Here is a 72089-nt window from a genome sequence, read left to right as displayed (position 1 = left end):
ATAGGGAACTTGGTAAAATGTTGACCATTAGCTATGTTTTGTGTTTAAGCCATGTTAGCTAAGTGTATGGTAGTATGAAACTGTCAAGGAACTGCAGCAGTATACTTCTTCAAACATCTGAGTTTTAGTTTTAATTCTGGTTGAAATAATTGCTCTTGTTTGTATGTAATTTTGTATGAGAACAGCTATTGTGATAATCATAAGTTAGAGGTAAAATTGATATAGTCCATTATGTTTAAAGTATTGGGGTACTTCATTAATTGCAGATTTGGCTGTCATGAGAGGTTCAGTTGTGTATTCATGGTAGATGTAGTATGAATTTGCCTATCAAATTAATTTATTGACTAGTCTTCTTTCTTAACAATAAATTGTCAATTTTAGTTTAGGAGTGTAATTAGCCCATTTCATATAACAAAGTGATATCAACATTATTACAAGGTCGGAATGATAATAATTTGGTAGTTGTAAATAGTTTTCACAAGTTTGGACAATAATTGGCTTGATTTGTTCGTTTAAAACCCAATCGTCACAAGCGAATTACCATAATAGTTAGGACTTAATGTGTAGAAATTATGTGGAAGGCAGTTTTGGTTCGTGCAATGAGCTCGTCTGGATTGAAGTGATGACTGCTTAATTGTGTAAAAATCTCGGTGCATTGTATGTGATTAAAATTGTGATGTAGATAAATAGGCAAATGCTAGATGTGTACATAGTATGAACTGATTTTATGAGTATTGATTTCGACACTTTAAAAGAGGATATACAAAGTTGAGTTTGCACTGGGTGATGGTTATTTCGTAAAACCAATGTTATTTATATTAACCAAAGTTCCTCCAAACTTTACACGTAAACCATTTTACAACTTTTAAATACATACAATTGGTCTCAAGCATAGGAAAAGAACAAACAACTTATGAATATGGTAAGCAAGCTTTAGGCACATAATTAAATCACGGGTACGGTTTCCGTAGTATGGTTGTGATATTTAATTTCAAATTAGTTTTGAATATGCATATCCATAGTTCACTTAGTTGGAGGCTTTTTCCTTTAATAAAATTGAGGCGTGCCGTGCCAAATAAAATCTCAAAATGTATGGCCTTCATTTAATTAATTTTAATCCTTAGAAATCGAGGCGTGCCATTTTAGTCGATTCGCTATTTTAGAAAATTACCTTCCTAAACTCGGGTGTGCATTTCATGTGGCCCAAATCTAAATCTTAACAACGTTAAATAAAATGTCTTAGATTACGGGTGCATTTCATGTGGCGTGGTCCAAAGACGTGTTTTAGATGACATTGAAATCTTCCTTAAAATAATTAAAAGTAGTTTTAAAGTTAAAATGTACATAGTTTTAAAAGTGTTTTAAAATCAGATAAATAGGCCAAATATAACAGTTGAGTGACCGTGCTAGAACCACGGAATTCGAGAATTCCTAACACCTTCTCCCGGGTTAACAGAATTCCTTACCCAGATTTCTGGTTCTCGGACTGTAATACAGAGTCAAATTTTTCCTCGATTTGGGATTTGAACCGGTGACTTGGGACACCATAAGTTATCCCAAGTGGCGACTCTGATTCTTAGATAAATAATCTCGTTTCGATTGTCACTTTAAGTTGGAAAAAAACTCCCTTATACCCTTTTCGGGGTAAGTAAAAAGGAGGTGTGACACATAGGACATCTGGATAAAGGATATAAGCATCGGAAGAAGGGCCAATGCTAGGGTGGCAAGCTAGCACCTCTTTGACTTTTCAAAAGTTGATATATATAGAGTTTTAAATAATATTTCTCTTTATTTTTCATAGAACACGAATAGAGAACCCCCAAAAATATACCCTTAAGCTCTCTACAAGGGTTCCAAAGAAGATTAACATCCCGGGTATGAAATCAAGAAGCGATAACAGTAGAACGATCCTTATAATGTAAGTATCGCTATATTGCCTCTCTTTTTCTTTGTAATTTGAGTTTTGGAAGGTACTTCATAGTTAATAAAATGCCTACTTTATGTATTTAAGCTATTAAATGTCGAGGAAGGTTGATAAATTCGTTTCCTAATAGTTAGAACTCACGAGATGGTGATCGGAAGCCGTGAGTTCGATTTATTTCACTTTTAGTGGACTGTTTTGTAGTCTACTCATGTTTGCCTCTTGTTTTGATGTTTTATGGAGTATTGGAGGAGAAACAGTGTGGATAAATACCACATAATGACGGAATTGTGGGCTGGTCATTCGTGTTATAATTTTTAGGTTGTTTGACACTACTTTGGTTGTCGTTTTATGTATGAAGTGATTAGGGTGTGTGGACTGTTTTGTGGTATATTGTGATGGAGATACGGTTGGAAAATAAACAATACATGTTGTTATTGTTGTGTTCTTGTTGTTGTTGGTATATAGTATTGGAGGAGGGCCTTGTTACAAGGGAGATGCTGCCCAAATTTACGTAAATGAGCTACTAGTTTAGGTTGCGGACTTAGCCTTTACTCAACACTGATTTTGAATCTCCTTATGTTGTGGTAGATTGAGTTGAGTTGTTTGAAGAATTGCTTGGAAGGTATTAAGGACTCAACATAGTTAATGTATGTTAAGGCAAAACTTTTCCTCCATTTTGGCATGATCTCTTAACTACATGCGTTTGATAACGAGGTATAAAGAGAAGTTCTTATTCCTGAATTTATGTACATTATCCTAGTCTCATAAGTTACAGTATTCTCCCTTATCGTGACTTTATATTATGTTAAGTATTGTCTTCTTTCAGTCAGTGTTACAGTATTTTTACCACCACCGAGTTATAATCGGTGGGCAGGCCCCTATTGGGCAACCTTATATTAGATGGTAAGTTATATACTGAGCCCACTATGGTCGAGCGCCTATGAGCGAGCCTAGAATGGCCGAGATATAGAGCTTAGTATGGTCGAGCACCTATGAGCAAGCCTACTACGGCAGAGAAGTTACACATACCGAACCTTATAAGGCCGGAAAACTATTTTGCTTACTATATTGATAGAGATGAGTCAGGATCAATAGGTAAGCATATCTTCACTAATATTTGACTCCCGGGTACTTTCAGTTATGATATTATCAGTTCAATTTCAACTTTTAGTTATTTTGTTGCCTTACATACTCGGTATATTATTTTGTACTAATGTCCCTTTTGCTGGGGACGCTGCTTTTCATGCCTATAGGTCCGGATAGACAGCTGGATAGAGCTTCCTAGTAGACAAAGTCAAACATCAGCTTGGTTGGTAAGCTCTACTTCCTCGGCGTTACCAGGTCTATATCTTGGAGTCCATTTTATATATATAGGTTTGATGGGTAGGTCGAGGCCCTATCCCCACCATGTACAGTTCAGTTATCCCTAGAGGCTTGTAGACGAGTCCTGCACATTTTTTGTATATCAATATTGTATCTTTACCAGCCCTATGTAGATGTTTAGTTTTGTATTACTGGTTGTAGACGTTATTTTCAGATGATTCAGAATATAGCCTCATCAGCCTAAGTTGAGGGTTACCCCTCCAGACTTCACAATTATAGAGTGGTAAGCTCGGACAGAGTATGGAACCGGGTGTTGGCCATGCCTCTTCAGGTTTGGGGCATGACAAACCTTGTATCAGAGAAGTTCTATCCTAGGGAGTCTACAAGTCGTGTCTAGTAGAGTTTTGTTTATGGGTGTGTTGTGTAATACACTTATACGCAAAAGGGTACAGGGCATTTAGGATTTTCACTATTTCTTCTTACTTTAGATCGTGTGGTAGAGCTCAATTGTAAGATTCAAACTCCTAATTTTTATTTTATTCGTAATACAACAATATCTACATCTAGAAAGACAGTTGGTAAGAGACTGAATGTGGTTGTAGAAGAGTTAAGTCAGAAGAACTCGATTTTCCCTCATGCTTACGATGAGTAAATGTGAGGTATTCAGCAGATCATGTGTGTGCTAAGATGTGTAAGCTTCTTGATAAAGAACCCTAAGGCATGAATATCTATCCACCTATATGGTAGGTAGACACAGCTTTCAACAAGTAAAAGAAGCAAGGTGAAGAAGGGTACGTGGTACCCAGTTAGTGAAGATTATCAATATTTACAATTTTGGGAGAGAAATATAATCATTCTAAGTTACTTTCCACAGTAACTAAGATATATACAATTGGCCACACCCATCTCAATTATGCCCTATGGGAGTTAACATTTATTGTTTAAAAGAAAGATGGGACATCAGGATCCAGCTGGGTTTAGAGTAACCCAAAATGGTGGATGAATTGTTATCATTAGCTAAAATTTTCGAAGGATAGTGCAAACGTGGTAATAGATCTCCTTGTAAGACAACAAGATGGTGCACTCTAGAATAGAACAGTCAGATATGAATAATAGAATGTTCAGAAATTTCAGAAGACAGGTAGTGGAATCCTAAAAGGGATAAATATTTACCTTAGTATGGCTCCTGTCCCTAGCCTATAGAGAATGTTAGACAACCCGAAGAGCTAGTAGATGGAGCAAGCGGAGCTAAAAGTGAAAGAATGTTTTGTTGAAGTTTTTAGAATAAGGTAATAGATAGAGATATTAGCAAGAGAATAAGAAGAGAGTAAATGAAGTATTATGAGTAAGATGCGATAAATTGGTGATACGGTAATTAAAAATATGATAGGATGACAGAGTCTATAGTCAAGTGAAGGAAAACACAATAGGTGATAGGCCTTGAGACCCTAAAGAGTATAAGCCATAAAGTCATATCCTTATTTTGAGAAATGATTTGGTGACTCTAACATGATTACTAGAAGCCTAAGTTAGACCTATGGAGTAATAGAAATTAGTATGGGCTAGTAAACAAGAAAAAAAAATCGAACATGATTTAGGGACCGAAGGATTTATAATAGTCGGCATCGTGAGAATTTCAGAGATCACGTTCTGGCAATAATAGAATGGACAATGGAAGAATAACCTTTAAAGGTCATTCAAGAAGATGCTTCCCTAAAGTAAGCATTGTGAGCAGAGTTAAGCTTAAAGGACTAAGTGTGTCAGTTACACTAGGTGTCACCCTTGTGTATAAGAAATTCAGTTGGCGAGCCCTCATAGTTGACAAGATTGGCATTCAGGGAAGGATCGGTAAGACTCTACCTCATTCGAAGTGCAGCCGAGTTCATGATTCATCATGTCAGAGTTTTGCTACAGACTTACGGGTAGGCTGGTACCCTGTCCCATTTGATATCAATTAATCTTAGAGGCTTCATAGATAGAAGTTTAGTTTGCACAGTATGTCGGAGGCCTTAACGGCCCACATGTAATCATGTATTAAGAAAAATGGTTCAATGATACAGTGTTGCCCACTTACAGTTGTATATTATGAGTTGTGGCTATGTAGGCCCATGATAGTTACAAAAGGGATGAGTTTAGTTAACTCGACCTATTTACATTCTAGTTTTTGTCAAACGACCATGAGTTATAGAGTGGTTCGCTCGGGCTAGTACGGCACCGGATGCCACCCACGGCTCCCCAGGTTTGGGGCATGACAAGAACATTATGCAAGCATGATACGGGGGAGAGGCAGTAAGGGTTCCCACCCCAGATTTTATTGATAAATAATTGCGAATGAACATTTGATACATTAGAAACCAGTGCAAAAGGTACGTTAAGACAAAAGACATAACCCAAGAAAGGTTATGCAAAATATAAATATGAGCATGGACTAACGAGTAGTTAGTAGTTGATTCATGAAGAGCTTAGTTATGGCTAGACAAGAGGTCTCAGATAAATCAGTAGATCATGCAAGATAACCGTAGTGAAACCCAGTATAGGAAATTCAGTCTCGCAGGTACGACATCGTAATCCTTGAGAAATATTTAGATAAGAGTTGGAGTAGTAGAAGGTACCGTATAAGTGTTATGGAAATAAAAGAGAGTGCTACTAGGGAGACAATTGAAATTTCAGTTCAGAAGTAACCCTACGAGCATAAAGGCTGAGAAAGAAGAAGAATCTATAGAGTTAATCAGCTAAGTAAATCAGAAGTTTGGTTACTAGACCAAGATAATTATAGAAATCGTGACTGAGAACATTGCAGAATCACCCTTAATATCAGAGGTACAATAGAGATAGTACAACAGCCATATTCTATAACGGCTCTACGATAAAGTTAGTTAGAAGAGCACCAGCCTCATAAGGAGTCAGTATGAAGCTCCCACCGGATTGTGTATGCACCATAGGTGCAATTATTATAGCAGAGCTTCAAGTTGGATGTGAATCCTACCTATGTGGAAGGGAGGTTATGAAAGAGACAGAGATACAATGCGAGAATTAATGGTAATTAAGGTAAGAGTGAAGAAGGTACAAGATACTCAAGTGCAGAAGGTTGTGTATAGTCCATATTTCAGGTAGAGTGTTAGAAGCACTGTGATTCAGTATCCAAAAATGATATTGGTGTCGTCAGTAGCATATCTTCCACCCTATGGTTTCCAGGTACCGAAAGGTCTAGTTAAGATAGTAAAGAAGAGTTAGGGATAGCGTGATGTCTCGCTTGAGGTTCCAGAATAATATCAGGAAATCTATGGTGCTAGCAAGTTAAATGAATGTTGCGAGTAGTATTAATATATATGTGTAGGTCGTAAGCTAAAGTATGGTAGAGTAAAAAGATTTTAGGTAGACATGAGTAAGGATAAGAAAAGGTGAATGAGAAGGTGACGAGAATAGGTAAGGCCTTAGGATTAAGCCCATCAAACAAGAGAGCCGATAGTTCCCGTAAGTTATAGAAAGCCATGTATAACTTGAGTAAACTCGGAGGAGTTTAAGACTAGGAGCATTTGAAAAAGAGGGAATGCTGCCCTGGTAGTAGAATAAGGGTGTACTTGTGATAAATGATAAGTGGATGACATTTAGGCCTTCAATTAAGTAATGATTTAGAGAAAAGGGGATTTCATGAATTGCACATGATTAGAAAATACCCCCATAAGATGAACTACGTTGGATGCTATGAAATATGGTTAATAAAGTATCGTATCATCCTTAGGTGGATCAGGCAAATAACTTCAGATGATCTCCGATGAGACGTGTGCCTAAGGATAATGTATTACGTAAGAGGTTTCAAGTTATTAGTGGTAGATTATAGATCAACATTAAGGTAAATCAATAATAGGCAGATAAAAGTTCCAAAGTATGAGATGAGATTAGTCCTTCATTCATAAGATGAACACTAATGAGGAAGAACAAAAGGACTTAGATTTAAACATATAGGATAAGTAGTGAGAGAGTAACCTAGAGTTGGGTAGCAAACCTTGGTAATAATAAACTGAAGTAAGTGTTATGGTATAGTATGACCTACCTAGATGAAGTAAATTCATAAGGATAGATAACCGAGGCTATAAAACAAGATATAGCAATAGTCGTAAGTTTGACAAAGTACCAAGTGAAGGACTTCAGTACACCTATAGATGCTTAGAGGGACAACTTGTCATAGTTTTGTATATGTTCACAAAGTGAGGCCTAGAGATTGGATAATGGTTAGAGTAAAAAGGAGAGAAGAGTCTCATAGGCGCACATACGCACATACAGGGACAGAGTCATACAGGTTGCATGACAGAGGTAGAAATAGTAACGAGATTGGAAGAATTCCGACTACAGGTCATGGTGCGAGAAAGAAGCCTAAAGAGGGGAATGTCCAGGGCTTTGGATTTATTGACAAAATAGTTGCCTAGATGTCAAGGATAGTACTAAGTTATTCATAAGAGTTATAGGTTATGAGACCGATAAGCGCATCAGTCAACATTCGAGGGCGAATTTTCCAAAGGAGGGAATGATGTTACATCCTATAGTTTCCTACGTGAGAGTAAGTCGTAAGTCAATTTATGTAAGCTATGAATTATATAATCTTTTAAAGTACATAAAGTAAGTTAATCATGTTAACTTGGAGGTTACAAATATTTAAGATCATGGACAGCAAGTACCAAGAGGGTTGGAAGGCTTAGAAGCTAAACTAATTAAAGAAAATAAGTTTCGTCGGAAGTCGACAAGTTGGAAATGTTATAACATGTACTTTTGGGATGAGACTAGGGTGCTCAAAATGATAAGGAGGTTATATTCTGAGTTATTTTTTTTATGATAGCCGTGCGTTATGTTTTGAATTCAAGCAAGTTATGGAACAAAAGTTGGCAAAGATCATCACAAGTTACATTCATAAATATGCTGAAAATTAGGTCAAATGTAGCTAACCATTTCTTCTAATGAACATTGACAATCAACGAGTCTAGTTTCTAACACATTAAATCGTTTGTCGATGAGACCTCAAAGTATAGAGATATGTACAGTTTCGCAAGACTGCGCAGACTGCATAGGTGACAAGTAGGTGTATCACTGAAGCTTTTTGAGCAATTGATTTCATGTGTTATATAAGGTCTTTTTGGGACATATTATATACCAAATTGAAGGTCTTGGAATTTAGTTTCTAGCGCTCTTAACCGTTTATTCATACGACATCCGGATAAAAAGATATAAGTGTCGTAAAAAGGGCCAATGCTAGGGTGTCAAGCTAGCACATCTTTGACTTTTCAAAAGTTGATATATATAGGGTTTTAAATCGTCTTTCTCTTCATTTTTCATAGAATATGACCATAGTACCCCAAAAAACTTACCCTTAAGCTCTCTACAAGGGTTCCAAAGAAGATTAACATCCCGGGTACGAAATCAAGAAGCGATAACAGTAGAACGATTCCTACGACATAAGTATCACTATATCGCCTCTCTTTTTCTCTGTAGTTTGAGTTTTGAAAGGTACTTCATAGTTAAGAAAATACCTAATTTATGTATTTAAGATTTTAAATGTCAAGGAAGGTTGATAAATTCATTTTCTAATATTTAGAACTCACGGGACAGTGATCGGAAGTCGTGAGTTCGATTTATTTCACTTTTAGTGGACTGTTTTGTAGTCTACTCGTGTTCGCCTCTTGTTTTGATGTTTTATGGAGTTTTGGAGGAGAAAAGGTGTGGATAAATACCACATAATGACGAAATGTTGGGCTGGTCATTCGTGTTATAAGTTTTAGGTTGTTTGACACTACTTTGGTTGTCGTTTTATGTATGAAGTGATTAGGGTGTGTGGACTGTTTTGTGGTATATTGTGATGGAGATACTGTTGGAAAATAAAAAATACATGTTGTTATTATTGTGTTCTTGTTGTTGTTGGTATATAGTATTGGAAGAGGGCCTTGTTACAATGGAGATGCTGCCCAAATTTACGTAAACGAGCTACTAGTTTAGGTTTCGGACTTAGCCTCTACTCAACACTAATTTTGAATCTCCTTATATTGTGGTAGATTGAGTTGAGTTGTTTGAAGAATTGCTTGGAAGGTATTAAGGACTCAGCGGAGTTAAGGTATGTTAAGGCAAAACCTTTCCTTCATTTTGGCATGATCTCGTAACTACATGCGTTTGATAATGAGGCATAAAGAGAAGTTCTTATTCTTGAATTTATGTGCATTATCCTAGTCTCATAAGTTATAGTATTCTCCCTTATCGTGACTTTATATTATGTTAAGTATTGTCTTCTTTAAGTCAAGAGATCAGAGAGTTTATATATATATATATGTATATATATATATAGAAAATATTATAGTATTTTACCACCACCAAGCTATAATCGGTGGGCAGGCCCCTATTGGGCAACCTTAGATCAGATGGTAAGTTATATACCAAGCCTATTGTGGCCGAGAGCCTATGAGCGAGCCTAGAATGGCCAAGATACAGAGCCTAGTATGGTTGAGCGCCTATTAGCGAGCCTACTATGGTAGAGAAGTTACACATATCGAACCTTATAAGGCCGGAAAATTATTTTGCTTATTATATTGAGAGAGATGAGTCATTATCAGCAGGTAAGCATATCTTCAATAATATTTGGCTCTAAGGTATTTTCAGTTATTATATTATCAGTTAAGTTTCAGCTTTCAGTTTTTTTGTTGCCTTACATACTCAGTACATTATTTCGTACTGACGTCCCTTTTGTTGGGGGCACTGCATTTCATGCATGCAGGTCTGGATAGACAGCTGGATAGACCTTCCCAGTAGACAAAGTCAAACATCAGCTTGGTTGGTAAGCTCTACTTCCTCGGCATTAGCAAGTCTATACCTTGGAGTCCATTTTATATATACAGGTTTAATGGGTAGGTCGAGGCCCTGTCCCAACCATGTACAGTTCAGTTATCCCTAGAGGCTTGTAGACGAGTCCTGCACATTTTTTATATATCAGTATTGTGTCTTTACCAGCCCTATGTAGATATTTAGTTTGGTATTGCTGGTTGTAGACGTTATTTTCAGATGATTCAGAATATGGCCTCATCGGCTTAAGTTGAGGGTTACCCCTCCATACTTCATAGTTACAAAGTCATACGCTCGAGCCGAGTATGGCACCAGGTGTCGGCCATGCTTCTTCAAGTTTGGGACGTGACACTAGCTCTGCCTCGGCTCCGACCTCTACCCCCTGGTAGTGGCAACAACCTGGGGCTCCGGCTCCTGACCAACAGTGTGTGATGTTCATCTCCTCACCATCTATGACAGAATAATAATAGAATGATTCAAACTAAATGGTATAATAAAGTCGCATGATAGAGAAAGAAATGAAATTTCCTAAAGCCTTATAGCCTCTAGAAGATAAGTATAGACTTCTCTGTACCGATCCTCAAGACTCTACTTGGCTTGATCATGACTTGTGAGACTTTAAAAACCTAGTGCTCTAATACCAACTTATCATGACCCAAAAATCCAACTAATAAGGGGGTCATGATCGCGTATAACACTACTTTCTAGGCAATCCAATACAACAGGTAACATGTAAAGGAAAGCAGTAAATGACCAACAACTGAACAAATACATGACACAGAACTACTCTACAATAACATGATAATTAACAATACCAAACACTAATGTAAAACCTCCCTAAGTACTAGTGTCACAAGTACATGAGCATCTAGATCCAGCTAAATATAAGGTTCTAAAAGAAATACAACACTATCCAAAATAAAATGGAAACGGTACAGTGAAGATAGGAAAGTAACTCTAGGGCATGCGAATGGGGTGCAGCTCTACCTCGAATCACTGATTAGTAGCTTCTAAGTACCTCTCGGGGCTCCGTTGTACGAATGTCAAAATCGACACAAGAAATTCATAAGTGTAGTATGCGTACAACTGATGCAATATACTCAATAAGTGGCGAGCCCAACCCCGACGAGGTAGCGACGAAGCTAAGAAAAGACACATACTAAAACTTGTGCATTTACATAGATAAAGCAATGGAAAATAAGTAATGACGGGTTGGGGACATATATAAGGGGAAACAACTGGAACAATAAGTAAAGAATCAGCAAGTAAGTCTCTTTTCGAAATAAGTAACAATATCGCCAAGTTAAATTCACAATCCAAGTATCAAGTAAAGCAATGAAGTCAACAAATCGCTCGGCTTCACCCTTCGTGCTTTTACTCTCATCTTCACCATATGATATAAATAAAGCATGTGCATGGCATCACCTTTTGTGTCTTTACTCTCTCCCTTACAAGATAATATAAATGCAATTGCAAGGCATCAACCTTCATGCTTTAGCCTCACATTCACTCAAGCAAATATATCAATATGCAAAACAAGGCACAACAACATCCTTTGTTCTTTTCACTCTTCCTCACCAAGCATTCATAACAACACAATATCAAACAAGGTGGGAATCAAGTTCAACTTCCATAATAATATCAAAATCCGCTCATTATATGTGAATCTTTCCACAATTAGGGTCAACAACTAATCAACAATTTTCACGTTCTCATAGTCCAATGTCACAACAATCTCAATATATGAAATAACATGGAAGCGGAAATTATGGAATTAACAATCTATCTAGGCATGGAGGAAATATTTCAAAAAATAACATGGTATAAGTAAGGCAATTCCCCGCATCCTTATCCCATGGCCCATGCAAATACACTTGTAATCTTGCATGTGCGCCGCCCCCAACACATAATTCACATAGCAAATAGACTCGATTCTACCTTATTTCCCTCAAATCAAGGTTAACCAAGACACTGCCTCTTTTTGCATCAAAATCACAATCAACCACGGCTTTGCCTTTTGAACAAGCCCTTGAACCAATTGAATCTAGCCAATTATCAATCGCACAATCCAATATAAGCTCTATAAACTACCCACGAATGAAAAAGGTTCAATTTTGATCATTTTTAAAAAAGTCATCAAAAGTCAACCCCAGGCCTACTTGGTCAAAATTCAAGATTCGGACAAAATCTCGATTACCCATTCACCCCCGAGCCCAGATATGTGATTTGTTTTGAAATCCGACCTCAATCCGAGCTCTAAATCTCAATTTACAAAATCTCTAAATTCTACCGAAAACCCCTAATTTCTACCTTGGAATTCATAGATTTGATATTAGAAATTCATGAAAAGTAGTTGAAATTGATGAAAAAGCAGTTAAAGATGCTTACCAATATATTAGGGAGAAAATGTTCTTCAAAACTAGTCTCTAGGGAGCTTAGGGTTGAAAAAGTATAAAATGAGCTAAGTCCCGATTTTTCTATCTTTTACCAAACTGTAAATGTCGCAAATGCAAACTCTTGTTCGCAATTGCGATGTCCGCAAATGCAATACACTGATTATAAATGCTATCAGTGCATGAGACCTACAAAAGTCACAAACGCAACAACTCCTCGCATTTGCGAAGTTCCTAGCCATCGCAAATGCGGTGCATGCTTCGTATTTGCGAAGCAGTCCATGAATCCCAATCCTCGCAAAAACGATAAATATAGTTGCAAATATGGACCTCCCAAGGTCGCAAATGCGATGAGTTCTTCACAAAAGAGAAAATCAGTCCCCCAGCCCATGTTCGCATTTGCAAGCCTGACATCGCAAATGCGAGGCTCGCAATTGCGATCAGGTTGCCGCAAACGTGAGACCTGCAACCTTGCACCAGCAACTGTTGGGCACCAATAATTCCAAACGATCCAAAAACGCATTCGAAACTCACCCGAGCCCCTCGAGCTACAACCAAAACCTGCACACGAGTGTCATAAAAACTCGTTCGCTCACTCAAATAATCAAAAAAATATTAAATATCAAGAATCGATCATCAAACTTAGAGATATTCAAAGAAATTTGATAAAACACATCAAACTGATAATTCGAGTTAAAATCGAACAAAACCCCGACTAATATTTTCGTATTGAAAAAAATCGATTATAAGTAATTTGGTTTGATATTAAATTAAAAAAAGTCAAATCGAAACAAACTAACTTGACATTACATGTATATAATTTTTAAGAATATTTTATACATACAAGTACTTATTGTAATATAATTTGTAATTGTGTCTTAAGTTTTTCATAGTTTTTGTATTTGGACATATTATTTTAAATTCGGAAAAGGGCCAAAACTACTCCTATCGTTTGCTAAATGGTTTATAAATACCCTTCGTCCATCTATCCGTCCAAAAAATACACGACGTTAATTCTACTAACAAAAATACCCTCGCGACTAACGGTAGAATTGGTGGGTCTTTCATTTAATGACGTGGCAATTTTTAACTGAGCCACGTGGCATTATTGACCAAGAATCAAATATGGGTCTTCTTTTACCCATTTACCTGGTCCGATCCTATTTATTTGACCCACCTAATTATATTTTTATTTATTTATTTCCCATATTTAGTCTGGTAAAATAAATTATTTCAACATTGAAGCCTAAAAAACAAATCCCATGAGTTCATAATCAACTAATAGAAAGTACCTAACTTGAAAAACATAGAATATTCAAAATTCATAAACTAATAAAGAAGAGCTCTAAAGAATAACACCACAAACGTCATTGCAGTTGGAGTAGCAGCAGCAGTAGCACCATTACTAGTTGGGGAAGTCTGGTTAGCAGATTGAGGAGGGGATTTTGGTTCTAAAACTTTGATTATATTTTCAACCCCTCTTCAATGTCCTGATACTTCACTGATGAAGTAGTATAACCCAGGTCGCTCCAATTTATAAATGGTTTTTCCTTTGTTAGAGAAGAAAATTGGATGAGTCGACTTGCATTTCTCGTACTCTTCTTTTGTCACCACCAGAACTGAATCTTTACCCCCAATTTACTCTCTTCTTTAGTCACTACCAAGTTGCATTTCTCGTCGCTATCGTCAGATTATGATTGGAAAAGAAGAAAGGGGAGGTCAAATGAGTGGGAATGGGTGTGATAAATACCACCATTTTTGTAAATGGGTCGGATAAGGTAAATGAGTTGAAATAATATTTATTTTTATTCCAGTCAAAGATTGCCACGTGGCCCAGTTAGATATTGCCACGTCATTAAATGAAAGACCTACCAATTCTACCATTAGTCGCGAGGGTATTTTTGTTAGTAGAATTAACGTCGTGTGTTTTTTTGGACGGATAGATGAACGGAGGGTATTTATAAACCATTTAGCAAACGATAGGGGTAGTTTTGGCCCTTTTTCGTTTTAAGTTTGAACTTAGAATTTTTTTAGTGGTCTAATAAGTTTTATAATACATAGATGTCAGTAACTAAATAAAGCTCAATTCAAAACCAAATAATTACTAATTCAAATAAAAAAAAGATTTGATTTAACAATAGAAATGAGTATAGTGTTGGTCCTTTTTTTTTGGAATTAATTTAGACAGTAAAATGCATAACTTGATTTTAATATTTTGTTAGTGTTCGGCTATGAAATTAAAACTTATTAGCAGTACTTAATTTAGCATGACTAAGTACTTTTAGATTATGTTTATTTTTATTATGGCTTAATAATTGTGCTTGTTTTATGGGATTTAACTATCTTTATTGTTGGTGATTTATATTTTAGTACATGGCCCATTGTGTTATTTTGAGAGGCACCTTAAATTATTGAATTTTACTAGGATTGAAAAATACTGATGGAGCACAAGTTACATGTTTTGTCCTATAAAGACTTTACCGAGAAAACTGAAAAAAAAAATCACGATTGAAAAACATGACTTTTGTTAGTTTGGTTTGAGTTATAAATATAAAAAATTAACATAATTAGTTTGGTTTGGTAAATAAAAAAGAAAAATTACCAGTTATGTCCGCTCATAAGCAAGTTAGTACGAAAATTGGCCAATTCATAAAATATTACTATAGCCAAATGCTACAAATATTAGTCCATTATCCATCTGTGGCCAAAAAAAGGTCAACTTTTTACTTTCTTTTGAGTGTGTGTTGTTGAAATAGATTGGGTATCTTAAGGATTTTGAATCTCAGTTTTGGGATGATTTCGTAGAGTTTTGAGGTAGTTTGAATTAAAAATTCAAATTAGAAAATGAACATGGAAAAAGATGATACACTATGTACATTTGTGTATCACATATGTATCATATATTTATCATATATATATCCATGTATACCTGTGTGTGAGATCCATGTTTGATGCATGCGTCGCAGAAGAATCTTTAAAACTCGATTTTAACTACGAATTTTGATACCAAATCAGTCCAAATCACCTCCAATCCTGCTCAAATTTTATATATTGCTTCATCTATATGTTTTCAATGAATTCAAACCATGTCAATGACAAAAATCTTTTTCCCTATTTTTTTAATAATTTATATTAGTAGTAATTAATTTAAACTCTAAACTATCCTAACTCGCCATCAAACTTCATCAAAATTTGTATATTGTCTCATCTATTTATTTTAAACAAATTGCAACAATATCCATTGAAAAAAAATTGTCTTATCATCGTTAACTTTTTGGTAGCATGACTAGAATAGCTAGTTATTAATAAATAGTGTCTTTTTTGGTATACATTCCCATAAGATTCCCAATAAAAAATTCGATTTGACCCAACTTATGTACACACTATAAATAAATATTCCACATGGCCTGCTTAGTACTCCATTGTTTCTAGGGTGAGCTTTATTTTTGGGCTTTTATGAGTTAATGGATTGGGTGACTTCATGTAACAAACTGATCAGTCGTTTTGAGCACTTACACTTCGCTCGGTTGTTTGAGGGCATGCGTAGCTCCGTATGATATATTATGACTTATGTGAATCATCGGTTTTGGTTTTCAGGTTATTCGGAATTGATTTAGAAGAATGATTCTCTGCTAGAAGCTTTAAATTTGAAAGGGGTGACAAAGTTTAATTTTTTAGTATTTGACCTCGGATTGTATTTTTGATGGTTCTGTTAGCTCCGTTGGGTAATTTTAGACTTAGGAGCGCGTCCGAATTGTGGTCCATAGTAGAATTTGGCTTGAAATGGCAAAAGTTAAAATTTTAGAAAGTTTGACCGAGAGTGAACTTTTTGATATCGGGGTCGGATTCTGATTCCAGAAGTTGGTGCAGGTCCGTAATTTCAAATGTGACTTGTGTGCAAAATTTGAAGTCAATGGGACGTGATTTAATAGGTTTCATCATCGGTTGTGGAAGTTTGAAATTTTAAAGTTCATTGATTTTGAATTGAGGTGTGATTCGTATTTTTAGCATTGTTTGATGTGATTTGAGGCCTCTACTAAGTCCATGATATGTTTTGAGACTTGTTGGCATGTTCAGACGGGGTTCCGAGAGGCTCGGGTGAGTTTCGGGGTAATTTCGGACTATTGGCCATTTTTAGTTGCTGGTTTTTGACTACAGGAGTGTACATTGCGATAGCATGGTTCTGGTCGCGACAACGAAGAGAAAAATGGAAAAAAGGCTAGTGCTTTGGGATCGCGGAAGGTCTTACGCGATCACGTAGAGGAAATGTTCTGTTGCATTAGCCCGACTTTGGAAGCTTATATCTTATAGTCTATAAAGAATTTGGAGGTGATTAAAAATTAAAGTTGTAGACCTTGATGTCTAGTTTTCAGAAACTCAAACCAATTGTAATTTGAAATTTTGTACAAAACGTTATGACCATTATACTAGAGGCTATCCGGAAGAGTTGGAGAAGGCTACTGGAAAAAATTGTTCTTCGCGATTGCGGGAGAATGGCTGCAATTGCATAGAATAAAAAAGTGCTGGAAAAATTTTGTGCTTCGGTATCACGTTAGTTTGTCCGCGATATCATAGAGAAATGCCTGGCCAGATTATAAAGTACTATATTTCGAGGGTTTCAGCCATTTTTACATTTTTGGAGCTATGGAGCTCGGATTGAGGCGATTCTTGAAGCAATTTTCAACATATGAATTGGGGTAAGTGTTCTCTATTCAGTTTTGGTTATATTTCATGAATCTATCTTCAATTTTAGCTTTTAGTTGAGGAATTTTAAAGAGGAAATTGGGGTTTTGGCCTAAAGTTTCATAATATGAATTTTTGAGTTTTGAACATCGAATTGGAGTCAAAATTGAGTGAAACTAGTATGATTGGACTCATAATTGAATGAGTTATCGAATTTTGTGAGTTTTGCCGGGTCCCAAGAAGCGGGCCCGAGTGTGATTTTTGGTCGGATTTGGGATTTGATTTAGGATTTGATTTTTATCATTTGAAATTATTTCCTTGGGCTTTATTTAATGTATTTGAGTTGCGTTTTGCTAGTTTTGAGCCGTTCGAAGGTCGCTACACGCGTGATAGAATTTTTGGAGCATCGTTTGGCTTGCTCGGTATTGGAATTGGCTTGTTCGAGGTAAGTAACTCTTCCAAACTTAGTGTTGAAAGTATGAAACCCCAAATTACATGCTATGTGATTGATGTTGAGGTGACACACATGCTAGGTGACGGGCGTGTTGGCGTGCACCCTGTGAATTATGACTCTGTTGTTTCCAAGGCAATGTATAGTGGTCCTATTTTGTTGATATCTGTGTTTTCACCATGTGATAAAGTAATTGAGTTGTCAATCATGCTAGATATCATGTTTAGGCTTTATGTCGATATTGTTGGGACCTATAGTGGTCGTTTCTTGCTGTCACCTTACTGATTTCATTGATATTTCATACTCAGTCATATTTATGCATTCATATCATATCTTAGTCTCAGCTATTATTTATTGACACATCATAACATTGTTGGCGGGCTAGTTTCATGATATTTTGAGCTCGTGAGTGAGACAGGATAGGCTAATGACTGAGTGAGGCCGAGGGCCTGATTGTGAGGATATTGATACTATAGCACGTGAGTTGTCCGTGCAGGACGTGAGTTGTCCGTGCGGATTTTGATATTGATACTATAGCACGTGAGTTGTCCGTGCGGATTCTGATATTGATACTATGGAACGTGATTTGTCCGTGCAGATTATAGTACTTGGGCTGTAGGAGCCTCTCCGGAGTCTGTACACCCCCCCAGTGAGGGATATTGATTATATTGAGGTATGGATCTTCCTTGGACATGGATCTTGTCTGAAGCATTGATATACCTGGAGATGGATCTTCTCCATGGGGCCGGATTGGCATTCCTCGGTACTGAGTGACTGATGATCAGTGATGTATATATTCCGGGATGGATCTTCCCTGGGCTGTATGGGCCTATACAGTACCGAGTGGTTGAGCATTTATGAGTGGAAAGTGTGAGACATTGAGATTAAGTACTCTGAGAGTGTGAGTAGACGATTCATCTCTAAGATACATGGCATTTGCATGCACACATTACATACAGGCATAAAGATGCATTTTTCCTTATGCTATACGGTATCACGTCATTCATGACTTATTACACACATTGATATGTGGGCATAGAGAGGTATTTCACACTTGATATCTGGAAAGAAAATGAAACATCTTATTTATTGTGGAAAGGATTTTTGAAAAAATTACAGTTTTCAAACTATCATATTTTTTCTCGACGATTTCGATAAAGTATTTGGGGTTTCACTGATATACTTGAAAAACAGAACTATTTTCGAAAATTATGAAAAGTTGAGCAGTTTAAATTTCAAGTTACTTATTTTATTATTTGTTTTACATTGTTATGAATTGTTGTTGGTTATTGGTGTTAGACCCGACCTATGTTCCAGCTCATCACAATTTTCAACCTAAGGTTAGGTTTGTTACTTATTGAGTACATGAGGTAGGTTATACTCATACTACACTTTTGCACCTTGCGTGCAGATGTTGGCTGTCGTTGTTGCTGTGTTCGATGAGAGCTGGATTTGAAGATGTACATGCATCCCTGTTGTAGCTGCCGCTTGTTCACGGTAGCCTTAGATTTATAAAATTCTATTTATGTACTTTTCAAATAGATGATGTATTTATTTTATATCGGTTTTGTAAACTCTATTCTTAGAAGCTCATGATTTGTACTACCAGTCCTTGGAGAATGTATAAAATTCAGTTAACTTCTCTATTTAATTGACTGATTGACTTCATTGGAATTGGATAGTTATTAGTTGGCTTACCTAGTGGGTTGGGTTAGGTGCCATCACGATTGGTGGATTTTGGATCGTAAAAGATTGGTATCAGAGCCCCAGGCTCATTGGTTCTACAAGTCATGAGCAAGTGTCTAGTAGAGTATTGCAGATCGGTATGATGACGTCCATACCTATCTTTGAGAGGCTACAAGACATTTAGAATATACTTCCCATCTTTCCTTCTTATCGTGCGACATTTATTCAGCTTGAAGCATAACTCTTTGAATTCCTTCTACGCATTCGTATGTGCATGTGAGCGCTCGGTATCAGCTGTGCATCGACGACTTGTGATTCCATAGATGAGGTGCAAGATGTGATTTCAGTGCGCTGATGATGGGACAGTCTGGAGGACTTGAGGCCAGGTTTTGACTGCCGCTTGAGCGTAGAGATGTTGATTGTGTGAGCACATGCTTTTGGACTTATACGTCCGGTAGTGTCCCTATGAGTGGAATTCGTGACTGGATGGCTACGTGATGAGTATGATGTGACTGCGAGATGTGTTCATATAGTTTGAATGCGGCGAGAAGAGTTTGCGTGAGATGATTTTTGCCTTGATACAATGGAAACGATATTCGGAATATTGCACTAGAATCAAGATGTGAGTAAGTTTTGAATCTTGTTTTCTTTCTTTCTAAAATCTTTATTGTATGTGACTTATATATGATACATCAATACCCAAAATAATACTCGATACAATACTAATATAATTATAATACGATCATATTAGATTTTTAGTGAAGAGTTATGATTGAAACTTAATGAATATGAAGATCAGAGTTGTATCAGAATTCTTCATAAATGTATCGCGATTATATTATAATTGTATATGTATCATAATTGTTGTAGGAATTGTATTATAAATGTATATAATAATATATTCATCGTATATTGTTACGAGCAGTTGTGAGTTCATGACGAATTTCACAGTTTGTATCACAAATGTATGATAATTGTATATTAATTTATTAGTATTATATCATGTATTATTTTGAGTATTAATGTATCAGATAAAAGTTAGATACAATTGGGATACAAGTATAATACAATTATATTTTAGTATTGATGTATCTGATACAATTTTAAATATAATTATAATACAGTTATCATACAATTATCATAAAATTCCTTAATATTTCTTCATTTCTTCATTTTCAGTGTTATCTAGTCTTCTAGCAAAAGAACGATACAATTAATGATTTTTTAATAATATAAAGTTATCAGCAATAGTGGGAAGAGAGAAGATGGAGATACTTGGCGTAGATTAAAGGATTCTGATATAAAAAAGAGAGAGAGAGAAGAGGAAAGGGAAAAAATGGGAAGGATATAATTGAATCCCTTAATTGAAGGGACTAATAATGAGGTGGGAGCCTATACAATTTTTAAGAAAAACCTAGATACTTATTAAAACCTAAAAAACACAGAGAACATAGGTAAATACGTTTCTAATATAGTATAACTAGGTAAAAATCCGTTTAGAAAATTGATAACCAATGGATAACTGATGGGTTTAACTTTTACAATTGTAAAACCTCAAATTGAGGGTTCCTCAAGTTTGGGAGACTAGGAATTCTTCCAAAAGTGATCATATTCATGAAACCATGAATAATATGGTTACTCATATTATCTGTCGGTTAACCCTTTTTTATCCGTATTAAATATGAGTCGGGTCGGATAATCTATCCGTTTTCTCATTACCTGTTTTGACCCGTCCCATATCCGACCCGACCTGCCCGTTTGCCACCCTTACTGTCAATCAATGTGACATCTTTAGGTTATATGTCCATGATCAGTCAAGTTTGTAAGGTTCATCAACCAAATTATTTGACATTGCTTTTACTGATTTCCTAATCTTAAAATTCTATGGCTTCTAATTGCCAATATTCGCTGGAAATTTTATCATACGACGCTTCAAAGTTCAAACAGAAAAGAAAATAAACAAATGTGCAGGGGTACGTTGGTCAATTCGTTTCCCTACTATACAATTCTCCAAAAAACCCTTCTTGAACCCCAAACAACCCTGGCAAAGAACCACCAAAGTCGCCGTTGCCAAACTTCCGGTGACATAACCTCCGTTTAATCCAAATACCGAAATACCGATATGTCAGCTAAATGGAGAGCCTTACAGCATCGTCATCGTTACACTTACAGTGCCGTAATATTTCCCAAAAATTTCAGTGACGCATTTCATCAAACACCTTCCACTCGCTTCTACACCGAACTCAAACAATTCACCTCCTTATCATCCACATACTCTCAGCTCACTCACGCTAAAAACCTCGCTTCAGCTTTCGCCGAATTACTCTTAAACCCCAATGCTGACGTGTCATCAATATCTACAGCTTCCAGATTTTACCTAGAAATTCTCTTTCTAGAAAATTCACAGCCATTGCATAGAACTTTACTCACCGTGCTTGTCAAATGCAAGAATTTTCATAACTTAATTCGAAACTGTTTTCGTGAACTTTGCGAAGAATATGGCGAAAAAGGAAAGAGATTTTGTGTTTCTAGAGCAGCGTTGTCTATGATGAGCACACCAAAATTAGGGTACTTAGTTGAAATTGTTGAAGAATGTGGGGTTTTGGTTAGTTTAAATGTTGTATTAGGGTTAAGCGAGGTATTAGAAGAGCTGAAGAATTATTCTAGACCGTCACCTATCGTAATGGAACAATGCAATGAAGCACTTTCGTGTATGTATTACTTGCTTCAACGATTTCCTTTGAAGTTTGTTAATGCTGCAGGTGATAATTGTGTTTTTCTGGAGAGAATTTTGATTACTGTTTTGAGTATTTTGAGATCAGAATCATTTTCTAGGGATTGTTTAGTGGCTGCAGGGGTGAGTTTTTGCGCAGCGTTACAGGTTTGTCTTAGTCCTCAAGAGCTTGGATTGTTTATTATGGAAGGAATTTTTAATGAGAGTGAAATTGTGTATGATGAGTTTGAATTTAAGGATGTAGTTAATAAAATCCCGTTTAAGGGCGATTTGATTGGTGAATTAAGTAAGTTTTTGTCGTTGAGCAGACTTTGTTTGATTCGAGGTATTTTAACTGCAGTCTCGAGGATAGTATTGAATATTGGGTTTCTTATATCAAATGATAACGAGGAATCAATCAAGATGATTCTTTATGATGGGATTTTGCCTGAGCTTTGTAATTTTTGTGAGAATCCAATTGACAGTCACTTCAATTTTCATGCTCTGACTGTGATGCAGATTTGCCTGCAGCAGGTTAAAACGTCGATGTTAGATAAGAATGGAAGTCGTGAAATAAATTATGATCCCATTTCTGAGGACATTGGGACACGGTTGTTGCAAATAGTGTGGAATAATTTGGAAGATCCTCTGAGCCAAACGGTCAAACAAGTGCATCTTATTTTTGATCTCTTCTTAGACATTCAGGCTAGTCTGCACTGGGTAGAGGGTAGTGATACATTCAAATTGTTTATGAGGAAGGTTGCTTTTGATCTTCTTCGGCTGGGACCACGTTGTAAAGGAAGATACGTTCCTTTAGCATCCCTTATCAAGAGGCTGGGCGCAAGGACACTTTTAAGTATGAGACCAGATCTGTTGTTTGAAACGATAAAGGCATACATTGATGATGACGTGTGCTGTGCTTTAACAACATTCCTCAAGTGTTTCCTTGAGTGTTTGCGTGATGAGTATTGGAGTAGTGATGGTGTTGAAAGTGGGTACAACAAATATAGAGGTCATTGCCTGCCTCCACTTTTGTCTGGCCTAGTTTCTGGACATTCAAAACTCCGCTCAAATCTTAACACCTATGCATTGCCAGTAGTTCTTGAACTGGATGTTGATGCTATATTTCCTATGCTTGCTTTTATTGGCATTGGATGTGGCGGGGACAATGGTGAAGTATTTCTTACTGAGCTGGATTTTAGGGGTGTGACTCCTGCGCTTGAAGAGCGCGTGGCTGTTTTAGTTTCATTGTTTAAGGTTTCTCGTTTACTTGCTTTGCTGGAAGGGGATATTGATTGGTCTAATAATTCTTTGTCATCCACGGAGGACATGGAGCTGAACTTGGAAAATAGAGATGCTGTTGCCTGCATTAAGGGGATTGAGGTTAAAGTCCCAGTGAAATATCTGGTTTTGGCACTTACCCATATTGATGAGTCGCTTCGGATTGATGCAGCAGAATCTCTGTTCGTAAATCCAAAGACCGCAAGTTTACCATCGTCATTGGAACTCAGTCTGATGAAGGTAGCAGTTCCTTTGAACATGAGATGTTGCTCAACTGCTTTCCAGATGAAGTGGACAAGCTTATTTAGGAAGTTCTTTTCCCGGGTTCGAACAGCATTGGAGAGGCAGGTTAAGCAGGGAGGTTGGCAACCCCTTGCACATAAAGACACAAGGAGAAATTTTGTTGCCAAAGGAACAGGGGATATGTTTGAAGACAGGGCAGATGAACTTTTTAACTTTATGAAGTGGTTGAGTTGCTTTCTGTTCTTTTCGTGCTACCCATCTGCTCCATATGAGAGAAAGACAATGGCAATGGAGCTTTTATTGATAATGCTAAATGTTTGGTCTATTGTTCTTTCAAAAGAAGGAAACATTGATGCTGTTTCTCCTCAATTCTGTCTTTATCCCTACAATAAGGGGCTTCTTTTACCTGAATCAACTCTGTTGCTGGTTGGATCAATTGTTGATAGTTGGGACCGACTTAGAGAGAGTTCTTTTCGTATTCTGCTGCATTTTCCTACCCCTCTTCCTGGAATTGATAGCCAGGTCAGGGTTAGTGAAGCAATTGTTTGGGCTAAGAAGCTAGTCTGTAGTCCACGTGTCAGAGAGAGTGATGCTGGAGCTTTGACCTTACGACTTATATTCAGAAAGTATGTTTTGGATCTTGGTTGGGTTGTTAATGCCTCATCTAACGATGTCTCTCCACAACCACTGTTGAAGCTGCTAAATGGGGAGAATAAGGCTTGTAAGTTTGCACCTCCAGCAATAGAGTATTTAAGATCACTGATTGATTGGTTGGATGCGGTTGTTCAGGTTGGAGAGAAGGATCTCTCAGAAGCATGTAGGGACAGCTTTGTTCATGGTGCTTTGCTTGCTCTTCGATATACTTTTGAGGAACTGGACTGGGATTCGGATGCAGTAGTCTGCAGTATATCCGAAATGAAAGTGGTATTGGAGAAGATATTGGAGTTGGTCATGCGGATAACTTCATTGGCCCTTTGGGTGGTATCTGCTGATGCTTGGTACTTACCTGATGATATGGAGGAAATGGATGATGATGCTCTTTTGTTAGAGGTTCCTCATGAGATGGATGAGTCCCTATCTACCTCAGACAAGGTAGAAAATACAAAAGTGGTGCGGGATGGCAGGCAAACTGAGCAGATAGTTATGGTTGGTTGTTGGCTTGCTATGAAAGAGGTATAGAAACTGGCTATTTATCCCATTTGTCCAAGTAGCTAACTAATTAATAGATCTTATATGAGGTTGATGGTTAAATTATGTCATCACTCATTCTTGTGCTGTCATTATTTTTTTCCTTGCTTCTTTGTACTCAGGCCGACTTTATAGTTCTTAGTTCAACTGATGGCAAGAGAATGCATTTTCTACCCTTCCCCCCCTCTATTACAACCTTTACAACCTTTGTGTGGCTGAAGCTGCAATGATAAACATTAGGAGCCTCTTTGGAAAGCCACCTAGGAATTGGATTTGAGTGTCATTGGGTATAATTACACAGTTTGACATGTTTGTCTTGCCAACTAATTACTTGGTCAGCATGTAATTGGGGAGGTATAATTACACTCTCCGGTTCTCAAGGGGAGGTGAGAATTGGTGGTAATTACACTGTGCAATTACAAAGTTACTTTTTAATTTCTTTCCTTTTTGTTTTTATTTTATTTTAATTTTTTTATAACTTTTTATTTCCATTATTTTTATTTCTTTTTACTTTTTAATTTCTTTTTAAATTTTAAAATATATTTTTCTTTATACATTATTTATCTTTTATTTCTCTACCTTTACTTCTTGTGATTCTATGTAATTGCTAGTATATTTTATTTCTTATCTGTTTTATTTTCTTTAGTTAGCGTATCTGCGTTATTATTCTAGTTTTTGAAACTACACCTCCTAATATTAGAAATAATGAGTCATTAACAAACTTGGTATATAATGAGTGAGGTCATTAAAGTAGAATTTCGTTGTTGAATGAAGTTAAGAACTTATTATGTTTCCTAATCTTAAGTTGTATTGTAACTTATTTTTATTATGTTGGAATTTAACATATGTTAAACTATTTTTTTTTTGGATTTTGAAGTTGTGTTATATTTATGGTTCTAATTACTTGTTTTAGTAGTATTGGCCTATTATTACATATTGCATAGAATTGATAGATTAGTTTTGTCAAACATTTGAATAGTGTTATATATTATATTTATAAATATTGATTTATTTTATCAAACATGCATTCCATGATGTTGTTACAAAACGTATGTTTTTAGTTCTTATAATTTATTAAACTAAATATTATTAATTTGAAAAATATATATCAATTATTTTACAATATTAGTTATAAATATATAATTCACATTTAAGAAAAAATATGTATCTTAAATACCAAATCTAATATTATTTATACTTATAAAAAATTATTTATAGGCATATATTTATTATATTAACTTTTAAGTTTTGACAATTACTTCATTTAAAATTTAATCTAACCGTGTAATTATATTTGTGCAACCAAACAGTACGCTTGTAATTACACTGTAATTACGTTATGACAAACAAACAAGTTGTTGTAGTTACTATACTGTGTAATTACTACCCTAGTAATTACACCGATTCCAATTACCGGGTGGCTTTCCTAACAGACCCTAGTTGATTTCTTCTCATCTGCATAGGCCTTAGTGGGTAAAGTTATCCGGTACTTGTGTTAGTGGGAGGTAGTAGGTACTCGATGGAATAGTCGAGGTGTACTCAAGCTGGCCGAGACACCAACGTTATTTAAAAAAACAAAAAGAAGGAATCGTAGATTGTGATCAACTACTTTATATGAAGTTTATATTCTTAAAATTTCCAGAAGGATCATATCTTCTCATCTACATTGTTTCAGGTGAGCCTTCTTTTGGGAACAATAATAAGAAAGGTTCCTTTACCTACTTCAGATGTTTCTGAATCAGGTTTTCAAGCTGTTCATGAAACTGATTTATCCAATATGACGTCCGGCGCAATGCTTGATCTGAAACAACTCGAGGTAATTGGCAACCACTTCTTGGAAGTCCTTTTGAAAATGAAGCATAATGGTGCTATTGATAAGACAAGGGCTGGATTTACTGCTCTTTGCAATCGATTACTTTGTTCGAATGATTCAAGGTATGTGTACTGGATTCTATTTTTATATGTGCAATCATGTTTTCGACATGCTTAGTTTTTTTGCAGGAATTCCAGTGCCAAGGCTGTAAGCGGCATGCTTATCTTGGTGTAGCTTAAGATAATTTCTCTCTAAAATTAGAAAACTGAATGATGCTGTGGTTTCACAGCGGACATCTCCTTTTCATCTATCTGTTTGTTAATTCCTGAAAATGACTAAACACTAAAATTCTCATTTTCATTTAAGACTCACCAATTTCAATGGGAGGAACCTTGGGCAGATTGCTAGTACAGAGAGGTGGGGAAGCAGACACCAAGAAAGTGATAGAATCCAGTACTAGTAATCAGCAAACCCGCGAGTACTGCAACTCCTTCAGTGGGCTGCAGCTAAGAGGAGAGGAGGAGAACTTGAGAGGGTCTAGGGTATATTCCTTTGTTCTTTGGGTTTTCCCCACGTGGAAAGGGAGAAAAACAACCCAAAAAAGAGGACTAGAAAGGGAATTCTCCGTCCTATTGGGTTTTATGAACCAGAGCCTGGTATCAAAGAGATCGAGTTCTGCTTGCGATGAAGTGAGCTCAAAATTAGTGAGATTGAGCTCAGCTCACTTCCCTGCTTGAGCAAGTAACATTGAAAATTCGTGAGCCTGAGTAGCTTGTAAGCTTTAAAGCGACAGAGCAAGCAAAAATTGAAAGGAAAAGGAGAGCCAAAATAGTGACGCTTCCAATCTTGCTTCAGGTTAATGGCAGTAGGTGACATCTTAAAGTTTTTTAGTTCCTCTGTCATATCACCTCTAAGAGAAGGTTGGAGTTAACTTTTTGAATCTTTGTTGTTAGATTGCAATCAGAGTTTAGTAAGGGAATAATGAAAGATAGATTTAAATTTAAATCTCTTAAAACTCATTGTCACGCACTTGTAAGAAAGCTCACTCATGTCTTGTCAATGCAGAGGAAAAAGGAGATATCTGAATATTGTGCTGTAGATAATTTAGTTTGTTGTTTGCTTCATGACAGAGGTGTTGACCTGCGTTCAGTAGATAAGGCATTCTTGTTAACTCATTTCTATCTTGTTATTGTTATTCAAGTCTATTATTTGTTTTTTCTTTCCAATTCCTGTTTCTTTGGAGATACCAATTTTACGGCTGTTTTCGTCCAACTCTCATCCCTCCCTTGCATGCCCTTCAAGAAAAAAAGAAAATTGAAAAATGAAAAAAAAATATTGCAGATGCAGAAAGTTTGAAAAAAGGTGTAACAGGTATGATAGGTGGACTGATGCCGTTCTCTTTTTAAAATTATCAGAAAGGAAGACTTTCGTTTGACACCATTTCTCCAGCTTGATAACTTTTTATCTGAAGATTGGCTATTGATTTTCTGTTTGGTGTCTGTTTATAGTAGTCTCTAACGGATAACTGCTGTTACCTATGACGACTAGGAAATTGATGGATTTGAATTCGTGCCATATTGCATTTGACGATGTTGGACTTTCATTGTTAGGATTATAGCAGAGTTTACTACAAAGATAAACGACATGCATTCTGAATTCATTTGCTAAGGTTGCTTTTCGTTATTTCAGACTTTGTAAGTTGACTGAGTCTTGGATGGAGCAACTTATGGAACGAACAGTAGCCAAGGGACAAACAGTGGATGATCTCCTAAGGAGAAGTGCTGGTATTCCTGCAGCATTTATTGCTTTCTTCCTTTCAGAGCCGCAGGGCACACCAAAAAGGCTTTTGCCTAGGGCATTACGATGGTTAATAGATGTTGCTAATAAGTCTTTAACAGATCATACTGAAACAAACAGTTTCAGTGCTGATGCCTGCAATGGTTTTGTGGAGGCAAAAAGTCCAGCTAATTTTTCTGAAGTTGCCCCTGATATATATGATGCTGAAAGGATTTCGAAGATTCGAGATGAGGGTGTTGTTCCTACTGTGCATGCTTTCAATGTCCTTAAAGTTGCTTTTAATGATACCAACCTAGCAACTGATACATCGGGTTTTTCTGCTGAGGCTTTGATTATCTCGATACGGTGTTTCTCTTCTCCACACTGGGAGATACGGAACAGTGCCTGTCTTGCTTATACTGCTTTGGTTCGTCGCATGATTGGATTTTTGAATGTACACAAGCGAGCATCAGTCAGGCGTGCTATAACAGGGCTTGAATTCTTTCATAGGTATAACAGGATGGGTCTCTTCTGATCTTTATTTATCATAATATATGCTTTGTGTTATATGCTTCTATTAGACCACTTGTAGTTATCTATATGCTGTCTTATTTTTCATCGAGGTTTGCTCACATTCTTCTGCTAAGTTATTGTTTATATTTGCTGTATGGTTGTATCGTTTCTTGCAATTGAAGGAAAAAGTGCTTTTCACATTTGAAAATCAGATAAAACTCGTCTTCTCGTCAAAGCCTTATTACTTGGAGCGATCATGCTCATTGGTCAAATTATGTTTCATCACCTAATGATTGCCCACATTGATTATCTTGTTGCCTGACTGCACTAACTGACTTGGGAAGAATGAAGTGACTGCGACTCACACTGTTCAGCTACTTTTCTTGGTCCATTGTACATGAATGATGTCAACAAATGTAAATTTAAAAATCCTGTTCTACAGTTTAAACTACTTTCCCATAGTATGCCTTCATGTTTTGGTTTATTTGAACTTTGTAAAATCAAGAAATGACCATAAGGAACCAACAAGTCTATCTTTAATTAACCTATAAATTAGTAGTGGAATGTTGCAAGCATATAAATAATACATAATTTCCTTTTTATTTTGGTAATCTTGAGTTTGTTTTGTTCTTGATATTTTGGCCTGTATATTACAAGAAACTGTATTTCTTTTTTCCCCTTCAAAATTTCATACTCTTGAATCTGTTTATTTCCTGATGTTTATTTTGACATATTAGATTCCAAAAAATGTATGCTTTTCCTGTAACTTAGAAATAAGTCATTCATACTATGAACATGCTACATGGATAAAAGCTCACATGTATGCTGATTACATTCACATGCTCCTTTTCCCCCAAAATGACCCGCAAATACGCCCCCAACCCTAAAAATATTTTTTTAGTTTCTTTGGTTTGTGTAAGGTTTTAAATCTTAAAACATAATTTTTCTACTCATTTTTTGTTGGCTTGATGCATACTCCCTCCGTTTCAATTTTTTTTGAACATATTTGACTGGGTATGGAGTTCAAGAAAAAAGAGAAGACTTTTGAAACTTGTGATCTAAAATAACCCATAAATATTTGTGTGGCTATAACCTATAAATCATCTCATTAAGGGTAAAAGGGAAATTTTAAAGTTAAATTTTTTTTTCAAATTTTGAAAGGATTCATTCTTTTTGAAACTGACTAAAAAGGAAATAAGTTCATTTTTTTTGAAACGGAGGGAGTATATCTGAACAGTACTATATGTTGATTGCGTTTGTCATGTATCTTCTATTGTTTCTGAAGTGTGGACCAAGTGTTTGATTTTAGGAAATTGAATCTGTGATTCTGTAGAAGATGACAAAGTAATCAATCATCATTATTTCTGGCTTATGGAGATTCTGTTCTTATGTCCACTAGTTGTTTCATTTGTGGGTATGATTGATGCTATGTCTTGTTTAAGGAAAACACATTTATTCGCTCATGCCAAAGCAAATATTCTCTAATCACTTTCCTGGCTGTTTGTCGTGTAGGTACCCTCCCTTGCATTCGTTCTTATTTAATGAGCTAAAAATTGCAACTGAGTCACTTTTGGACGGATCATCTGAACATTTAAGGTCCAGCATGGCTAAAGTTGTGCACCCCAGCTTATGTCCAGTCCTGATTCTCTTATCTAGACTCAAACCTTCTCCAATTGCAAGTGAAGCTGGAGATCCCCAGGATCCTTTCCTGTTCATGCCACTCATCAGGAAATGCTCAGTCCAGAGCAATCTTCGTATCCGTGTTTTCGCATCAAGAGCTCTAACAGGTTTAGTGTCTAATGAAAAGCTTCCACTTGTCCTCCTAAATATTGCCTCTGAGTTACCGGGCGCTGGCGAGCACGTCGAGAATTCTGACGTCTCTCTCTCTTCCATTAGAGTAAATAGCTCTTTTAATTCACTTCATGGGATGTTATTACAGTTGAACTCTCTTATCGACACAAACTGCAGAGATCTACCTGATGTTTCCAAAAAAGATAATATTCTTGCTGAATTGATACATATTCTTGCTTCACGCTCATGTATTGGGAGTCCTGAGCAATGTCCTTGCCCAATTATCAACAGCTGCTTTTTGAAGGTGCTAGATAGCATGCTAAGTGTTGCAAGAACATGTCAAATGAGCAAAAATATTGATGTCATTTGGAACCTCCTTTGGCGGCTATCTTCAGAATGTTTAGATTTAGGAGTGGTTTGTGCACCAACATATTTTGATCCAACCATCTCAGAACTTCGGAAGCAAGCTGCAAGTTCATATTTTAATTGTGTTTACCAAACATCTAAAGAAGTTGCTGAAGAGTATCCGTTAATACCATCAGGAGGCCCTCCTTCTGGTTCAAACTTATCAAAGATATCTGTAAATGAAATTTCTTTCAGCAGATTCCAGGGAAGGCTAATACGTTCGATCTCTGACACTTCATATGAAGTTCGGATTGCAACACTGAAGTGGTTTCTTTTATTTCTCAAGTCACCAGAATATAATGAGATAAAGAGAAGTTGCTTCACCAGCGTTGATCTCCAGACCAGTGTGATGAATCTTTTAACGTTGGACAATAACCATAAATGTTTGAACTACATTCTGAAGATTATCTACAGCTGGAGTCAGCAGGAGTATCATAATAATGGAGAAGAATGTGCAGATCCTAAATTTTTTGGTGATATGGGTAGCGAGTCAGTGCTCCAGTTCTGGGACAAGGTGGTTTCCTTATACAAGGTGACTAGGCATTCAAAGACTCGAGAGATGCTTCTTTGTTGCATGGGGATTTGTATAAAGCAAGTTGCTAGCTCGCTTAGTATTTCAGTTGTAGATTTGCAAAATGTCAAAGCTGGTCAATTTAACCCCCATGATCCATCTGATCCATCTAAATTATCTGTCTTTTACGAGTGCATCAGCTATTATGTAGACCTAATTGAACAACACACTGATGCCTCAGAGCCTGTAAACATGCGTAGGGCGGCTGCGGAGTCTATGATAGCATCTGGTTTGTTGGATCAAGCCGAAGTTATTGGTCCTTCAGTCTACAATAGCCAAATTCCTGATAGCAATTTCTGCTCCCCGTTCAAGCAAGAAAAGGTGGTTAATATGTATGCCCATAAAATCCTGGATTTATGGTTTTCATGCATTACGCTTCTTGAGGATGAAGATGAGAATCTTAGGAGAAAACTCGCCTTAGATGTCCAGAATTGTCTTACATCTAAAAGATCTGAAAGAAGCTTCGTGACAGGAGTGGTCCCAATCCAAGTAGAGCAAGTGATTGAGAGGAGCTTCAAGCATCTCTCATCAATTTTTGGTCATTGTCTTGACTACCTTGATTTCCTTTGCCGCAGGGTTCTAGGTTCTGCTAACCATGCTTGTTTTATTTCAGAAGGAGATCTTGTCAAACGTGTCTTTGACAAGGAGATTGACAACCATCATGAAGAAAAACTGTTGATCTGCCAGATATGCTGTTTTCATTTGGAGAAGCTTCCAGCTTCAAGATTTTTGTTAGTTGAACCCTGTAACGTACATGAGGTGAAAGACTTTTTGCAGAACTGGAGAAGGAGGTTTGCGCAGAAGTTGGTACTATTTGCCAAAGACTACGTTGTTGCACAGGGAGGCGCTGATTGGATTGGTGGGGTTGGTAACCATAAAGATGCCTTCTTACCTCTCTATGCAAATTTACTTGCCTTTTATGCCTTGTCAAACTGTATTTTTAAGGGGAAACCAGAAGATAGAAAGTTGATGCTCCCTGAAGTTCAAGAAATTGGTGAGGCCATACAACCGTTCCTTTCCAACCCATTTTTATCTAATTTATTCTCATTGGTGGTTAAGTTACACGACAAGATGATCGGTGAAGGTTCGTGTGATTTTAGCCAAAAGATCATTGATGAGTCAGCTTGGGATTCTTTTGATCCTTATTTTCTTCTAAGGTGAGTCTTGCTTGTGGGATCGCGGATTAATAGAATTTTGTATGAAAGTTGTAGCTTGATCATTGTATACTAGCTAATTGGTATGTGTAAAACTGTTATAAGGGTTGTGATTCTTTTCGGAAGCTTAAGTATGATGATCCCTATTCTAGTTTTATTGATTATTATAGTTGTTTTTACGGTAGTAGGAATTTTCAAGTGGTTAGAGTAGATAATGATGTAGACTGGTTTTTCCTTTCCCTTTTCTCTTCGAAAGGATAAACTGGAAAGAAAAGAGAGAAAAACATTACGATATATTGCATATCAACAAATTGATAACCTGGTAGAAATGGTAACTAATCTATTATACAAGTCAAATTATATTGAGTATTAGCGTATATAACTAAAATCCATTGGGGCAAATTACTGTAATTTGATGACTAAAACAACAACAACAACAACCCAGGAAAATCCCACAAGTGGGGTCTGGGGAGGGTAGTATGTACGCAGACCTTACCCCTACCCCAAAGGGGTAGAGAGGCTGTTTCCGAAAGACCCTCGGCTCAAGATAATAAGAAAAACCAGAAAAACAAAAGGGGGGAATATTAGTTTCACCATAGAGATCATAGGAAAAATAGGAACCTAAAATGCATAAGAAAAATACAAGACAGAAATGATGGCTAGTAAATAGATCTAGCACCGAAAAGAGAAAATATTAAGACACGACAATGCCCCTAGTAATTTTCGATTAAAACCTTACCAGACTAGGCTCACAATGGAACAAAGTAACGCAAGACTCAACTAGCTCCTAGCCTACAACTGTAATACTCGACCTCCACAAATTTCTATCAAGTGTCATGTCCTCGGAAATCTGAAGTCTCGCCATATCCTACCTGATCACCTCTCCCCAATACTTTTTAGGCCGCCCCTACCTCTTCTCGTGCCCTCCACAACCAGCCGCTCACACCTCCTCACTGGAGCATCTGGGCTTCTCCTCATTACATGCCCGAACCATCTAAGCCGCGCTTCTCGCATCTTGTCATCAATGGGAGCCACGTGCACCTTCTCCCGAATATCATCATTTCTAATCTTGTCCATCCTGGTGTGCCCGCACATCCAACTCAACATTCTCATTTCAGCTACTTTCATCTTTTGGATATGTGAGATTTAACAGGCCAACACTCTGCCCCATACATCATGGCCGGTCTAACCACTGCTTTATAGAACTTACCTTTGAGTATTGTTGGCACTCTTTTGTCACACAAAACTCCGGATGCTAACCTCTACTTCATCCATCCTACCCCAATACGGTGTGCGACATCTTCATCAATCTCCCTCCCCCATGGATAACTGACCCAAGGTACTTGAAGCTTCCTCTACTTGGGATAACCTGTGATTCAAGCCTCACATCACGCCCACTTCCCCCGGCTCAGTGCTGAAAATACACTCCAAGTATTCCGTCTTCGTTCTACTCAGCTTGAAACCTTTAGACTCAAGAGTATGTCTCCAAACTTCTAGTCTCTCGTTAACATCGGTTCGTGACTCATCGATCAGAACTATATCATCGGCAAATAGCATACACCATGGCACCTCCCCCTGTATATGGTTTGTTAACGCATCCATCACCCGGGCGAATAAGAATGGACTGAGCGCAGAGCCTTGGTGTAACCCCATTTCAACTGGAAAGTGCTTAGAGTCACCTCCTACCGTCCTAACCCGAGTCTTAGCCCCATCATACATGTCCCTAATCGCCATAATATAGGGAATCGGCACACCTTTTGCCTCCAAGCATCTCCATAAAACTTCTCTAGGAACCTTGTCATACGCTTTCTCCAAGTCAATAAACACCATGTGCAGATCCTTCTTTCTCTCTCTATACAGTTCCACCAACCTCCTAACAAAGTGTATAGCTTCTGTGGTTGAACGACCCGGCATGAACCCGAACTGGTTGTCTGATATAGACACTGTCATCCTCACCCTTGCTTCAACGACCCTCTCCCATACTTTCATGGTATGACTCAGTAATTTGATACCCCTATAATTATTACAACTCTGGATATCACCTTTGTTCTTGTACAATGGGACCACCGTACTCCACCTCCACTCGTCTGGCATCCTCTTTGCCTTGAAAATAACATTAAACAGCCCAGTCAACCACTCTAAACCTGCTCTCCCTACACCCTTCAAAAATTCCACTGGAATCTCGTCTAGTGTCACGACCCAAACTGAAGGGCCATGACTAGCACCCGACCACACTTGCCGAGCACCAACGTACATTTCATCTAACCTTCATTATTATATTTTAGGGCTGACGAGATCAATATAAATGGTAGACCTAGTTCATGGATAACCAGCAATAAAATATGATGGCATGAACATACATAGCAGGGGATGACCAGACAATCAAGAAACTACATATAAGGTATGAGCTACCACGCTACTATGAAAGACTATACAACAAAAACTAGCCGACAAGGCATACCAAACTATACATGAGCCGACACCTGTCTATGAGCCTCTAAAAGAACATAAGTGTTGCAACATAGCCGGAACAGGGCCCCGACATACCCATAATGTCTATAACAAAAATTGCATACCAAGACCAAGGCAAGTCCGGAGAAGGGATCTCGCCAATCACCGCTGAACTGGACAGTCTACTGTGGTGGGGGAGCTGCACCTGCCTGTCTATCAGGACCTGCAGCACGACATGCAGCGTCCACAAATAAAAGGACGTCAGTACGAATAAAGTACTGAGTATGTAAGGCAAGGAACCATAAATACGATCAGTAATGTAAGCAAGGATAGAGAATATACAACCTGTAACATCTTAGTACCTCTGAGGGCTACTTACATGAAATGCATGATACATATGTATAAATACATAAACCTTTAAAGCATTCGCCTCTGTGGGCATCATCATCATCATATCGTACCCGGCCATAATAGGCTCGGTAAAAAAACGTACCCGGCCATCATAAGGCTCGGTAGAATCGTACCCGGCCACGTGGAGCTCGGTAAAACCCAACTGATCAGTGGTTGCACAATAGGTGCCGTACCCGGCCAACTATAGCGTGGCTCGGTAGAGTAAAATAGATACATATATATAATGCATGCTCGACTCATGGAATCACATTCTAAACCTTTCGGAGTGACGTAAGGTCGGTATCCTCTGTACACGTTATTAGGACTAACTCTTCACTATGAACCTTATAAGAATCAGGAAGTACCAACAACATTGATAACATAAGAATAAGAGAAGCAACATTAACATCAATCGTTCCATAAGAGGGAAAACAATGTAAGTACTGCTAGCTTCTAAGAGTAGAGTATCTTGGAAGCTCGTTCATTACATTATGTACAATCGGAGTCGTGCAAAAGAAGGAAAGGGATAGCCTCACATACCTTGTATATACTGCCCCAATCTCAAGCTATGCAATTGTCAAAACTCCTTAGTCTACAATAAGAGAAACGATACTATCGTTATCATTTAAGCGTCATAACTATTATGTATCGACCACAACCTATTTTACGATGAAACGGACAGCACCTCCCCTATATATATGACCTCACACCATTCAAAACAGTCACCAAACAGCCCAAACAACATCAATAATAAACATATTGAGCCTCCCAAAATAGTCCACACACAGCCTAATCACTTCATACATACGACGACCACCGTAGTCGTGTCAAACAACCTGGAAATATTACGGATAACTATCAGCCCATAACCCTACATATATATGGTGTTTATCCACACCCTTCCTCCTCCAAAACTCCACAAGATAGTAGTAAAATACGCAGCCCAACAACAACGCAAAACAGTCCACAAAACAATAACATTACTACCAAGCCTTTCGATATATATCTCACAAGTTCTAGCTTCAATGGCTTAGCCGCAACTTGGATAATCTTAAATACATATAGAGTAAGAGGTTCCTTACCTTTATACAGAAAGAACAACTCCAATTTGACCTTAAATTTCCATGAAATATCCCTCCAATGCTGCCACAACAACAAAAAAGCGAAACTAGCGATCAATTAGTGTTTTTCGGCACTAGAATCACTTTAGAAGGCTTGAAATCACCTAGGATTGATATTAAGAACATGAGGGAGTATTTACAGAACATAAACCCTTTAAAAAAACCTCCCACACGAGCTGGAACGACACAAAAATGAGCAACAACAAGAAGAACAAGAGACTTACTAGCGCCACGGAATTCCCGACACTTGATTTGTGTTGTTTGCCCTTTTTTGGGTCTTGAATCTTGAGATAACCTTGAGAGAATGTTCCTAGGGTTCTAAGGTCTGAAAATAGTGAGAAGAAATGACTTAAAACGGGTTGGAGGCATCCTATATAGGTCCAAATATCTTAAACCGCCTTAGTGGGCCCCATAGAGAGGTGCTTGGCGCAGTCTCGCAAAAACGCGAATATCTCTCTACTCCGAGATCGTACCGATGAACGGTTTAATGAGTTAGAAACTAGACTCATAGATCTTTAATTTTGTTGGTAGATCACCCCGTAATTCCTTGTAAATTATGAGAAAAGATTAGAAACATTTGACCTAATGTTTAAGTAAAATTATGAACCTAAGTTGCGACAACTTTTGTCGACTTTTGTTTCATAACTCGTTTGACTTCAAGACTTATGATACAGATATTATATGATTAAAATACCTTAATAAATGACCTCTTGAGTGTATTAAGCACCGCTAGATTACCTGAAAATACGAGTTACAACATCCTTGATTCGTTTAACTTCTAATACTGGTTAATCACCCTTATACACTCTTGTATCACTTAAGACCAATAGGATTGACTTCTTATCATCTAAAAGATAATTCCTTCTTGGATTTATGTTAACTAATATATGGCATGAACTAACACATGTGGATATGGGTTGTAACACCCTCCCCCCCTTAGGAACATTCGTCCTCGAATGTAAGGGTTTATGGGGAGTTTAAATCATCGTGGATTCCAATGGAAATTTCCGATCAATTTTCCCCTATAAAATGGTCACTAGCAAAACTTGCAAGTAATTAAGCCCAACATATGGCTTCACAAGGTTACACAAAGCATTATGCGTATTTACATTATCTACATATCACCATTTTGTATTAAGGAGGAGTATTCTCAAATTATTGCTTACCTCATAGAGCCGTTTCACCTTCCAATGTATCCTGTCTTCCACCAGCATCCTTGTTATCTTCATTCTGGAATAAGTAAGGGTATTTAGACTTCATCTCCTCTTCTGCTTCCCATGTCATTTCTTCCATATTTTTGTTCCTCCACAATACTTTGACGGAAGCTACATCTTTTGTTCTCAGCTTGCGGACTTGCCGATCTAATATCGCCACTGGCACTTCTTCATATGATAGGTCCTCTGTAACTTGTACATCTTTGATAGGGACGACTCGAGAAGGGTCTCCAATACATTTTCTCAACATAGATACATGGAATACCGGGTGGACAAATTCCAATTCGGATGGCAATTCTAACTCATAAGCAACCTGTCCAATCCGTCGAAGAATTTTATACGGCCCGATATACCTTGGACTCAGCTTACCTTTCTTCCCAAAACGCATAATACCCTTCATTGGTGAGATCCTCAGGAAAACCCAATCACCAACCTCAAACTCTAGATCACGACGTCGGACATCAGAATAAGATTTTTGCCTGCTTTGTGCCGTCCTCAATCGCTCCTGTATCACTTTCACCTTCTCAATAGCTTGGTGAATCAAATCTGGCCCATATAATTCTGTTTCACCGACTTCGAACCATCCAACTGGTGATCTACATCTCCTCCCGTATAGTGCCTCGTATGGGGCCATTTTAATACTGGAATGGTAGCTATTGTTATAGGCGAATTCTATGAGTGGAAGATGATCATCCCAATTCCCCTTAAAATCTAGAACACATGCTCGTAGCATATCTTCCAGTGTCTGAATGGTACGTTCAGCCTGTCCGTCAGTCTGCGGATGAAATGCAGTGCTGAGATTTACCTGTGTGCCTAAACCCTTCTGGAAAGACCTCCAAAAGTTAGCCGTAAATTGAGCTCCTCGGTCTGATATAATAGATATGGGCACACCATGAAGCCTAACAATCTCCTTGATATACAACTTCGCATAATCTTCAGCCGTGTAAGTTGTCTTCACTGGCAGAAAATGGGCACATTTTGTAAGTCGATCAATTATCACCCAGATGGAGTCAAACTTATGATAAGAGCGAGGTAATCCAATAATGAAGTCCATATTAATCACCTCCCACTTCCAGGTCGGAATCTCTATATTTTGAAGCAATCCACCGGGTTTCTGATGTTCTATCTTTACTTGTTGACAATTGGGACACTGGGCTACAAATTCTGCAATAGACTTCTTCATATTATCCCACCAATACTGCTCCTTGACATCATGATACATCTTTGTCGAGCCGGGATGGATGGAATATCGGGATTGATGAATCTCATTCATAATCTTCTCTCGCAACCCTGCCACATTAGGCACACACAATCGGCTCTGGTATCTCAGTGCCCCGTCTTTTCCGATCCCAAAAGCCATACTTTTACACTGTTGAATGCTTTCTCTTAATCGTACTAAGATAGGATCTTCATATTGTCGTGCTTTTACCTCGGCTACCAAAGATGATTCTGATGTATTCTGTACAGTAACACCTCCGTCATCAGAGTCTAACAATCTGATTCTCATATTGGCTAGCTGATGAAGCTCTTTAATCAACCCCCATCTACCTGCCTCAATATGTACTAAGCTTCCCATTGATTTACGGCTGAGAGCATCTGCCACAACATTGGCTTTACCGGGATGATACAATATCTCGACGTCGTAGTCTTTCAATAATTCAAGCCACCTACGCTGCCTCAAATTCAACTCTTTCTGCTTGAAGATGTATTGTAAACTCTTGTGATCTGTGTAGATGTCAACATGGACGCCGTATAAGTAGTGCCGCCATATCTTCAAAGCATATATTACTGCAGCCAATTCCAAATCATGGGTTGGATAATTCTTTTCATGCTTCTTCAATTGTCTTGATGCATAAGCAATCACATTCCCACGCTGCATCAAATACGCACCCCAAACCTATACCTGAGGCATCACAATATACCACATAACCTTCTGTTCCTTCAGGAAGAGTGAGCACTGGTGCAGATGTCAATCGATTCTTCAGCTCCTGAAAACTACGTTCACAAGTGTCAGACCACTGGAATTTGGTAGCTTTTTGTGTTAACTTAGTCAATGGTGATGATATAGAGGAAAATCCTTCTACAAACCGCCTATAATATCCTGCTAGCCCTAGGAAGCTGCGGACTTCTGATGGTGTTGTAGGTCTCGGCCAATTCTTTACTGCATCGATCTTCTGAGTGTCGACACTAATACCCTCATCAGATATCACATGGCCAAGGAATGCTACTGAGTTCAGCCAGAATTCACATTTGGAGAGCTTAGCATATAACTTACGATCCTGAAGCGTCTGTAATACTATCCGCAAGTGGCCCGCATGTTCCACCTCCGAACGAGAATACACTAGAATGTCATCAATGAATACAATCACGAACACATCAAGATAGGGCCTGAATATAGTATTCATGAGATCCATAAAAGCTGCTGGGGCATTTGTTAGCCCGAACGACATCACCAAGAACTCAAAGTGCCCATATCTTGTCCGGAAGGCCGTCTTTGGAATATCCTTCTCCCTAACCCTCACCTGATGATACCCTGAACGTAAATCAATCTTAGAGAAATACTTGGCACCCTGGAGTTGGTCAAACAGGTCATCAATTCTTGGAAGTGGATACTTGTTCTTTATAGTAGACTTATTCAACTGTCGATAGTCGATACACATCCGTAACGACCCGTCTTTCTTCCGCACGAATAGGACTGGTGCACCCCAAGGTGAAGTGCTAGGCCTAATAAAGCCCTTATCTAGCAAGTCCTTCAACTGCACCTTCAACTCTTGCAACTCTGCCGGGGCCATTCTGTATGGAGGAATAGAGATCGGTTGAGTGTCAGGCAACACATCAATGCTAAACTCAATCTCCCTTTCAGGAGGAAGGCCTGGGAGTTCATCTGGGAAAACATCTGGGAATTCATTGACCACAGGGATTGATTGTAAAGTAGGCGGTTTCGCCTCCGCATCCCTAACACGAACGAGATGATAAATGTAACCTTTTGAGATCATTTTCCTTGCCTTAAGATAGGAAATAAACCTACCTTTCGGTGTAGCAATGTTCCCTTTCCATTCAATGACGGGTTCACCCGGAAATTGGAACCTAACCATCTTCGTACGACAGTCAACATTTGCATAGCATGAGGCCAACCAGTCCATTCCCATTATCACATCAAAATCAACCATTTCTAACTCAAATAAATTTGCCGAGGTTTGACGACTACAAATCATCACAGTGCAACCTCTATATACCCTTCTAGCAATCACAGAATCTCCTATCGGAGTAGATACCGCGAGGGGTTTACTTATCAATTCAGGTTCAATGCCAAACTTATTAGCCACAAAGGGTGTAACATATGATAATGTAGATCCCGGATCAATCAGCGCATATACATCATAAGAAAACACAGATATAATACCTGTAACAACATCTGGAGACGACTCGAGATCCTGTCGACCTACTAGAGCATAGGTTCGATTTTGAGCACCACTCGAACTCGGCACTGCACCTCTACCCCTACCACGACCTGTCGACTGCTGAAAACCCCGTGCTGGAGGTCGAACTGATGAGGAAGAACCAGACACAGATCCAGTCGGCTGAGCCATACCATCACCTCCTCTATTAGGACAATCCCGCATCATATGGCCAGGCTGCCCGCACGAATAGCATGCATCAGAACCTCGACGACACAGTCCAAAGTGGGCCTTGCCGCACTGATCACAATGTGGTGTTGGGGGTCTCATCTGACTAGTATCCCTGTGATGTTGCGAGCCAGATGCCCGCGAACTCTGACCTGGACCAGAATAGGATCGATCATATCGAGGCCTCTGAAACTGTGGAGGAGCACTAGCTACAGGTGGCGCCGAACTCCTCGAAAACTGTGGCCTGATGCGGCCTCTGAAGTCATCAGAATACCCTGCAAATCTCGCCCTCTTATGCTGGCCTCTATCCTGCTCCCTAACTGCCCTCTGCTGGCGCTTACGATCCTCTAGGGTCTGGGCATAAGCTTGAATACGGGAAATATCCATGCCCTCCACCAAGGAGGCTGTCGTACACTCATTTATCAGATGTGGTCCCAACCCATTCACGAACATATGCACCCTATCACTCATCTCGGCCACCATATGGGGAGCATACCTTGCCAAAGAATCAAACTGCATACTGTACTCTCGCACACTCATATTACCTTGTCTAAGGTTCAAGAACTTATCAGCTCTAGCTCGTCGTATCTCAACTGGCAAGTAGTGACGAAGAAAGGCCTCAGAAAATTCCTTCCACACAGCTGGAGGAGGGTTCGGACCCCTGGATCTCTCCCAACTATCATACCAGAGAACCGCTAAATCCCGTAGCCGATAAGAAGCCAACTCTACTGCCTCTGTATCACTAACATGCATAACCCGAAGTGTACGATGAACCTGGTCAATAAAAGTCTGTGGGTCCTCCTTGGGGTCTGATCCGGTAAACACTGGAGGGTCTAAATTAATAAAATCACGAACTCTTGTACTAACTGGTTTCTCAGCAGCACCTGTATTCTGCCTCTGAGCCTGAGCAGCTACCAAGCTAGTCAATAACTGCAAAGCACTCCGCATATCCTGGTCTGGAGTGCCAGACGGAGGAACTGGAGGCGCTGGGTGCCTTCTAATATCCTCTGGAGGAGATGGAGTAGATGAGGTATGAGAGGGCATCTCACTTTGAGCCTCACTTTGTCCTGCTCTGACTTGGGGCACCTGACTGGTACCCTCTCCCGCTGCTGTATCAAGCCGTCTACTAATCGTTTGCTTCCTAGTCGAAGGCATCACTGAAAAAAACAAGGTGAATATTAGAGACGAACACTTACGACTCAACTCTACGCACGATCTAGATTCAGGAAGAAGGTAACAACCCTAGATGTCATGTAGCCTCCTGATTATAAATGTGGCGCGCTACACATCCATAATCAAGACTCTACTAGACACGGCTCATAGACAACCCCTAGGACAGACTTGCTCTGATACCAAGTTTGTCACGACCCAAACTGAAGGGCCATGACTAGCACCCGACCACACTTGCCGAGCACCAACGTACATTTCATCTAACCTTCATTATTATCTTTTAGGGCTGACGAGATCAATATAAATGGTAGACCTAGATCATGGACAACCAGCAATAAAATATGATGGCATGAACATACATAGCAGGGGATGACCAGACAATCAAGAAACTACATATAAGGTATGAGCTACCACGCTACTATGAAAGACTATACAACAAAAACTAGCCGACAAGGCATACCAAACTATACATGAGCCGACACCTGTCTATGAGCCTCTAAAAGAACATAAGTGTTGCAACATAGCCGGAACAGGGCCCCGACATACCCATAATGTCTATAACAAAAATTGCATACCAAGACCAAGGCAAGTCCGGAGAAGGGATCTCGCCAATCACCGCTGAACTGGACAGTCTACTGTGGTGGGGGAGCTGCACCTGCCTGTCTATCAGGACCTGCAGCACGACATGCAGCGTCCACAAATAAAAGGACGTCAGTACGAATAAAGTACTGAGTATGTAAGGCAAGGAACCATAAATACGATCAGTAATGTAAGCAAGGATAGAGAATATACAACCTGTAACATCTTAGTACCTCTGAGGGCTACTTACATGAAATGCATGATACATATGTATAAATACATAAACCTTTAAAGCATTCGCCTCTGTGGGCATCATCATCATCATATCGTACCCGGCCATAATAGGCTCGGTAAAAAATAAACGTACCCGGCCATCATAAGGCTCGGTAGAATCGTACCCGGCCACGTGGAGCTCGGTAAAACCCAACTGATCAGTGGTTGCACAATAGGTGCCGTACCCGGCCAACTATAGCGTGGCTCGGTAGAGTAAAATAGATACATATATATAATGCATGCTCGACTCATGGAATCACATTCTAAACCTTTCGGAGTGACGTAAGGTCGGTATCCTCTGTACACGTTATTAGGACTAACTCTTCACTATGAACCTTATAAGAATCAGGAAGTACCAACAACATTGATAACATAAGAATAAGAGAAGCAACATTAACATCAATCGTTCCATAAGAGGGAAAACAATGTAAGTACTGCTAGCTTCTAAGAGTAGAGTATCTTGGAAGCTCGTTCATTACATTATGTACAATCGGAGTCGTGCAAAAGAAGGAAAGGGATAGCCTCACATACCTTGTATATACTGCCCCAATCTCAAGCTATGCAATTGTCAAAACTCCTTAGTCTACAATAAGAGAAACGATACTATCGTTATCATTTAAGCGTCATAACTATTATGTATCGACCACAACCTATTTTACGATGAAACGGACAGCACCTCCCCTATATATATGACCTCACACCATTCAAAACAGTCACCAAACATCCCAAACAACATCAATAATAAACATATTGAGCCTCCCAAAATAGTCCACACACAGCCTAATCACTCCATACATACGACGACCACCGTAGTCGTGTCAAACAACCTGGAAATGTTACGAATAACTATCAGCCCATAACCCTACATATATATGGTGTTTCTCCACACCCTTCCTCCTCCAAAACTCCACAAGATAGTAGTAAAATACGCAGCCCAACAACAACGCAAAACAGTCCACAAAACAATAACATTACTACCAAGCCTTTCGATATATATCTCACAAGTTCTAGCTTCAATGGCTTAGCCGCAACTTGGATAATCTTAAATACATATAGAGTAAGAGGTTACTTACCTTTATACAGAAAGAACAACTCCAATTTGACCTTAAATTTCCATGAAATATCCCTCCAATGCTGCCACAACAACAAAAAAGCGAAACTAGCGATCAATTAGTGTTTTTCGGCACTAGAATCACTTTAGAAGGCTTGAAATCACCTAGGATTGATATTAAGAACATGAGGGAGTATTTACAGAACATAAACCCTTTAAAACAACCTCCCACACGAGCTGGAACGACACAAAAATGAGCAACAACAAGAAGAACAAGAGACTTACTAGCGCCACGGAATTCCCGACACTTGATTTGTGTTGTTTGCCCTTTTTTTGGGTCTTGAATCTTGAGAGAACCTTGAGAGGATGTTCCTAGGGTTCTAAGGTCTGAAAATAGTGAAAAGAAATGACTTAAAACGGGTTGGAGTCATCCTATATAGGTCCAAATATCTTAAACCGCCTTAGTGGGCCCCATAGAGAGGTGCTTGGCGCAGTCTTGCAAAAACGCGAATATCTCTCTACTCCGAGATCGTATCGATGAACGGTTTAATGCGTTGGAAACTAGACTCATAGATATTTAATTTGGTTGGTAGATCACCCCGTAATTCCTTGTAAATTATGAGAAAAGATTAGAAACATTTGACCTAATGTTTAAGTAAAATTATGAACCTAAGTTGCGACAACTTTTGTCGACTTTTGTTTCATAACTCGTTTGACTTCAAGACTTATGATACGGATATTATATGATTAAAATACCTTAATAAATGACCTCTTGAGTGTATTAAGCACCGCTAGATTACCTGAAAATACGAGTTACAACATCCTTGATTCGTTTAACTTCTAATACTGGTTAATCACCCTTATACACTCTTGTATCACTTAAGACCAATAGGATTGACTTCTTATCATCTAAAAGATAATTCCTTCTTGGATTTATGTTAACTAATATATGGCATGAACTAACACATGTGGATATGGGTTGTAACATCTAGTCCGGTTGCTCTTCCCTTACTTTTCCTACGCATAGCCCCCACGACCTCCTCAACCTTGATACGCCTGCAGTGCCCGAAGTCCCGGTGACTCACGGAATGCTCCAATTCGCCTAGCACAATATCCCGATCCCTTTTTTCATTCAGAAGTCTGTGGAAGTAAGTTTGCCATCTCCTCTTAATCTGGGCATCTTCCACCACTATCCTACCATCCTCGTCCTTGATGCATCTCACTTGGTCCAAATCTCGAGCCTTCCTCTCTCTCAACTTGGACAGCCGAAATAACTTCTTCTCCCCGCCCTTTTCCCCCAGTTCCTCGTACATATAGCTATAAGCTGCAGTCTTCGCCTCTGTGACCGACAGTTTAGCTTCTTTCCTAGCTACCTTATATCTCTCCATGCACGCTCGCCTCTCCTCCTCACCTATGCTCCCCACTAACTTCAGGTATGCCGCCTTCTTCGCTTCCACTTTACCTTGGACCACTTCATTCCACCACCAGTCACCTTTATGCCTACCAGATACACCAGTCGAGACCCCTAACACCTCTCTTGCAGACGCCCTTATACAGTTTGATGTTGCTGACCACATAGTGTTTGCGTCCCCACTGCTCTTCCAAGCTCCCATAGCCAACAACCGACACTCCAACTCTTGGGCTTTATCCTTAGTCAAGGCTCCCCACCTGATTCTCGGTGATCCCCGAGCAGACCGTTTCCTCCTCGATAACTTAATACCAACGTCTATCACCAAGAGTCTATGTTGAAGATTCTACGGGGATGCAATTTTCTTTTTTAAATATAAAAACTTATAATTACGGGGAATTTTTACTAATATTTGAGATCTAAAATTACGATTAGTTGGCAGTTTTACTGAAGTCTCTTAAGGAAGTGTGGTTTAAGAAGTAAATAGATGGCAGGTTACCATGATTATGTTGCCTGTAAAGGCCACAGCATAGGAGATAACTGGTATATATGCCTATGGTACCATCAATCACAGAAAAATTTGGCCATGTTGAAGATTCTATGGCGTGACAAATTATAGTTCCCTTGTATTGGCTTAAGAATTGAGATACTCAATTTTTCAGCGAAATGCTCCTAATCGTCGAGGTAATGAGACAACGTATCCAAAGGTTACAGTGGGATGATCGAATTTTAGTCGTAGTTAAGTCTTGGAAAAAGGAAAAAATTCTGGTAAGGAACGATTCTCCCTTTAATGGGTCTTACACCCGAATAAATTGGGACTTCAAAGCGAATACCAAACAAATTTAAAAAGATGAGACAACGTGCCATCAAATTTGAAGTAGTACCTTGATTGTTGAAAGTGATTGGCTGCTTGGATTATTAGGCCATGCATCCGATAACCAATCCTCTTATTCGTTGAGGGGCCACTCAAATATTGGATGCCCGTTGAACTATCAGAAATACGTTATTTGTTTATTTATTGATGCATTTCCTTACATCTCTTTACGTTATGGTAACTATTGACTACGGGATTTGAGTTCTGTGCATTTTCATTCCTGAAAAGAGCCAGAAATTGTCTATATTTACCTTCGATTTGAGTTATCGGATTTTATTGCCCTCGTCGTAATTCCCTGTATCACAATTGCCCGTCCTTATAAAGGAGCACAGATCCCACGCCAAGCAGGGGCGAAGGCAGAATTTTTCTCAAGCGGTGTCGATATTTAAGAAAGTGAATAAATAAACACATCGACGTAACAATATCATATTAAAAAATACAGTTCGAATACTATAACTCTCCTCGATGAGTTTTATTTTTTTTAAGTTGAATTCGTTATTTTTTATTTTTATTTAGTATGCCCATTAAAAATAATTTCCAAATACCCATTTTTCTATAAAGGCATCAAATAATTACTCAAAAGCTAATCATTTATTTGATTTTGCAAATTGGTATTAAGCAATTCCGACACCCAAAAAAAAAAAAAAAACATGACAACTAACAATGGGATTAACATCCTAGATGTTAATATAAGAGTAATGTTTTAATAGATAGGGCATAAATTTTTTAAATAAAGCTGCTGGGGTTTGTACCCACGACTAAGAGAAGCAAAACGGAGGCTTGACCAGGCGAGCTGAAGAACTATTTGTTTCAAGCAATGTCATTTTTTTAATATCAACGTTATGTTATTTTTCATATTAATTAAATAAACATATTTAGTAAATTTTTTCGACGCTTGACACCGCTTAAGCCAAGGTGCATCCGCCCCTGACGCCAAGTACAATACAAGGTCAGCAGTTTGTTGAGCTGCTCGTCACTTTGAGGCTGGTGAAGTGCAGGCATCATTTCAATTTCCACCCAAACTTCAAACGGTGCAGATGCTCACTGTTTATGTCACAAAAAAATATATATTTTGGTTAGCCTAACCTTAGCATTATGCACGAGCATGTACAAGTTCCCAAAAAATATGCACGTTCCAACCTAAATAATGCACTGACGTAAATCTCCAGATCAATATATCAACACTGACGCAATTCATATATAGATTTGACTTATATATATACTATCATCAAAGATAGTGGTGACATGGATACAATTCCTTCAACCTTAACATAGGTCTTAAGTTCCAATTCTGGAAATGAAAAGAATCTTGTTAGAGAGCGCTTTCCTCTTTAATGAGTCTTATTAGCGCCAATCCGAATTAGTCAAAGACCCTAAACGGACACTGAACCTGATAATACGAATATATATTATTTTTTAGTTAAACTCTTCTTATATACAAGTGTATAGAAGTTAAACTCCACTTATATTATCAGCTTTTACACTACAGGATTTATGGTTGCATGCGCCTTAATTGCTAGTCCATTTCTCTATTTATAATTATTTTACCATTTCCCATCCTATATACAACCCCAAGAAACTTATATATTTTAGTAAATTTGTTTTAGTTTCTTCAAGTTCTAGAAAGCATAATCTTAAATCTTGTCATGAAATCTCACCCTAAACTATCACTAGGAATTTCATTATCCTTCTATTATTAAGATAGTGACCATCAAAGATTGTGGCGGAATGGATATGATCCTTCGATCTATTCTATCATTACAATTCCTAGTGATAACCTCTATCTACTCGAATAGAATCACCAACAACTGTAGATACATAAACATGAATACCAAGTAACTCATAAAGCATATCTAAACCCAACACAAAGTACGAAGACACATATGAATATGTAGAACCATGATCAAATAATAGAGAGGCATCCCGATGACAAACTGAGACAATACCCGTGATAACTGCTGTTGAGTATTGGAATTTTGATGATTAACAAAGTGTGTCCAGAGAATGTGCACTAAGAACCAGGTCCTCAAGGTAATTGATGAAGTACGCTAAGACGATAACTGTTGTTGAGAATATGCAAGGTGATGAGTGCATATACGGGTACCATGTGTTTTCCATGCTAGGGGTAGTTGTTAGGCCTTTTAGGCCTTGATTGGTATATGCTTCACTTCATATGCTATTTATTTGATATACTTTTGCCATGACTATATATGCATCTTCACATGCTAGTATCATATTATAGGCATCTCTCATATGCTAGTTTAACATATTAGGATATTATATATCATGACTAGTTGTTGTATGACTACTTGAGTATCTTAGTGATGCTAGATCACATACTAGTTTAACATTATGAATTTCATGTACTTATTTTAAATGGTGAAAACGGTTTAATATGGTGCTTCACATATGTGCCTTGTTAGCATATATACATTGCTTCCATTACTTATTTGAGACTATGGTAAATCGTTGAACTGTTAGGGAATTTGGATTCACGTTCCTATTTTGAGGTCTCAGTTAGGGCATGTGGCTTCACGTCCCTACTTTAAGGTATCAGTTAGGGCATGTGGATCCACATTTATGTCTTGATGTATCAGTTAGGGTGTATGGATTCACTGTCGCGCCCCCCCTTTTCCCTTCTGTCGGAGAGGAGTCCGGGTTTCAATATTCATGGGGTGTAATGACTCATTTCTTTTTGGGAATTGAGTATTTTGAAGAGTCGCCACCAAACAATTTAAGGTGCATTAGGGCACCTATAAGATTTAACTACAACTATGTTTAATAACCACAGATAGGGTAAAGGCTTCAAATTATCCCAAGGGGAAGATGTTAGACACCCCTCAGGATCCACTAGTGTGGTTTCCGGCCAGATAGTTTTTGTAAATTTGTGCAATTAGCAAGTAAAAAAATAAAGGCTCAAGTAATAGGGATTTAAGTTTAAATACATAAATGTTTGAAAAAATGATTTAAAAGGGTTTTGAAAAGAGTTACAGGCTAGACATGCTCGTAAAAAATAAAAGGGGGGGTCCTAGGTGTGATAACCCATCATCATTTGTGTTGCAAGTGAATTCAGTGTTCCGAGGCTTAAAAATCTCCTTTTTTATCTCATCTTGATTTACGTGCGTGGTCCAGACCTATATCCGGAAAGCCTTCTATGTGAAAATATGAGAAATAGAAATTTCTAGAGTTAAAATTTGATTATGGTTGACTTTGGTCAACATTTTAAGCAAACAGACCCGGAACCGTGTTCCGACGATCCCGGGAGGTCCGAAGTAAAATATGAGACTTGGGAGTATGCCCGGAATTGAATTTCGAGGTCCCAAGCCTTAGAAATTAATTTTTGAAAGATTACTGAATTATCTAAGAAATGAAGAAAAGAATTAATGTTTGAAACCATTGTTATCGGACCCGTATTTTGGTTCCAGAGCCCGGTACAAACTTTTATAGTATTTGAAAGATAACTGTGAAATTCGGTGAAAAACGGAATTTATTTGACGTGAGTTGGACTTCCGGTTGAAGAGTTATGAACTTTGAGAGTTCTTGATGAAAATGTTGAGTTTTGAGGTTTAATTCATGATTTTACATGTTATTTTGATGATGTGTTCACACAAGTAGGTCCATATGATGTCTTTGAGTTAGTATGCACACTTGGTTTGGAGTTCCGAAGGCTCGAGTGAGTTTCGGGTAAGTTCCGGGATGTCTTAGGCTTAAAACATGAATGTTGCAGGTTCAGAGAAGTGCAAATCTCTAAACCCGCCAGTGCTGACCACATTGGTTTTGGTGCTGTCCGCGGTGGGGGCTGTGCGGCCGCACTCGATTTTGTGCGGTCCGCACAGGTTTACTAGTCCGACTTCGGAAGCCTATATCTTTTGATCTACAAGAAATTTTGCGATGATTCAAAAACAAAAGTTGTAGCCCTTCATGTCTGGTTTCCAGGAAGTAAAGAAATCACAATTTGGACATTTGTAGAGAAAGTTATAGCCAAAATACTAAAGCATGTCACTGCAGTCCACATGGAGAGCTCGATTTTGTGCGGTCCGCACAGGGGGTATGAGAGGGGTATATTAAAACGAGATTTTCAGTTATTTTTCATTTTTCAAAACCCCAAAAATATAAGAGGCAATTTTTCAAAGACAACTCTTCTTCCAAATCGATTGTAAGTGATTTCTAACTAGTTTTCTTCAATCTTTAACATCTTTTAACATGATTTCAACTCAAACCAATGATTTTAATTGGGGAAATTGGGTGTTTTAGGTAAAACCTAGGTTTTTCAAAAATTGTGGATTTGGACCTCGATTTGAGGTCCAATTTCAAAACAAATTATATATTTGGGTTCATGGGGGAATGAGTAATCGGGTTTTGGTTCGAACCTTGGGTTTTGACCATGTGGGCCCGGGAGCGATTTTTGACTTTTTGGGTAAAACTTTGGAAAACTCATTTTCATGCATTGTGGTTGATTCATTTAGCATTTATTGATGTAATTAAGTAACTTGTGGCTAGATTCAAGCGAATTGGTGGTGGAATCAAGTGGTAAACCGATAGTTGAGACGTGAATTCTGTTCGTAGCATCGAGGTAAGTGTTTGATCTAACCTTAGCTTGAGGGATTAGGAGTCGAGTCCTATTTGCTATGTGGTATTTGTCGAGTACGACGTATAGGCATGGTGACGAGTATCTATATGTTGGTGTCAAGCATGCCCGTGAGTTTTATATTGTGATTATTATGACTTCGTTGTATTATTCATGCTTTGATGATGATTTCTATTGTTGGGCAAAGTTTGTGGAAGTAATTGTGACATTTGAATATTGAGGAGCGTTGGCTCCAATTGTATAGTGAAATGTGAAAGTATAAGTGGTAATTGATCCTTTTAGAGCATTGGCTCAAGTTGTGAATTGAGTTGAGAAGTAAAAGTGGAAAAGAGAAGAGAATCATTATGTTATCTCCCTAGCCGGGATGTTGATGCTTCTTTGATGTTATTCCCTTGCCGGGACTTGATTGTTAAACTATGGTTCCCTTGCCGGGATTCTTATTGTAATTTCATTTATTCCCTCGCCCCCTTAATTGTGATTGTTGTTTGGGTGAGGAAGAGTGTTAAAGCACGAAGGGTGATGCCGTGTATGATTTGTGAGGAAAGAATGTAAAGCACGAAGGGTGATGCCGTGCCGCACGATGTACCATGCCGTGCCAATTATATTGATTTTATGGTGAGGAAGAGAGTAAAAGCACGAAGGGTGATGCCGTGCTGTTTATGTTGATTCTTATGGTGAGGACGAGAGTAAAAACACGAAGGGTGATGCCGTGCAGTTTATGTTGATTCTTATGGTGAGGACGAGAGTAAAAACACGAAGGGTGATGCCGTGCACTTGTCCTTGATTTTCCCGATTCTTGCTATTAATTGAGTTATGTTGTCCTTTACGTTTATTTACTGATTTTCTGTTGTTACTTGATGTTATTTTGATGTTATAGATTTTCTTACCCTATTTGCCTTGTATTTGTTGCTTGGGTGAGGAAGAGTGTAAAGCTCGAAGGGTGATGCCGTGTATTGTTTTGGTGAGAGAGTGTTAAAGCACAAGGGGTGATGCCGTGTATTATTTTGGTGAGAGAGTGTTAAAGCACGAAGGGTGATGCCGTGCACTTGTCTTTGATTTCCTGATTTTGTTTATTGATAACTGAGTTGCGTTTTCTCTACATTTAATTGCTGGTTTCCTATTGATACTTGTTGTACCCCACAACATGATTTCCCCTTCTTATTTTCAATTGAACTGTGGTGATCCTCATATCTATTTGTTGTTCTTCTATTATTATTCGATGTTTCCCCACAACATGTTTCCCCCTCCCATACTTGACTGTATATTACTATTCTTCTTTTCCGCTGTATATAGTTAAACTGCATAGGTTTATTTTGTAGTATGGTCCTAGCCTCGTCACTACTTCACTGAGGTTAGGCTAGGTACTTACCAGCACATGGGGTCGGTTGTGCTGATACTACACTCTACACTCTTTTGTGCAGACCCCAGTGTTGCAAACTTCGGACCGTAGTGAGATTGCTGTTTTTGGTTCATCAAGTGACTCGAGGTAGTCCTGCAGGCGTTCGCAGGCCTTGACGTCTCCTTCTATCTACTATTCCTGTTTCTTTCATGTATTTCTAGAGACAATGCTGTATTTATTTCTTTCAAACATTTATTTATAGTACTCTTAGACCGTCTGTGGTACTGTGACACCGGTTTTGGGTGGTTAAGGCTTAAACTGTTGTAATGGCTATACGTTCAAATATTTTGTTGTTTTCTTCAGCTTAAATCTAAATTTCTGCTGTTTACATGTTATGGTTTTATATAATATTAAAGAGAATAAAATTGGTAAAAGGTAATTCATTCAATAATTGGCTTGCTTAGATCACATTATTAGGCGCCATCACGATTCTCGAGGGTGAAAAATTCGGGTCATGACAAGTTGGTATTAGAGTTCTAGGTTACACGGGTCTCACAGTTCAAATACAAGCATAGTAGAGTTTGAGGGATCGGTATGGAGACATCTGTATTTATCCTCAGAGGCTACAGAGTTAGGAAAAACTTCACATCTATTTTTTCCTGTCGTGCGATTTTGTTCTCTCAATGCTAAATTGAAACCTCTACTCTTGTTCTTTCGTAAATGGCGAGGTTACGTACCGCTTCTTCAGCCGAACAACAACACAGACCGGTGTTAGATAAGCTACATATTCGGAGGCTTTGCGGAGGTTGGATAGGTTTCACTCGGCTCTTTACTACTACTTTCAGCGTTACATCTTCTGAGGATCCCCAGAATTATCTAGATAGCTGTCATGAGGTTCTCAGGAACATGGGGATAGTGGAGACCAATGGGGTCGATTTTGCTACTTTTTGTTTGTCTGGATCCACCAAGACTTGTTGGAGAGATTATTGTTTGGCCAGACCAGTTGGGTCACCAACTTCGACTTGGAAGCAGTTTACTCAGCTATTTCTGGAGAAGTTTCTCCCCATCACTTAGAGAGAGATCTATCGGAGGCAGTTTGAGCGTCTCCAACAGGGTTCTATGACTGTTACTTAGTATGAGACCAGATTCATCGACTTGGCCCGTCATGCTCTTATCATACTTCCCACTGACAGAGAGTGAGGAGGTTCATTGAGGGACTCGTTCAGCCCGCTCAGCCAGCTAGAGGTGGAGGTAGAGGTATTAGAGGTGGAGGTACAAGTACTGTTCTGGTTTGTAGCAGAGATGCTTCAGTTTTATTTGATCCTGGATCTACGTACTCCTATGTGTCATCTTATTTTGCACTGTATCTGGTCATGCCTAGTGATTCTTTGAGTGTTCATGTTTATGTATCTACACCGGTAGATGATTCTATTGTGGTAGATCGAGTCCATCTTTCTTGTATAGTTGTGATTGGGGGCCTTGAGACTCGTGTAGATTTGCTTCTTCTAGACATGGTTGATTTCGATGTCATAGTAGGGATGGACTGGTTATCACCTTACCACGCTATCTTGGAATATCATGCCAAAACTGTGACCTTAGCCTTGCCGGGTTTACCTCGTTTAGAGTGGAGAGGAACTTCTTGTCATTATACTCGCAGTGTTATCTCGTATGTGAAGGCTCAGCGTATGGTCGAGAAGGGGTGTTTAGCCTATTTGGCCTATGTTCGTGATTCTAGTGCTGAGGTTCCATCTATTGATTCCGTGCCCGTTGTTCGTGAGTTTCCTGAGGTATTCCCTTCAGACCTGCCGGGTATGCCACCCGATAGGGATATTGACTTTTGCATTTATTTGGCTCCGGGCACTCAGCCCATTTCTATCCCGCCGTATCGTATGGCCCCGCCTGAGTTGAAAGACTTGAAGGAGCAGTTGCAAGACTTGCTTGAGAAGGGTTTCATTAGACCCAGTGTTTTGCCTTGGGGTGCGACGATGTTGTTTGTTAAGAAGAAGGATGGATCGATGAGAATGTGCATTGATTACCGGTAGTTGAACAAGGTTATAATCAAGAATAAGTATTCATTGCCGAGGATTTATGATTTGTTTGATCAGCTTCAGGGTGCCAAGGTATTTTTGAAGATTGACTTGAGATCTGGATACCATCGGTTAAGGATTAGGGCATCCGATGTCCCTAAGATAGATTTCTGCACTCGGTATCGGCATTATGAGTTCTTGGTGATGTCATTCGGATTGACAAGTGCCCCAACAACTTTCATGGATTTAATGAACCGAGTGTTCAGACCTTACTTGGATTCATTCGCGATAGTCTTCATTGATGATATTTTGATATATTCCCGTAGCTGGGAGGAGCATGAGCAACATTTGAGAGTGGTTCTTCAGACCTTGAGGGATAGTCAGTTGTATGCTATGTTTTCGAAGTGTGAGTTCTGGTTGAGTTCAGTTGCATTCTTGGGTCATGTTGTATCAGCAGAGGGTATTCAGGTAGATCCAAAGAAGATAGAGGCAGTCAAGAACTGGCCCAGACCAACATCAGCTATAGAGATCTGGAGTTTCTTGGGATTGGCAGGCTATTATCGTCGGTTTATGGAGAGGTTTCCATCTATTGCAGCTCCGATGATCAGGTTGACCCAGAAGGGTGCCCAGTTCAGGTAGTCGGACGAGTGTGAGGCGAGCTTTCAGAAGCTCAAGACAGCTCTAACTACAGCACCGGTGTTGGTTTTGCCCACAGGTTCAGAGCCATATAGTTTATTGTGATGCATCTCGTATTGGGATTGGTGCGGTGTTGATGCAGGATGGCAAGGCCATTGCTTATGCTTCGCAGCAGTTGAAGATTCATAAGAAGAATTATCCAGTTCATGATTTGGAGTTGGCAGCCATTGTTCACGCGTTGAAGATTTGGAGGCATTATCTGTATGGCGTGGCATGTGAGGTGTTCACGGATCACAAGAGTCTGCTTCAAGCAGAAGGAGTTGAATTTGAGGCAGAGAAGGTGGTTGGAGCTATTAAAGGACTATGATATCACCATCTTATATCATCTGGGAAAGGCTAATATGGTGGCCGATGCTTTGAGTAGGAAGTCAGCCAGTATGTGCAGTCTTGCTTATATTCCGGTCGGTGAGAGACCGCTTGCTTTGGATGTTCAGGCTTTGGCCAATTAATTCGTGAGGTTGGATGTTTCTGAGCTCAGCCATGCGTTAGCTTGCACAGTCGCTCATTCTTCATTATTGGAGCGTATCCGTGATCAGCAGAATGATGATCCCCATTTATGTGTCCTTAGAGACACGGTGCAACACAGAGGTGCCAAGTAGGTTACCCTAGGAGATGATGGAGTTTTGAGGTTGCAGGGTCGAGTTTGTATGCCTAATGTGGATGGGCTCCGAGAGTTGATTTTAGAGGAGGCCCATAGATCCCGTTACTCTATTCATCTGGGCGCCGTAGAGATGTATCAGGATTTGCGGAAACATTATTGGTCGCGAAGAATGAAGAAGGATATTGTAGCATTTGTGGCTCGGTGTTTGAATTGTCAGCAAGTTAAGTATGAGTATCAGAGGCCTGGTGGTTTGTTCCAGAAGATTGAGATTCCTGAGTGGAAGTGGGAGCGAATCACTATGGACTTCGTTGTTGGACTCCCACAGATCAGAGAAAGTTCTATGCAGTGTGGGTTATTGTTGATAGGCTGACCAAGTCAGTGCATTTCATTCCTGTGGCAGTCTCCTATTCTTTCGAGAGGTTAGATGAGATCTATATCCGGGAGATTATTCGTCTTTATGGTGTGCCCGAATCTATCATTTCGGACCGAGGTACGCAGTTTACCTCACATTTTTGGAGAGCAGTTCAGCGAGAGTTGGGCACACGAGTTGAGTTGAGCACAACATTTCATCCTCACACGAACGGACAGTCCGAGCGGACCATTCAGATTTTGGAGGATATGCTCTGAGCTTGTGTCATTGACTTTGGAGGCTCGTGGGATCAGTTTTTGCCTGTAGCAGAGTTTGCCTACAACAACAACTACCAGTCGAGTATTCAGATGGCTCCTTATGAGGCTTTATATGGTAGGCGGTGGCGGTCTCCGGTTGGATGGTTTGAGCCGGGAGAGGCTTGGTTGTTGGGTACGGATCTAGTGTAGGATGCCTTAGACAAGGTCAGGATCATTCAAGATAGGCTTCGTACAGCTTAGTCCAGGCAAAAGAGCTATGCCGATCGCAAGGTTCGAGATTTGGCTTTCATGGTCGGTGAGCGGGTATTGCTTTGAGTGTCACCTATGAAAGGCGTGATGAGATTTGGGAAGAAGGGCAAGCTTAGCCCTAGGTTTATTGGCCCGTTTAAGATTCTTGATCAAGTGGGAGAGGTGGCTTACAGACTTGCATTGCCGCCGAGCTTATCAGCCGTGCATCCAGTGTTTCATGTGTCCATGCTTCGGAAGTATCACGTCGATCCATCCCACGTGTTAGATTTTTCAGCACTGTCCAGTTGGACAAGGACTTGTCCTATGAGGAGGAGCCGATAGCTATTCTAGACCGGCAAGTTCGTCAGTTGAGGTCGAAGAATTTCCCTTCTGTTTGTGTTCAGTGGAGATGTCAGCCTGCTGAGGCATCGACTTAGGAGTCCGAGTCCGATATGCTGAGCCGTTATCCCCATCTTTTTCCCAACTCAGGTACTTCCTTCTTATGTCCGTTCAACGACGAACGATTATTTTAGAGGTAGAGAATGTGATGATCCAAAAGGTCATCACTTGTGTTGCAAGTGAATTCAGTGTTCCGAGACCTAAAAACCTCTTTTTTTACCTCATCTTTATTTAGTGCGTGGTCCGGACCTATATCCGGAAAGCCTTCTATGTGAAAATATGATAAATAGAAATTTTTAGAGTTAAAATTTGATTATGGTTGACTTTGGTCAACATTTGAGCAAAAGGACCCGGATCCATGTTCCGACGATCCCGGGAGGTCCGCAGTAAAATATGGGACTTGGGCGTATGCCCAGAAATGAATTCCGAAAGCCTAAGAAATCAATTTTTGAAAGAAATTATTTTACTGAATTATCTAAGAAATGAAGAAAAGAATTAATGATTGAAACCATTGTTATCGGGTCCATATTTTGGTTTTGGAGCCCGGTAGAAACTTTCTATAGTATTTGAAAGATAACTGTGATTTTCAGTGAAAAACGGAGTTTATTTGACGTGAGTTGGACTTCCGGTTGAAGAGCTATGAACTTTGAGAGTTCTTGATGAAAATGTTGAGTTTTGAGGTTTAATTCATGATTTTACATGTTATTTTGATGATGTGATCGCACGAGTAGGTCCATATAATGTCTTTGAGTTAGTGTGCATACTTGGTTTGGAGTTCCGAGGGCTCGAGTGAGTTTCGGGTAGGTTCCGGGATGTCTTAGGCTTAAAACATGGATGCTGCAGGTTCAGAGAAGAGCAAATCTTTGAACCCGCCAGTGCTGACCGCATTGATTTTGGTGCTGTCCGCAGTGGGGGCTGTGCGGCCGCACTCGATTTTGTGCTGTCCGCACAGGTTCACTGGTCCGACTTCGGAAGCCTATATCTTTTGATCTACAAGGAATTTTTAGATGATTCAAAAACAAAAGTTGTAGCCCTTCATGTCTAGTTTCCATAAAGAAAAGAAATCACAATTTGGACATCTGTAGAAAAAGTTATGGCCAAAATACTAAAGCATATCACTGCAGTCCACATGGAGAGCTGTGCGGCCGCACTCGATTTTGTGTGGTCCGCATAGTGGGTCTGAGAGGGGTATATTAAAACGTGATTTTCAGTTATTTTTCATTTTTCAAAACCCCAAAAACATAAGAGGCGATTTTTCAATGACAACCCTTCTTCCAAATCGATTGTAAGTGATTTCTAACTAGTTTTCTTCAATCTTTAACATCTTTTAACATGATTTCAACTCAAAACCAATGATTTTTATGGGGAAATTGGGTGTTTTTGGTAGAACCTGAGTTTTTCAAAAATTGGGGATTTGGACCTCGATTTGAGGTCCAATTTCAAAACAAATTATATATTTGGGTTCATGGGTGAATGGGTAATCGGGTTTTGGTTCGAACCTCGGGTTTTGACCATGTGGGCCCGGGGGCGATTTTTGACATTTTGGGTAAATCTTTGGAAAACTCATTTTCATGCATTGGAGTTGATTCATTTAGCATTTATTGATGTAATTAAGTAACTTATGGCTAGATTCGAGCGAATTGGTGGTGGAATCAAGGGGTAAACCGATAGTTGAGACGTGAATTGTGTTCGTGGCATCGAGGTAAGTGTTTGGTCTAACCTTAGCTTGAGGGATTAGGAGTCCAGTCCTATTTTCTATGTGGTATTTGTCGAGTACGACGTATAGGCATGGTGACGAGAATCTATACGTTGGTGTCAAGCATGCCCGTGAGTCTTATATTGTGATTATTATGACTTCATTGTATTATTCATGCTTTGATGATGATTTCTATTGTTGGGCAAAGTTTGTGGAAGTAATTGTGACATTTGAATATTGAGGAGCATTGGATCCAGTTGTATAATGAAATGTTAAAGTATAAGTGGTAATTGATCCTTTTAGAGCATTGGCTCAAGTTATGAAGTGAGTTGAGAAGTCAAAGTGGAAAAGAGAAGAGAATCATTATGTTACCTCCCTAGCCGGGATGTTGATGCTTCTTTGATGTTATTCCCTTTCCCGGACTTGATTGTTGAACTATGGTTCCCTTGCTGGGATTCTTATTGTAATTTCATTTATTCCCTCACCCCCTTAATTGTGATTGTTGTTTGGGGGAGGAAGAGTGTTAAAGCACTAAGGGTGATGCCATGTATGATTTGTGAGGAAAGAGTGTAACACACGAAGGGTGATGCCGTGTCGCACGATGTACCATTCCGTGCCGATTATATTGATTTTATGGTGAGGAAGAGAGTAAAAACACGAAAGGTGATGCCGTGCAGTTTATGTTGATTCTTATGGTGAGGACGAGAGTAAAAATACGAAGGGTGATGCCGTGCACTTGTCCTTGATTTTCCTGATTCTTGCTGATAATTGAGTTATGTTGTCCTTTACGTTTATTTACTGATTTTCTGTTGTTACTTGATTTTATTTCGATATTATAGATTCCCTTACCCTATTTGCCTTGTGTTTGTTGCTTGGATGAGGAAGAATGTAAAGCACGAAGGGTGATGCCGTGTATTGTTTTGGTGAGAGAGTGTTAAAGCACGAATGGTGATGCCGTGTATTGTTTTGGTGAGAGAGTGTTAAAGCACGAAGGGTGATGCCGTGCACTTGTCTTTAATTTCCTGATTTTGTTTATTGATAACTGAGTTACGTTTTCTCTACATTTAATTGCTGGTTTCCTGTTAATACTTGTTGTACCCCGCAACATGATTTCCCCTTCTTATTTTCAATTGAACTGTGGCGATCCTCATATCTATTTGTTGTTCTTCTATTATTATTCGATGTTTCCCCGCAACATCTTTCCCCCTCCCATACTTGACTGTATATTACTGTTCTTCTTTTCCATTGTATATAATTAAACTTCATAGGTTTATTTGTTAGTCTGGTCCTAGCCTCGTCACTACTTTGCCGAGGTTAGGCTAGGCACTTACCAGCACATGGGGTTAGTTGTGCTGATACTACACTCTGCACTCTTTTGTGCAGACCCTAATGTTGTAGACTTCAGACCATAGTGAGATTGCTGTTTCTGGTTCATCAAGTGACTCAAGGTGGTCTGCAGGCATCCACAGGCCTTGACGTCTCCTTCTATCTACTATTCCTGTTTCTTTCATGTATTTCCAAAGACAATGCTGTATTTATTTCTTTCAAACCTTTATTTGTAGTACTCTTAGACCGTCTGCGGTACTGTGACACCAGTTCTGGGTGGTTAAGGCTTAAACTGTTGTAATGGCTATACGTTCAGATATTTTGTTGTTTTCTTCCGCTTAAATCTAAATTTTTGCTGTTTACATGTTATGGTTTTATATAACGTTAAAGAGAATAAAATTGGTAAAAAGGTAATTCGTTTAATAATTGGCTTGCCTAGATCACATTAGTAGGCGCCATCGCGACTCCCGAGGGTGGGAAATACGGGTCGTGACGCTAGGTTTGTTTGTAATATGGATCACCTCAATGCAATACCGGTATGACACTCCTCAAAAGAGGGGATACACGTGGTATTAGCGCACCGGTCATCATATCCATATCTACCCTTCCCATCCTATGAAGGTATTAAAGCGCAAATTGGTCTCGACCTCTATTGCATGCTATTACCGGTCCCACTCCTATCAGCCCCGGAGGAATTTAGGACTACTACTCCTATAAGAGGGAGGTTTTAGGCTGACACTTAGGTTTAAAGGTAAAAAGGCTAAGGCGACATACAAAAACATGTAGGACTGCATTTAGAGGGGGAACATATAAACAATTAGAAGGCTCATGTATACCTCCGCAATCGATACATACAAATAGCATGACTTAAACACAGTTAAGGTCTGAATTTTAAAAATTCTAAAGTAGGGTTTGAGTAAGAACCAGATTCATTATATAACTCAGAAAAGAAGTCTGAATCATGCCTGCCTGCTGGTTGTAGCAGTTGGTGATTAAACAAAGGTAGTTCCAGTTTTATTCGAGTAATTACCTAAGGCTTGCCTAGGCGTAATAGTGATGTCCTATGAGTATAATATCTATATTGATTAGGAATATAGTAGAGCAGTGATTAATTTAAAACGATAAACTTAAGATTGTATAGACATACTTTCTAACGGTATTAACTTAAGGCAGTATTTGAAAACTTATTAAAGAAGCGGCATGTTAATTAACTAATCCAATTCAGAATAAACATCGTGAACTAAGCGGCTTCTCCAACTAAACTGGTTTTAGGTTCTATAGGCATGATTTCTATTATAGCTACTTAGATTCTATAGGCATGGTATCTAAGTATTAAAATCTGACTTTGGACTTATAAGCATGCTTTCTAGGGAGACGAATCTGAATACATGCTGTAATGAAATCTGAACTTCAATTACTTTACACTCTATAAGCATGATATCTAATTATAAAGATGATTTTAACCCTATAGTCATGATCTCTATTATTAAAGCCATTTAGATCCTATAGACATAGTTTCAAATTATATGGAAGTAAAGCATGCAGAATTCATTTTAAAACAGAGCAGATCCTATAGGCATGTTATCTAACAAATCATATTTGAAAAATAGACCCTACATGCATGTTATCTACCCAATTTACCCACAATATACAACAAACCACCCGTTTTCACTAATCACCCCGATAATAGTTTACAAATTATTACAGACCAAATGATTGAATTACAAAAGAAGTGCAGAAATAAGAAATTATAACCAAAGGAAGCCTTATCTTGACTTCCTCTTTGAGTTATGTAATGAACCACTTCAATACCAATATTTCAAAGCCTTTCTCATATTTGGGTATGTCAGAGTTCCCTAAGGACCTCAAGGGATCACGGGCAGTGCGCATACCCAAATTTGCATAACCAAAGAAAATTAGTGAAGTGTGGAAGGGCCAACTCTTATGTGTCCAAGTTTAGAGGGAGCTCAAGGGTCCCAAGGCAAGGCTCACACAAGAGGGGCAGAACCTAGATTCTAGGAATAGGCGAGAGTGCTTGACATAGTTTAGAAAAAGAGTTTGTTTAAAACTGAGTTGAAAGTAATCAGTAACAGAGGCAATTTGAAAGCAGTTATAGTAATAAAACTCAAAACTCAAACAAACAGAATCAGTAGTCATACAAGGGGGGTCAAGGGATTTTGGGAATACACTTGTCTGTAAGCACATGACCCCAACATGGGTCTGGTTTGGACATGCACAGCAATAGCTGATGCTGGCATGGTCTCAAACCAACAAAAAGAACACAAACATATAGAGGGGATATGGGGTTTGGAATTCACAAGACAGTAAGTAGACAACAAGTGATTTCCAGAGTATGCTTCAAAACACACATAGGGGAAGCATTAATCTACGGGGGAAGGGAACATATTACAACATGCTAATAATGTAACTTGACTGCAGAACCATAAACAGGAGTAGACAAGAATAAGGGAAACTGAAACAACTAAAGAAGCATGTTGTTGTTGAGGCTTGAAAAATTAACTAGGACATACCAGTAGAGAAAGCAAGGTGCAGAAAGGTAAAGTAAGCAGGATTCCACAATCTAGCCTTGGCTTTTAGCCGGCTAGACAAAGCAATAACACAAGTAGTAATAAAGAAAGAGAGAGTTTTGAGTGTAGATGTGTTCTGAACTCAAATGTTCATGTCTTTGAAAGAAGAGAGGGTAGGGTATTTATAGTTTTGAAAACGAGTGAAGAATAAGGTAACCAGTAAAGTTTCAACTCAAACATGGAAATAACTACAATCAGAATCAATTAACACAAGTACTCCCATTTAATCAAGGGATTACTACTCAAATGGATACTAATAGGGTTAATTAAGGAATGAAATCAGTTTGAGACAGATTGATTATTGCCATATAAGGGGCAGTAAAAGTATGAAGTAAATAATTGAGTCTAAGTACAAAATACACTTAGTTTTGGGAAAGGATTCAGCAAGGTAAAACATCACAGTAATTAAAGGAGGGGAATCAATTAATTTTAAACAAATGAGTAAAAATTAGGGTTTATAAGGGAACCCTTTGCAATCAGTCATAATATTGAGGAAATCAAGATCAATCAAGAAAGAAACATGATTCTGCACTTTGCCTTATTAAGAGAGAAGGATGAATAAGAGTGCTAGGCATGCAAGGCCAATCATATTGCAAAAAGAAACAACACAAACATATAGTACCAGCAGGGATAAGCTAGGATTCAGTATTAAAGAGACCTATTCGAAGCACAGTAGTCAAGTAGTCACATAGAACCAAAGTGCAGAGAACCAAACTAACAGGTAAGAAAGTTAGAAACACGTAAAGACCTTCAAACTCATAGTAATAAGTGAGGAAAACTCTTTTAAAAAATTAGGGCTTCAACAGTAGTTGAGTTTAAAAAAATGGTATGAACTCAGAATCAGATAAGTTGAACAAGGAAAAAGGATTCACACACAAAGAACTCAATCGAAACTAGTATACATGCAAAACAAACAAAGGCAGTTTCGTGGATCTGACTCGAACGGTCAAAGGTGGCCGGAAAAAGACCAGATATAACGGTTGAGCAAGAATTAGACCAGATCTCTTTGAGATCTGGCCATGAAACCACAAAAACAAACACCTAGGAGCCATAGGAGACCGATACACCTCTGAAGCAGCCATATGAGTAGGGGTGGGCATCGGTCGGTTCGGTTCGGTTTTGAACATTATCGGTTTTGCCTATCGGTTATCGGTTTACAAATATCATAGCCCGATAACCAAACCGATAAGATATTGATTATCGGTTATCGGTTAATCGGTTATATATCGTTATCGGTTCGGTTATCGGTTTACCCGATAAGATAAAACAACTAAAATATTTTGCAATATATAAAACAAAGAAATCAAACTGCCAGAACATGTAAACTGCCAACTTTTGTTGTTTCTTAACAAAAGCACGCTCCCACTTCTATGCAGTATCTACTGATGTCTGGCGGAGAACTGGTGGTGAGTCTTGCGTCTTGACTCTTGGGGGCTGCGACGGAAACAAGAATGAGAACTGAGAGACAAACGACTGAAGACTGAAGAGTGAAGAGGGAATTAGGAAAATAAATAACCCTAGTATATACTTAAGGGTAAATTAGTAAATTACATCATTCTTATTGGGTTATCGGTTTTTACCCAATAACAAAAATGCAAACCGAGCCCGAACCGATAACCTAATAAAAAAGAAATTTAACCCGTTACCGAACCGTTAACCCAATAACCCAATACCGATAACCCAATAAAGAATTAACGGTTCGGGTTATCGGTTTTACCCGATATATGCCCACCCCTACATATGAGTCCATGGATTAAGTAGGGATTGCAAGATACTAGGGTGGAATTGGGTGGCAACGGCTAGGGTTTATGTGAGACTGCAGAGAGAATTGAGAGGAGAGGGGATTCTAAGGTTGCGGATTGTAACAAATGAGAGGGTTTGGGGGGTTTTTTGGGATTAATTAAGGTAAGGGGTAACGATGGCCGTTGATCTGAATGATCAACGGCCTTGATTAAAAGGGTAGGTGGGGATCCGGGTTTGGGTAGGGTTAAAATTGGGTTAGGGTCGAGTTTAATTAAATTGGGGGTGGGGAATTGGGGTTTAATTTAGGCTAGAATTGAAATACAAATGGGCTATTATTCAAATAGCCAATTTTCCCCTTTAAATTATAAAAACTAGTAAATAAATTTCTGAAAATTAATTGAAAGTGCTAAAATGATTCACAACATGTAAATAACAATTTAAAAATATAAGGCTTAATTTTATGAATATAAAACACAATTAAACCTTAAAAAGGCTAATATTGTAATTAGCTTTAAAAAATACTAAATAAAATTGTAAAAATATGTAAAATTGCCTTAGCCATATTTTGGCATAAATATAAAAATCCAATAAATGAATTATCAAAAAAAATAATTTTCGACATAATTATTGGGATTTTATGGATGAAAAAGGGAAGTAAATCTATTTAAAAACCTTACAAAATTATGAAAAAATAATAAAATATTTGGACATGCTTATGTATGCATATATATGCTATTTTGAAAGTATTTTTATATTGAAAATATGTATGAAAAAATTGGGTATCAGCAACTGCCCCTCTTTACCCGGGAAGGATGAAAGAGTTGTCAGGTAAAGATATGATGGCCAATTTTGACCGAGTGAAATGGTTTGAAGAGATTTAGGCCGCACCTTGGCTTTTGAGCTGCCTAAATATCCCTGGTTTTACAGGAATCAGGCCGTATGTAGTTCAGGATCCATCGGTGGAGTATACCGATTGAGACTTTTCGAGAACGGACACAATATCTAGGGTAGGGTGAGTGACAGGATTATGGGGATGATTACGGCTTGATATGGCTGCGGGGATTGGAGCGGGATTGCTCATGCCGGGATGGCCATTGCTCGCCAGTGTACCTGCAATGAAACAATACAAGCGTATTTTGTGCATAAATTTAAACATGATGCAAATTCCCGTTGGACTATGAATGTTGTCTTTGGACGGTTAGGATAACGTCTTTAGACCGTGATGTCCTGGGCCATGAAGCGTATGATGAAGGATTCGCCGGACATGAAATGATGCTCTCGGGCTATGAGGATGGTGCATCCGAACCATGATGCCTTTGAATAATGATATGCAAAAGATTGAAAGGGATCCTTAGGCCATGATGTGGTGTTCTCGGGCTATGAAGATGGTGCCTCCGAACGATGACGCCTTCGGATGAGTTGGCGATATTTCAGCCCATGAAGATGCAGTAGTATGATGCGGACAAGTCAGAACTTAGGCTTGCGAATTGAAGGGCAGAGCTTAGCCCGTAAGAGAAATGAAATAAATGATGCTTGAGATAGTGCTTAGTATCGAAGAAAATTGGAGGCAAAGCTTAACCTCGGAAGGCAGAATGATAGCCTTATGCAAAGATGCGAATGCAGATGGAGGTAGAGCTTAACCTCGGAAGGCAGAATGGTAGCCTTATGTAAGATACAGATGGAGACAGCATTTAGTCTCGGAAGGCAGAATGGTAGCCTTATGCAATGCAAATGCAGATGGAGACAGAGTTTAGTCTCAGAAGGCAGAATGGTAGCCTTATGCATGAATACAAATGGAGACAACGTTTAGTCTCGGAAGGCAGAAAGCTAGCCTTATGCAGATTGGAAGGCAGAATAGTAGCCATATGCAAGAATGCAGATGGAGACGATGTTTAGTCTTGGAAGGCAGAATGGTAGCCTTATGCAAAATGAAATAACGAATGAAAGTAGAATTTTCTTAGCTGATAGCAGATTGCGATATTGTGATTATTGAGAGCATTGTGACAGACGGAACATCACTGGTGTGTGCAAATAGCAAATGTTGGTAAGTGCAATGGTTCTGAGAGTTGTATTTCTGAATAATGTTTGTCCCATGGGTGTATAGTATGCTTGATGATTTTCGCAATCCTAGTGCCTGCATCCAAAGAAAAATCATGAGTTTTGTAAGGGGGAAGGTTAGTTCGTATCCCCACTGGCTTTGCTTGACATGCTCGACTTTGATCTGGTGATAGTGTCTGTATCATTGGGGTAGCGTTACTAAACAAAGCAGTTTTGATAATAAACATGCATGATTTTGTAAAAGTATGACATAAGTGTATAATTAAAAATAGCTTTTAGATGAACTGGCGACTGTGACGTGGTTCGGGACATTGCAACCTCTCTTACTCAAAATTTTGACCCAGTTTAATGGGTTGATGCTTCTGACTATTGCTTGTGCGACGATCGACTGAAATTACTTCGGAATTTTGAGGGTCCTCCTCAAAACTCTGCCCCAGTTTCCAATTGCGGGGGGAAAATGAAAATTTTATTGAATTGTGACCGAACCCATAGGGCTGCCTACGTATCCCCTCTTAAATGGGAATCAGGTCAGGCATAGTTCAATTTACATTATATAAGGGAAGCATAAAAATTACACATAGTAACGCGTGACTGCATCTGAATTAATCGGCTTTGGCCAGACTTCTCCGTCCATTTTTGCAAGTATGAGGGCTCCTCCTGTCAGAACCCAGTGAACCATGTACGGACCCTTCCAGTTGGGAGAGAACTTCCCTTTGGCTTCGTCTTGATGCGGAAAAAATTTATTTAACACAAGTTGCCCCGATGTGAACTGTCTTGGCTTGACTCTTTTGTTGAAGGATCTGGACATTCTGTTCTGATAGAGTTGACCATGGAAAACTGCATTCATTCTCTTTCTGTCTATAAGGGCTAGTTGCTCATAATGACTTTTTACCCACTCCACATCGTCGAGCTCATCTTCTTGTATGATCCTTAGGGAAGGAATTTCTACCTCGGCAGGAATGACAGCCTCTGTACCATAAACCAGCATATAGGGGGTTGTGCCGGTTGATGTGCGGACTGTGGTGCGATACCCCAATAGAGCAAATGATAACTTCTCGTGCCACTATTTATGCTTTTCTATCATTTTCCTCAATATCTTCTTGATATTCTTGTGGCTTCTACAGCTCCATTCATTTGAGGCCTATAGGCTGTAGAATTCTTGTGTCTAATCTTGAAAGTTTCACACATATCTTTCATCAAGTTGCTGTTGAGGTTCGAGACATTATCAGTAATGATTGACTCTGGAATCCCGAATCGACAAACAATGCGGTTGCGGACAAAGTCTGCCACGACTTTCTTAGTCACTGCTCTATAAGATGCTGCTTCTACCCACTTGGTGAAATAGTCTATGGCTACCAAGATAAACCTGTTTCCATTGGAAGTAGCAGGCTCGATTGGTCCAATAACATCCATCCCGCAAGCGACGAATGGCCATGGTGAGCTTGTTGCATTAAGCTCTTTTGGAGGTACCTTTATCATGTCTGCATGTATCTGACAGTGATAGCATTTCCAGACATACTGGATGCAGTCCGTTTCCATGGTCATCCAAAAGTAACCAGCACGAAGTATCTTCTTTGCTAAGACAAAACCGTTTATATGTGGACCACAGGTCCCAACATGAACTTCCTCTAGTAGCTTGGATGCTTCCTTCGCGTCAACACACCTTAATAGTTCCAAATTGGGAGTCCTCCTATACAGGATTCCTCCGCTATGAAAGAAGTTGTTGGACAATCTCCGAAGTGTGCATTTCTGAGTAGGATTTGCAAGCTCTGGGTACTCTCCTTTTGCCAAATATTCCTTGAAATCATGAAACCAAGGCTTTCTGTCTGCTTCTTCTTCAACATGGGCACAATAAGCTGGCTGATCATGGATCTTTACTGGAATGGGATCAATAAAATTCTTGTCTAGATGCTGTATCATAGTTGACAGGGTAGCCAATGTATCAGTGAACTCATTCTAGACTCTGGGAACATGTTGGAACTCCGTCTTCGTGAACCTCTTTCTCAATTTCTGTACATGATGCAGATACGGGAATATCTTAGAGTTCTTGGTTTCCCATTCTTCTCGCACCTGATGTATAAGTAGGTCTGAATCTCCAATCACCAGCAACTCTTGAACGTTCATGTCAATGGCCATTTTGAGTCTTAAGATGCAGGCTTCATACTCGGCCATATTGTTGGTACATGGGAACCTGAGTTTGGCAGACACCGAATAATGCTGATCGATTTCTGATACCAGGACTGCTCCTATGCCAACTCCTTTGAAATTTGTTGCTCTATCCAAAAACATTCTCCAACCGTCATAGGATTCTTCAATGTCTTCTCCTATGAATGATACCTCTTCATCAGGAAAGTACATTTTCAGGGATTCTTATTCTCCATCCACGGGATTCTCAGTGAGGTGGTCTGCCAGTGCTTGTCCCTTGACCGCATTCTGAGTTACGTAGACAATGTCAAACTTACTCAACACAATTTGACACTTGGTTAGCTTACCAGTGGGCATGAGCTTCTGAAAGATGTACTTCAAAGGATCCATCCCTGATATGAGATATGTAGTATATGCATAGAAGTAATGCCTCAGCTTCTGAGCTACCCAAGTCAAAGCACAACATGTGCGCTCTAATAGAGAATACCAGGCCTCGTACGAGGTGAACTTCTTACTGAGGTAATAAATGGCTTGTTCCTTCCTCCCCGTTTCATCATGCTGTCCCAGAACGCAGCCGAAAGCTCCATCTAACACTGCAAGGTAGAGTTGTAAGGGTCTACCCGGATCGGGAGGGACTAAGATTGGTGGTGTTGATAGGTATTCCTTGATTTTGTTGAAGGCCTTTTGGAAGTCATCAGTCCATTTGGTAGCAGCTTCCTTCTTCAATATCTTAAAGGTTGGCTCACAAATAACTATAGACTATGCTATGAATCGGCTGATGTAGTTGAGCCTTCCCAAGAAACTCATCACATCCTTCTTGTTCTTTGGCGGTAGAAATTCTTGAATGGCTTTTACTTTTGATGGATCCATTTCTATTCCTCGGCGACTCACAATAAACCCAAGCAATTTCCTAACAGGAACACCAAATGCGCACTTGGCAGGATTCAGTTTCAGGTTGTACCTTCGCAATCTATTGAAGAACTTCCTCAGATCATCCATGTGCTCAGTGGACTTCTTGGATTTGATGATAACATAATCTAAATATACCTCTATATTCTTCTGTATCATATCATGGAAAATGGTAGTCATGGCCCTCATGTAGGTGGCCCCTGCATTCTTCAGTCCAAACGACATCATCTTGTAACAGTACATTCCCCATGGCGTAATGAAAACCGTTTTCTCAGCATCTTCTTCATCCATCCAGATCTGATAATAACCAGCAAAGCAATCTACAAATGACTACAACTCGTGCTTGGACCAATTGTCAATTAGGATGTGTATATTTGGCAAAGGAAAGTCGTCTTTTGGACTGGCCCGGTTGAGATCCCGGTAGTCGACATAGACCCTGACCTTCCCATCCTTCTTTGGCACTATCACGATGTTGTCTAACTATGTCGGGTATTCTACTACCCTGAGAACCTTAGCTTTGACCTGCTTGGTGACCTCTTCCTTGATTTTCAGACTCATATTAGGCTTGAACTTTCTGAGCTTTTGCTTTACCAACGGACATGTTGGATCGACCGACAGTTTGTGAGCCATAATAGATGTACTCCGTCCAGTCATGCCATCATACGACCTGGTGAATATGTCCTCATATTCCTTTAGAAATTCCGTGTATTCTTTCTTTTTTGATGGTGATATGTAAACACTGATTTGTGTTTCCTTGACTTTTTTTGTGTCTCCCAGGTTAACAGTTTCGGTCTCGTCCAGGTTGGGCTTAGGTCTGTCCTCAAAATTCTCAACTTCTTCGACAATCTCGTCAGGTATGTCATCTTTCTCTGAATCAATGTCCGTTTGTTGCATTGTCTCATTACATATCACAGTCATTAGTTCATCAAGATAAGTAATAATAATGCTGTATAAGTAAAGTAATGAGAGGAAACGATAATGAGTGTCGATTCATAAGAAAATTCAAAATGCTTTGATAAATTGCATAACTGTTTTGAACATTGAAGATCTTATTGCGAGAATTGAAAATGCAAAAAGAAAATCATTTATTAAAAACAATGGATAATGCTTGTTTTAGCCTTGCTACCCCGAGGCTTGTCGAGCTCTGGTTGTCCTGATGGTCCAGTTATTGAGGCGTGCCCCTCTGCTTACGGCCTCTATGGAAGGGCCTTGTGAAATAAGATGATGATGCCAGAGTGCACGAACTAACCTTTGGGGAGGGGAATAATAAAACAAAAACAAAAATAAAAATATAGAGGTCATCAAGTCAGTGAGGATTATAAAAAGTATTGCAATATTTAAACACAAAGTGCGGGAATGTAAAACGCGTCCTAATTTGGGAACCTCTTTGTGCCCGAGGTAGGCCTAACGACAAATTGATTAGGAGAACTTAGAATGCTAAATGACTCATTTTATTAATAGAAAATAGACGAATCCCAAATCGACACTAAATAAACAAGAAATAAAAGTCACTAATGGCCATTGGCCTTATTACATTTATAAAGTGAAAAAGATAAACTCCTATCTACTTGGTCCCAGAAGGACCTTCCTCAGGGTGAATGCTCTCATTGATCAGATCCTCCAGTTCGCGTAGGTTCACCAGTAAAAATGCCTTTGCCAGGTGTTCTCCTTCGTTTCCCTCAGCGTTCTAGCAGTCGGTGACTCTCTTCCTCACTTTTCCTTCCAATTCCAGCAGACTATATTCCAGATATTCCAACTTTTCGCTAGCTTTGGCGACCCTCTCTTTCCACTCATTGATTTGGTCATTTGATGGAAGACTCCTCTACTAGTCCAGCAAAAGTGGGGGCGTGCTAACCATACCGAAACTGGGGACCTCGTGCCTCATTTTCCGCAAAACAAAGGGGTTAGACCCTACCCCCACTAGACTCGACTATTTAATATCAACAATCAACATGAAGCATTTAGTTCTCCAAATAAATGTACAAAACATTGTCACACCTCCTTTTTCCGCGCCCGCAGGGCGCATGGGGGGTTTTTTCCAATTAAAGGACAATCGAAACGGGATTTATTTAATTATTTCAGAGTCGCCACTTGGGAGATTTAGGGTGTCCCAAGTCACCAATTTTAATCCCGAATCGAGGAAAATAATGACTCTATATTACAGTCTGCGTACCAGAAATCCGGATAAGGAATTCTGTTAACCCGGGAGAAGGTGTTAGGCATTCCCGAGTTCCG

General features: G+C 39.0%; 2 protein-coding genes across 2 annotated transcripts; one reads left to right on the top strand and one right to left on the bottom strand.

The window, feature by feature from the left end:
• The first annotated feature begins 21205 nt into the window (after positions 1–21205).
• LOC104222334 (uncharacterized) lies at positions 21206–32891 on the top strand. Its single transcript, XM_070155818.1, has 4 exons — positions 21206–24689; positions 26380–26639; positions 28207–28803; positions 30319–32891. The coding sequence occupies exons 1-4, from the start codon at positions 21402–21404 to the stop codon at positions 32732–32734; spliced, it is 6561 nt and encodes a 2186-aa protein (XP_070011919.1). The 5' UTR covers positions 21206–21401; the 3' UTR covers positions 32735–32891.
• A 12670-nt stretch (positions 32892–45561) lies between these two features.
• Positions 45562–46215, bottom strand: LOC138878360 (uncharacterized). The gene has a single exon (XM_070158028.1). The coding sequence runs from the start codon at positions 46213–46215 to the stop codon at positions 45562–45564; it is 654 nt and encodes a 217-aa protein (XP_070014129.1).
• Between the last annotated feature and the right edge of the window lie 25874 nt (positions 46216–72089).

The sequence above is a fragment of the Nicotiana sylvestris genome, chromosome 9, assembly GCF_000393655.2.
Source record: "Nicotiana sylvestris chromosome 9, ASM39365v2, whole genome shotgun sequence".
NCBI classification, from domain to species: Eukaryota; Viridiplantae; Streptophyta; class Magnoliopsida; order Solanales; family Solanaceae; genus Nicotiana; species Nicotiana sylvestris.
This window is presented reverse-complemented; position numbering and strand designations above follow the sequence as displayed.

Bases quoted from the DNA above. Each gene is read 5' to 3' on its own strand.
- LOC104222334 (XM_070155818.1), top strand. From the start codon at position 21,402: ATGTCAGCTAAATGGAGAGCCTTACAGCATCGTCATCGTTACACTTAC. The intron at 26,640-28,206 runs GTATGTGTACTG...TCGTTATTTCAG, and splicing joins CTTTGTTCGAATGATTCAAG to ACTTTGTAAGTTGACTGAGT. The intron at 28,804-30,318 runs GTATAACAGGAT...TTTGTCGTGTAG, and splicing joins GGGCTTGAATTCTTTCATAG to GTACCCTCCCTTGCATTCGT.
- LOC138878360 (XM_070158028.1), bottom strand. From the start codon at position 46,215: ATGGGAGCTTGGAAGAGCAGTGGGGACGCAAACACTATGTGGTCAGCA.